Genomic DNA, 54,880 nt, shown 5'->3' with positions numbered 1-54,880 from the left:
AACAAAAAAGAAAGAAAAATGCTGAATCTTTACTGTCTTATTCAGTGTTCTGCAGTCCCTTTCTCCTAACAGTATTTTTCATATGTGTGCTTTTTAAGACTAAAATGCTGTGTTGCAGGTTACTGTAACTATACCTTTTTTCAAACCAGACCTCCTCCTATCTTCCCTCAGCACCTTCAACCTCCCCGCCAGAGAGCAAGGGCATAATGAAAACTATATTGTCACCAGATGATAGAGGAGATGTCTGTTTTTTCAGAGGTCAAAGGAGCTTTCCGTTTTCAGAACACATTCCTCTTAGAAAATAACAGCAGTGAGTTTACTGGGGGATGGGTATGTCTTCTCTATGCAAACTTCATAGTGACTGTGGAAACCACAAGTAAAAGGGAAAGTTTCTGGTGAGCAGTGTGCATGCCTATTAAAACTGCCCTGCTAGCCACATGCTCTCTAATCCAACCTCTGCTAATTGATGAAATAGTATGGGTCACAAGTTTCTGGCCACGATCCGGCTGCTGAGCTTGAACGTTCCTACAAAGTCCTGGATGTTTAATTAAAAAAAAAAAAAAGCTGATAATCTTTTATTTCCGATCCAGTAATACAAACTTTTGGTAGCATATGTCATGTTTGAGGGACAACTTCAGTTATTCTTAAAGTTACTGTTCTCCTTTCTGTTGTGTAAAGGGAAGGCGTTTTGTTCTCAGTTGCTGTTAATCATGAACCATTTCCAAAGTTCAACTTTGAAGAGATTTCACCTGTTTAGGGGATCTGTGCTAACAAGAGCTTTGTCCTGTCACTCCTGGACTTTTACTTTATGGATCAGTGGTTGTAAAGTCACAGAATTGTGCAAGAGTATATAGTGGGAAGACTTCTATCTAGCATATATATTTGTTCTGTCTTTCCGTCTTGTGCTTGTAGCTAGGGCTAAAATAGTAAAGACTAAGCAGGGGATGCTTGTGGGTGAGCAGCTTATGGAAGCCACGGTAAATCTAAGTAACAGGCTTACAACTTGTTCATAAACCTCTGTGCCAAAATGCTACGTTGTACAGCGTTCAGCATTTAACTTGGTTTTGTACTTTGCATCACAATCTAGTTACATCAAAAAGTTGCACACAGGTTTTAGAATGTATGTAATATAATACGTTTTAGCAATCCACTGAAATTTTCTGAACTTGGCCTTAACATCATAGTTACCCTCACCCCCAATAACTATGGTGCACTTTACAAAATAAAGGCATTAGCAAAATAAAATTACACTCTACTATTGATGCTTTCATGCCCGTTTTGATTACCTGGACTGGAATTTTACAGCAGGGTGTGGGAGGCTAGTTGTGAAGAGCTTGTTGGCTCTCTAGCAGAGAGGGGTGGCTAGTAGAAGTATTTTTCTTCACCCTTGAAGATGTTTTTAAGTGCAAGGCTAACTAATTTCTCCTCCGTTCACAAGAAAAGCATATATATTTATTTCTGTAGTGCTTTTAGAAGAGGGGGTTGGTTCTGGGGCTGTGTGGAGCCAGGTGCTCCCCTGGTTCCGTTCCCCTCCTGCCTCCCCAGGAAGAGGGGAGAGTTTGCACATGAGGGCTTGTGCCACTTCTCGGTGGCTAGAAAAGCCCTATTGCCTGCCATGGGTTTTGCAGTTTCAGCTTTGACTGCAAACTGTGAGCACCACCAGACGGTTAAAAATTACATTAGCGTGCTAAGGATGTAGGAGTCATTGTTCTGGTTTAACCTCAGTAATTCAACTTATTTAATTAATGCCAGGTCTTGAATAACTAGGACCCATATCAATATATGCTGCTATAGTATTGACTTCACGGTAGGATCTGAAACTCCAGAGACACAGAACTCTTACAGTCAGCCTTGCTCCAGGACACACATGCTTTAGATTGTAATTTATATGCATTAAATTGGACTAAATATACCAGTTTACTTTCTGTCATTTTGATGCGTTCTTTTAAGTACCTTAAAAAGTTCACGTGATGGCTGGATCATAAAATGTCATTGCTCCTCTAATAAATGCCCATCTCTTTGCTAGGGTGGATACATATAGCCATTTTAAATTCCAATAGTTGTTTCTAATGTTATTCAGAAGCAGTTTAATAACAAACAAAAATGTTGAGCATCTTGTTATGAAATAGCCAGTTTGTAATTTCAGCCAGCTTCAGCTCGTGGTCCAGAAGACAGCAGTAAGGTGGGGAATTCAAGTGCAGAAGTCTGGAGAAATGTAGAATTAAATATCCTGCAGCTGATTCACCAATTCCCCTTCCTCTCTCTCTTTGTTAAAAATGAAAGTACCGGTTAGGAAAAGACGAAACTAGGATGCATGTGTTTGCTTTCTCTCTTGTTCCCTTTGTACTAGTTGTGCAATCTGAGCCATTCCTAGAAGTGAAAGCAGCGCTGACTCAAATGCACAAGGATGCATTTTAAGGCCACAGGATTTGTTACAGATTAGTGACTAAGGGGCAGATCTCGATGGTTATCCTCTCCCCCCACCTTGCCTTTAATGCAGAGCAAGAATAGGCAATAAATACCTCACAGCACGCAGACCGTAGTCAAGCATTGCGTTTATTTGAGAAGACAACCTTAGCAGTGGAGACGGGCAATAAAGTCGCTGCTACTCCCGCAGAAGCACATTCCTGTAACAACAGATGAGAACCAAGCGTGTGGCACGCCGTCTGCGGGCTGCTGGGAAGCTCAGCTTCCTCCTGCGTGGTGGCCTGCTGCGGCCGTGGTGGTGGACGCGCCCTCGCTGCAGGAACACCCATCACTGCTCCTCGTAGCAAAGCACATGCGCTGACGGATCCGCTCACCTTGCTGCGTGTGGCTTTTAATAAAGCAGACCTGTTCGCGGCGTCACGTACAGCCTGGCGTTTTGATGCGGCGATGGGTTGTCTGGTAGCCAACTGCTTTTTATTTGGGGAGAGGGGCTACGGAGCTCATAATCAAGGCCACTCGTCAGCAAGCGTTACTGTGCCAATATATGCACCTAGGTAAGTGTAGTCATGGGACATGGGGACATATAACAAGGAAAGTGCCTTGATGCTGAATTGAATGCCTAGTGAATGTAAACATAAAATCAAGTTTTATTATGTACTTAAAGTAACTATGGCTGACTAAGCTACTGGTGATTTGTATGCCTGCTTTGAAGGGCTTGCATACTTCAGCCAGAGGTTAAATCTGCAAATTGCTGCATAAGCTGTCTCTATATGGAAATGTGTTTTAATACCAGTACATGATCTTCATTCTTTTGCAAGCTGCATGTTTATTGTCATATAAAATCTGCTTTATACAGTTTACTTTTTACTGTAAATTTTGAATGTCTTCCTCTTTGTTACCCAGCTGAGCCTGAATGTTGCATTTGTCTACTTCACAATATACAAAAAGAGAAGAAAAAATTCCATACTTATTTTGTGTGTCAGAGTGGATATTTTTGTTACCATAACTTCAGTGACCACAGAGCTGGGGTGTTACCTCATAGGCAAGGAACAGAGAAATTCCCAGAGAGGTGACTGCAGCTTACCTGTCCGGGTATTATGGGGATTTCATGTGGCAGGTGAGCGATGGCTCATTCTCCCCTTTTAATCACGCTTGTGGTTGCAACTGGCTGAAGCTGCAGTGGCCAGGCGGGTCACGGGGACCACGCCTGTGCCAATTTTCTTTGTTCCTGGGCCTCGTGCTGCCCCTTGCTGCTTGGAAGCGGTGGCTATGTCTGGTGGTGGTTCTGCGCTCTGCAGATGTGCTAGTGGTGCTCCAGGCAGCCGCGATGGGAAGAGGTGTCCAAAAAAAAAATCCCATTCCAAATAACCTTAATGGAGGAACGGGGTGTAACGCCATGTATTTGCACAGCCTTGTTTCCAGAAAAGATGTAGTGGCTACCTCCAGCATTGCCCTTTTAGTCTCACCTGGATTTGGTTGTTTCGTAAGGATGGAGGACCCTCACAGCCCTTTGGGGAGCCGGATCTCTGTACTGAAGAAATCACAGGGGGATCTTCAGAGACTGGTCAGCAAGGCCTCAGGGCAGCACCTGACAAAAGCTGGCTTCCCCTTCCTGCCTGGGGAGGGAAACCTGATGGTTCTGTAGGCTGCACAGCCCCCCCTTTAATGGGGGCAGACTCAGTCTGACATATACATACAGGGGTTGCGTCGTGTGCAACCTATGGCAGCAAAAATTACTGCTTTTGTTGCCACAGGGGAGCAATCCAGGCTTGCCAAGCCAGGTGCCACTTTGCTGTAAAAACGCGCAGAACTACACCTTTTTCATCAGTGAGTGCCAGCACACCGAGCTGTTAGCTTGCTCCACAGTTTTACTCGCCAGTTTCACACAAGGCCCCTCAGGTTTCCACGGGCTTTCAGTGCACCTTCCCTGCCTGGGCACGAAGCTGCAGGGCAGCAGTGCCGGCTTTGGGGCCGCAGGGCGAAGCAGTGCGCGAGAGGCGTCAGCGGCTTCACCTTTCTGCTGTCCGAGCCAGGCGGCTTCCTGTAACTGTGCAAGTAAACAAAGGAGAGGAGCGGGGACAGCGAATGACGGGAACGCCGTGCTTCCCACAGGAAGCACATACTTGTGCGGCTTACACATCGGCATGCCAGAAGCCGCCAGGTTCCTGGGGACGCAGGCGAGGCCGGGCGCTGCGCAGCCTCTTAGCAGCCAGCGGGCAGGAGGCACCCATGGGCGCACTGTGCCCCTCGCGGCGGCATGACCGGAGGGCTGCTGGGATGCCTGCCGCCTCGGTTTGCCTGCTGGTAAGGAGAGTAAAGCTGAACCACTCTGCAAAAGCACCTCACATCGGTTTTCCCAGGGGTTTGTGCTGTTCCTGGTACAGCCTCGGATTCCTGCCTCCCCACTGGTCTCCAGCTATCGTGAAACAACAAGCAGAGCCAAAAATCTCCCTCAGGCCCCCGCAAACCGCGAGGCTGCGCAAACGAGGAAAGGCCCGGCTCGGGCGGGGAGGCTCTGCTTTCACTCAGCCTGACACCCCCACACCCTGCAGCTGGACAGGAGGGACCAGCAGGGCTGGAAAACCTGGTGGGGATGAGCGAGGGGGTTCACGGCCATGCCGCCACGGCTGGAGCCCCATCCACCCACCCGCCTCCTCATCTCGGAAGGGAATATCCATCTGAAGCCCTGCAGGGCCGTGCTGCTCTGCCTCTCCTCCAACACAAGAAGCTACATGTGAAGGACCAGCCCCATTTGCCCTGCTGTGGCCATGGAGGGGGGGAGAGAGGAAGGGAGGCAGCAGGCACAGCCCAAGGGGATGCAGGGAGCAAAGAGCAGAGCCGGCCAAGCTGCTGCTCTCAGCCTTGGGCCAAGCAGCTCTGGCCCCAGCCCAGCTTCAGCACCCACGGGAGCATTCGGCCACGCCGGGAGGCGGCAGCAGCACATCGCGTGCGGCTGCGCCAGCCCTACCCACAGCTCGCCTTACTTGTGCCTTTTTTTTTTTTCGGTTTTGGATAATTCTTTTCTGAGGGTTTAGCAACACCCCTTGGCTTTTCTCCTCCCTCCCCCGTTGTCAGCAAAAGAGCTGAACCCGGCTGTGCAGTCCCATCGTGATACGGAGCGGACATTAAATCCAGACCCGACATTAAATCCAGACCCACAGGCGGGCTCAGTGCCCACACGCTCCGGGGCAGGTCAGTGTCTCAGCGCCTTCTGGCCCTTCTGGTGGGGCCATGGCACAGCTCATCCACACGCAACAGGCCCTGCCTCCCTGTCCCTGCGTGCTGACGAACACAGGGGGTTGCTAATAGGAAGCTGTTCTCATGCATTGCTCCAGCCTGAATCACGGCACTGCAGCATCCAGGATTGGAATTACCGCTGACCCTTGTTTGTTACCAATACACATTCCCACGCAAGCACTTTGGGAACAAACAGCTCTCAGTGACTGGTTCTGATCCAGACTTGGGCAGCAAGACTCTTCCTGCTTGAACGGATGCAGCTTTTTCCCGTTTTAAGGAAATTTATCACAGCAGAATGAGCATGCACCCAAGAGCCACAGGGACTGCCTCCCTGTGCGTGCATCGTCTCTCCTTCACCACCACAGGACCGGGTTATGGGTGAGACTAGGGTGCTATTTTGGTACCAAGACAGATTCTTTCCCGGAGGGGGGTACCATAACAAGCTCCAAAACCTACTCCAGCTGCTGTTTATGCTGGATCACATGTGGCTCACAGAGCCCCAAAAGCCCCCTGTGAGGGCTCCAGGCTGCCACCTGAGGAAGCAGCGGCAGGGAGGACAGGGCAGGGGCTGGCAGTGGCTGCCAGAAGGATTTGACCTTCAACGAGGCCGAGCAGCCACAGGCTGCCCTGCGACAGGGCCTGGCTCCATCAGAGCTCTGCCCCCACCACTCCCAAACTCCATTGGCAGCTGGGGGCCACCTCAGGGGATGGGGCTGCCCCCGTCCCCCTCCCCACTCCTCACCTGGCAGGCCCCACAAGCCAGGGACATCCTGCTGTGCACTCCGAGCCAGCAGCGCTTTTCCCTTGGCACCTCCGCAGCGCCTCACCTGGCTTTGTCACCTCGGGAGTCCCCCACCTCCTCCCCCAGGCGAGGTTTCTTCCAAGAAAAAGACAAAAAAAAAAAGAGAACCACAAAGCCGGGCAGGCGAAAGTTGCAGGGCCAAGTGCCGTGACCTGGGCCCTGTTCCCAGGCTGGTGCCGGGCAGGGCTGGCCGTGAGCCTGCTGCCTCCTCCCCTGCACCAGGCCCACACCCCTGCCGCCCTGCCCGGCTTCCTCTTCCTCCTCCTGGCCTCAGCCCAGGGGGAAACGCTGGCTCTGGCCTCTGTTCCTGCACATTCAGTGATGCACAGGGCCCACCGTGGCGTTTCCTGCCCTGAAAAATCTTCAGGAGGTTTTGTGCCACGCTGCGAGACAGCACCAGCTGCTGCAGCGAGAGTCCCGGCCCTAGGACGCAGGTGTGCAAAGGCGCTCGCAAGTAGGCCAGGTGTTAGCAGAGGTTTATTGAGTGCTGGTCTAACTCCTGCAAGACCTGATATATGGAGTTTTGGTTTCCTAATTCAGGGTGATCTTTTGCTCATCTTTTTCCTGGATGTCTTCTTTTATAAACAGCAGCACTCACAGGCTGTAATATTTCTGTCTGGCAGAGAGCTTTTTCTTTCTATGCATTTATATAAATTAATGTCATTTCAGAACACGAGTTTGAAATTAGGCTATTACTCTTTTGAGAAAACAGAATAATCCCTTGTTACTGGAGTAGGTAGATGTCTGTACATGAAAGCAAATTGATTCATTACATTAGTATGAAAAATACTTGAAATCACTCCTTAAAACTAGCCTGTAGACATCGTAGGAAAAAATCAGACTCTGTCAACGTGCAACACGTGGAGTAATTTAAATAGAAACACCACAAATAAACCAACACTGCCACAGCACAAACTCCTTTAAAGGCAGGAAACCGAGACCCATCCGCAAGGGCTGGAGCAGGCAGAAGTACCTCATGGCACGAGCGTCTCTGCCCGCAGAGCTGCACTCAGCCCCGTCACTAAAGAAGAAATCCATCACCATGAGAGCCAACCTCGGCGGTGGGGGCAGAATGAAGACAAGCGAGAGCCGAGGCAACCAGCAGCCTACCTGCAGCACAAAATGGCTGCCCACAGCAAGCACAGCTGCTCCCATCCCATGCCTGTGCTCCTGTCCCTGCGGGGCCAGCACAGCCTGCCCACCTTCACAGGGAGCAAGCGACCTTAAACTCAGTGACGGAGACCTAGGGGGACTTTATTGTTCACAGCAAAGAGGCAGTGGAAGCATTTTCCAGCTCCTGCTGTTTGGGGATGGTATTCTGAGGCAACTGTGGCCACGCAGGCACAGGGCAGTGGCAGGACGCGGTGCTGGGAGGGTGAAGTAGAGCACTGTGTTGGCACCTAGATCAACACAGCAGCAACGGTGCACGGCCCAGGGAAGGATGGGCAGCTTTTCTGTGCTGAGGGAGGAATGCAGGCAGAGGTTTCTTGGAAAAATGGGCTGACAAGAGACAGGTGAAGCTGTCTTTCCTGTAAATCATATTCTTGCTACCTACAACCATACCTTTTCTTTATAAAAAAAAAAGAAAAAAGCTCTCAGGGACTGTAAAGCAAAGTAGCCATTTTGGGAAAAGCACCCTAGAATGTATTTCATTGCATATCTGAGGGGAGGCCTCGTGGCGGCCTGCAGCGGACAGCGACAGGACCCGAGGGAACGGCATGAAGCTGGGACAGGGGAGGGTCAGGCTGGGGGTTAGGGAAAGGTTCTGCACCCAGAGGGTGGTCGGGCACTGGGACAGGCTCCCGAGGGCAGTGGTCATGGCACTGAGCTGCTGGAGTTCAAGGTGCATTTGGGCAACTCTCTCAGACACACTTTCTGATTTTTGGGTGGTCCTGTGTGGAGCCCGGAGTTGGGCTTGGTGATCCTTGTGGGTCCCTCCCAGCTCAGGATGTTTGGTGGTTCTATTTTTTATACTCACGCCTGGACTTTGCTGCCTCCCCCCCAGACAAAACATGTTGCACATCAGCTGCTGGCACACACAGGGCAAAGGTTTCACTCACTTCCCAGCAGCAGGGAGAGGGGGCCATGCAGGAGCGAGGGGGACAGAGCCCTCATGGGCACAGAAATGGGAATGTGCAAGGAGAGGGTGAAGATGGCTGGGAGAGAAAGGACAGGGCCACCTCCATTGAAGACCAAACATCTCCCCTCCTCCACACCCCAGCAGGTCAGAGCAAACAGCACTCAGTTTGTATCCATGATCACCCTTCCCTTTAATAAGGACTGTACTTACAGACAAGAACTAGCTGCCTGTGCTGGAGGTGAAAATGAGCAAAAACTAAACCTGTATGAGTCAATTTGCACCAGAAATGATTCACTGCTCTCCTACTTCTTGCCTCTCACACCTCAGGCAGTGTGAAATCTCGTTAGGCTCATGAAGAGCCAACACCCTCCATCAGATGTATAAAAGCAATTAAGCCCTTCTGAGAAGAAAAGCAAAAGCAGAGAAGGGATGTACTCCCAAAGGACGAGTAAAATTTGGGGCTTATTCATGAACAAAACTATGTAGCTGCAAAGAATTCAATGGAGATCAAAGCAAAAGCAAGGGCTGTGTTTGGAGGAACTGTATGCCCATGGGAGAACGCAGCAGCCAGCAAAGGCAGCAAGCCACAAAAGCAGCTGGACGGATGAGTTTCTGGGGAGCATGCCAGCTACATAATTAGCTTTACATTAAAAACAAAGACACTGTCCCCTGCTGTTTAATTCTTCCTGTGTCCAAAGATTTTTTTAAAACATACTTTTTAATTAGAATAAATTCCTGCTCCTAAAGGGGAAGAAAAATAAATAAATAAAGAAAAAATAAATTAAAATCCAAAAGGAAAGCAAAACTAAAACCCTGTCTAAAACTAAAACTAAACTAAAAAGTAAAAACTGTCCCGCTCCCCCCCAGCCCATACATCCACTGCTTGAGTTAAAGGGAGCAACAGAAATACAACCTGGAGACCATGTCCAGACTTAGCAGACACTAATGAAAGGATTCATTCCAGAGCTGTGCTGGGCTCACTTAGTAGAAATAAGGGCAAAAAGAAACGTCTTGGATTTTGTTGCATTATGATGGAATCAACTACAGCATCATTTTGGGAAGCCTTTCAAGCTTTCTTTGGGCTGAAGTGCTGAGTTTGGTTCAGTTATGTCCTAAGTGGGCACTTACCCTGATTTTAATCTTATGCTCATTGTTTCTGACGTCCCTGAATGCTTCTGCATAATCCGTCCGTGGTTATGAAAAGGACGGTGCCATGGGGGGCACTGGGGATGGGGAAGGCTCAAAGCAATCGGGGTCCCTGATTCTCCAGGGAGCGGGGTGAGCAGGGTCCCCCATCCTGCGGGGACCTGGGGACGGGGACATTGCGGGCCCCAGAACCCCCAGGGATGGGGACAACATGGCTCCCCATACAGGAGACAATATATCTGCCCAAAAATGAGGCGGAGGGAGGGTGGAGGTCCCACATTTCCCAGGGGCTGAGGTCTTGATGCTGTGGGGATCCCCGTGTCCCCAGGGACAGAGGCATGGGGGACGTCAGGGGTCCCCGTGTCCCACAGGCACTCAGTGTCCCCAGAGACAGGCATATTAAGAAGTGTTTGTAAAACACTCTCAGACATATGGTTTAATTTTTAGGTAATCGTGCATGGAGCCATGAGCTGGAATTTGTGATTCTTCTGGGTCCCTTCCAGCTCGGGATATTCTGTGATTCTATATGTCATATTTCTTCATCAAACTCCACTGGACATACTGTTCCTAACATAATGCAGAAAATTCTGCAGATCTTATCCTTGGCTAGGGGAGCACAGCACTCTGAGGACAGCAGTGACAGACCCAAGAAATCTAAATAAGGCTGTTTTTCTGAGAAATGCATACTTGCTTCAAAACTGCAGTTCTGTTGAGTCAGACACTGCAATCTAGATAAATATAAAAGTTGACTTTTATATAAAAGCAGTGATAAAGTATTTGAAGCTCATCAGCTTGTGGCTAAGCAATGCACAAGAAACAAGACAGTACATAAAACACTGGTGGCATAAATTCAGACTTGGAAGCATTGTCCTCATGGCTCTGCGTGACTCACCAACTTTGAAAGAGCACTTTGGAAATATGAAACGCCGGATTGCAGCAGTTCCTCTGCCTGCTTGGGGTGGGACACACGAGCTCGCCACAAGCTCAGGGGGGTTACAGGAAGCTCGGTCCCTGTGCTTCACCCTACAGACCCTGTCCTGTCCCGCAGCAGGTGAGAGGCGTGGAACCCAGCGCCCACCCCACTGCCCACCTGGGGGGATCATCATCGTCATCATCATCTGCTGCTGCTGCTGGGCTCAGCACAGCCTGGGCCCTGGAGTGCCAGTGTGTCAGGCAAGCTTACACAAACTACTTCAGAGACTGGATTCCCCTTCTCCTTTTCTAGAAATGTGCTGTCTTTTTAAGAGCTGAAGAAAGTGAGCAGCACTAGGGGATGGGCAGCATGAAATAATCCCTCTGTACTTACTTTTCAAGTAAGTCCTGCTTTAAACAAATTTAGAGAACAAATCCGTGCTGTACATACACACATCTGTTTCAGTTCGTGTTCTGATATTCCGCTAAAAAAAAAAATAATTCCATGGAAGAACATTTTGGTCACACATTTGTGACAACTTCTGGATTGTGATTCTTCATTTTGCTGTTCTGATTTCTGAAAGAACTAGACAAAAATATAATTTGAATTAAATAGTGAGGTGGCAGTAAGAATGATTATTTTATCTTGGGAAGGACAGCAAGGTAAATAATCATAAGAAAGCCCATGAAAAGACCAGACAAAGTAATCCAAGGGACAAAAGTTCACTAGAATAATTTAGTATTTCGTCAAACACTAAAAAAAGAATTTCTCTTAAGTAGCAAAACTGTGAAGAAATTTGAATGAAAGGATTACAAAGTATTTTGTTCAGAGCATCACTCCTAAGTTTGCATTTTGTAACAAATACATTCAATAAACATTATGATTAAGAACAGCTAGTATTACAAAAAGTATGCTTAGTGTTTATCTGTTTGCTCCTTTTACAAATGTCATCCTCTGTCTACAGGACAAAATATTTTAGACAAACAATTGCTTTAGACATGCTCTATTTTTAAGACGAGGATAGCACATTTTCTGATAAATGATGAATAGCTATAAGACAGACACAACACCAGAACTTATTTCTTCCTTACTTCCTTATTTCTCTCTTGCCAGAGGGCAAAAGACATTGCTATTAGCAACTACTTGAATTTAGAATAAGTCAATATACCTGTGGGCTCAAGACTTGCCTACCTTGAGGATGTGCCCTGCCTCCTGATACGAACACCACAAACGTTGACACAGAGAAGCAAAATGAGTCTTTGACTCTCTTTGCAGTGGATTCAGCACGTTAAAGATCAATTCTACATAGACACAAATCATATACATGTTATATAAACTCTGTGTGTTATTTCCAAGTAACGTTTGGCAGAGTATCTTATCTGAATATTTCAGAATAGATCCTACCAAAGCATAAAGCCATTGAATAAAAATTCCCAGCTTACCTCTTGTAATAAGGAGCGTGGCATTTGTTTTTAAAACACTGTATTGTGTGTGTGATCACTAAGATTCAGAATTGCGTTGCTTGTTACACAAAAAACCTCCCACACATTGAGCTGTTGAATCTTCGCTGTTTTGTATTTTGACATTTTGGCTGGCAAAGTTAAAATGCTACCATCTAACACCTGAAACCCCATGGCTATCAAAACAAAGCCCTCTTACCCAAATCCATTGAGGGAGATTTCAAAATGAAAATCTGAGAGTTCTTTGAAACAGAGCTTCAGAGTTGGCTTGTTATCTTTTCTTGTTGATATTTGTAATTTCTGACCACGTTTGGTAACTGCAAAAACTACCAGCTGAAACCTCGCTCTCATGAGCACAGCACATTGCATGCACCATGGCTCGTGCCTGAGGCTGCGGACAGCGTGACCTCTCGCACATGTTCCTCCCCATCATTTTGAAACATACAAAATACAGCTAAATACTACTGCCCTAAGATCTTGGTTTGCAAAGATCTGCTGAGCTTAACCATGACAGTTGCCCATCACAGCTGCAGTCACCAAGCATTTAAAGTCATTATCTTGTTACTGACCACAGTAATAATCTGCGCGATGGAGGCACTGGACAATAACATCTATATTGTCACTGTAGCTCAGGACTTGAGCCTGCCCGTGCCTCAAGCTTCTTGATCATCTGTACTGCTAAGTGTTGGTTTGCACTCAGATGAGAAGGGAATGAGCCAGCCACCTTCCCATACGGGGAATGCAGATGTGCTGACAGAGAAGGGGGAGACAGCCTTGAACTAGGCAGAGTCTTCCTCCTCCTCCCTCCAGCATCGGGGGCTCAAGCCAAGGCACATACCAGTGTCAATCTAACAGCAGGGCAACAAGTACAGTAAATACATAGACACTAGATGGACATAGACCCACTAGAACAAGTCCAGAGGAGGGCCATGAGGATGATGCTCCAAGGGGCTGGAGCACCTCTCCTATGAAGACAGGCTGCGGGAGTTGGGGTTGTTCAGCCTGGAGAAGAGAAGGCTCCAGGGAGACCTTACAGCGGCCTTCCAGTACCTAAAGGAGGCCTACAGGAAGGCTGGGGAGGGACTCTTTGTCAGGGGGTGGAGTGGTAGGACAAAGGGGAATGTCTTTAAACTAAAAGAGGGTAGATTTAGATTAGATTTTGTTGTTCTGATAACAAAATGTTTCTTTTTCCTTTTTTTTATACAAGCCTATCTGGTGAAGACAGGTATATATGCATAAAGCAGGATCTCTCTTTATGTATCTTCTTGGTCTGAAACTCAAATAACCACAAGGGAGATAAAAAGCGGGGAGGAGTAAAAATGTCCACACAAGTAATTTAAGGTGAGCTGTACCTGTAAGAAGCCTGTAACAGGATCAAATTTCAAATGGTATTAAATTCTCAGGTCCTGTCTGCCCTGAGGAATAATTACAGAATCACAGAATCGTCTAGGTTGGAAGAGACCTCCAAGTTCACCCAGTCCAACCTCTGACCTAACACTAACAAGTCCCCTACTAAACCATATCACTAAGGGCTACATCTGAACGTCTCTTAAAGACCTCCAGGGATGGCGACTCAACCACTTCCCTGGGCAGCCCATTCCAATGCCTAACAACCCTTTCAGTAAAGAAGTTCTTCCCAATATCCAACCTAAGCCTCCCCTGGCGCAACTTTAGTCCATTCTCGCTCATCCTGTCACCAGGCACATGGGAGAACAGACCAACCCCCACCTCGCTACAGCCTCCTTTAAGGAATCTGCAGGGAGCAACAAGGTCGCCCCTGAGCCTCCTCTTCTCCAGGCTGAACAACCCCAGCTCCCTCAGCCACTCCTCGTAAGACTTGTTCTCCAGACCCCTCACCAGCCTCGTTGCCCTTCTCTGGACTCTCTTGAGCACCTCCATGTCCTTCTTGTAGCAAGGTGCGGCCTCACCAGAGCCTAGTACAGGGGGACAATCACTTCCCTAGACCTGCTGGCCACACTGCTTCTTATACAAGCCAGGATGCTCTTGGCCTTCTTGGCCACCTGGGCACACTGCTGGCTCATATTCAGCCGACTATCAACCAGTACTCCCAGATCCTTCTCGGCCAGGCAGCTTTCCAACCACTCATCTCCCAGCCTGTAGCTCTGCTTGGGGTTGTTGCACCCCAGGTGCAGGACCCGGCACTTGGCCTTGTTGAACTTCATACAGTTGACCTCAGCCCATCTCTCCAGCCTATCCAGATCCTCCTGCAGAGCCTTCCTGCCCTCGAGCAGATCGACACACGCACCTAACTTGGTGTCATCTGCAAACTTACTGAGGGTGCACTCGATCCCCTCATCCAGGTCATTGATAAAGATATTAAAGAGAACTGGCCTTGGTACTGAGCCCTGGGGGACTCCACTAGTGACCAGCATCCAACTGGATTTGACTCCATTCACCACGACTCTCTGGGCCCAGCTGCCCAGCCAGTTTTTAACCCAACGAAGCGTACACCAGTCCAAGCCATGAGCAGCCAGTTTTTTGAGGAGAATGCTGTGGGAAACGGTGTCAAAAGCCTTACTGAGGTCAAGGTAGACCACATCCACTGCCTTTCCCTCATCCCCCAAGCGTGTCACTTGGTCATAGGAGGAGATCAGGTTCGTCAAGCAGGACCTGCCTTTCATAAACCCATGCTGACTGGGCCTGATCGCCTGGTTGCCCTGTAAGTGCCGCGTGATGACACTCAAGATAATCTGCTCCATGAGCTTCCCTGGCACTGAGGTCAAGCTAACAGGCCTATAGTTCCCCAGGTCTGCCCTCTGACCCTTCTTGTAGATGGGCGTCACATTGGCTAGCCGCCAGTCGACTGGGACCTCCCCGATAGCCAGGACTGCCGATAAATGATGGAAAGCGGCTTGGCCAGCTCCTCCGCCTGTTCTCTCAGCACCCTCGGGTGGATCCCATCTGGCCCCATCGACTTGCGTACATCCAAGTGTGCAGCAGGTCGCCAACCATTTCCTCGTGGATAGTGAGGGCCACATCCTGCTCCCCATCCCCTTCCACCAGCTCAGGGTACTGGGTATCCAGAGAACAACTGGTTTTGCCGCTAAAGGCTGAGGCAAAGAAGGCATTAAGCACCTCAGCTTTTTCCTCATCCCTTGTAACTAAGTTTCCCCCCGCATCCAGTAAAGGATGGAGATTCTCCTTAGTCCTCCTTTTGGTGTTGATGTATTTGTAAAAACATTTTTTGTTATCTTTAACAGCAGTAGCCAGATTTAGCTCCAGATGAGCTTTGGCCTTTCTAATTTTGTCCCTGCACAGCCTCGCAACATCCTTATAGTCCTCGTGAGTGGCCCGCCCTCTTTTCCAAAGACTATAAACCCTCTTTTTTCTCCTAAGCTCGAGCCACAACTCTCTGTTCAGCCAGGCCGGTCTTCTTCCGCGCCGGCTTGTCTTTGGGCACGTGGGGACAGACCGCTCCTGAGCCATTAAGATTTCCTTCTTGAAGAGTGCCCAGTCTTCCTGGACTCCTCTGCCCTTCAGAACCACCTCCCAAGGGACTCTGCCAACCAGTGTCCTGAACAGCTCAAAGTCAGCCCTCCGGAAGTCCAAGACAGCGGTTTTACTGGTCCCCTTCCTGACTTCGCCAAGAATAGAGAACTGAACCATTTCGTGGTCACTCTGCCCAAGACAGCTCCCGACCACCACATCTCCCACCAGTCCGTCACTGTTTGTGAACAGAAGGTCTAGCGGGGCACCTCCCCTGGTAGGCTCACTGACCAGCTGCGTCAGGAAGCTATCTTCCACGCTCTCCAGAAACCTCCTAGACTGCTTCCTCTGGGCTGTGTTGTGCTTCCAGGATATGTCTGGGAAGTTGAAGTCCCCCACAAGAACAAGCGCTGACGATTTTGCAACTTCTGCCAGCTGCCTGTAGAACTCCTCATCCATCTCCTCATCCTGGTTCGGCGGTCTGTAACAGACCCCCAGAAGGATGCTTGCCTTGTTGGCCTTCCTGCTGATCCTAACCCACAGAGACTCAACCTTATCAGTCCCAGCCTCAAGTTCCACAACATCAAAACTCTCTCTAATATAGAGAGCCACACCACCACCCCTTCTGTGCTGCCTGTCTCTTCTGAAGAGCCTATAGCCAGACATTGCAGCACTCCAGTCATGAGAGTGATCCCACCACGTTTCCGTGATGGCAACCAAGTCATAGCCTGCCTGCTGCACGACGGCTTCCAGCTCCTCTTGTTTGTTACCCATGCTGCGTGCATTAGTGTAGATGCACTTCAGCTGGGCCATTGCCTTCTCCCCAGGCCTTGCCATTGTTCCCGCTGGCACAGCTCCAACAAGCCTTATTTCAGCCCCGTCCCCCTTCTTACCCAGTTTAAAGCCCTCTCAATGAGCCCTGCCAGCTCCTGGGCTAGGATCCGTTTTCCCCTTAGAGATAGGGACCAGTCTGTGGCCATCAGGCCGGGTGCCGAGTAAAGCGCCCCATGGTCAAAAAAAAACAAAATTTCTGTGTTGGCACCAGCCTCTGAGCCACGTGTTAATCAGGTGGGCTTTCCGTGTCCACTCTACCCCTCCCTGCTACTGTAGGGATGGATGAAAACACCACCTGTACTAACATCAGTAGGGTGGATTATAAGTAGAGTGCATCTTACAGTCTTAAACCTTAAAGCTACATACAAGCATGGAGCCTAATGGCATCCCTGTGCAAAAAATGGGGAAAAGAAAGAAAGCAGGAAATTGTTGAAATGACTGTGCAAGGGTGACATGAACTCATTTGCTGAGCCAGGGACAGAAGCTGTGAGCCCCCCACATACACTGTGCTCGTGTTAGGGCTCTGTCACACGCAAGCATTTACCTCTGCTGCAGGAGATACCAAACTTGGACTAGCAATAAAATGCTTCTGAACAACTTGCGAACTCGTGTCCTCACTTGTGAACACAAGTTGAAACATCTACCTCAAGAGGTCATCAGCTATCTCAGAAAGAGAAATCTATTCGTAATAAATTCATTTTTCAGGAATAGTAAAAGATACTATGTTATTTGTAATGAAATATACATTGTGGCAAGAAAAACACAATCTTAACAGCATTATCTGGGACAGACCACTTGCTGATTACCTGCAGTAGCTCTTCAGCAGCAATCACATCATCTGTGGAGGAGCAGGCACCAAACAGGAGTGCTGACTGGAGGAAGAAAGATTCCTTCGCTCCCCTGCATTAACTACCAGTGCACTTTTTTTTCCCCTATTTAGGGGATTTTAAACATGAGGAACACGGAAATATCATTGGTTATGGAATGTGATAATTTTATCTATTAATCTATTTAAGTTTGTGGGGTTTCTATTCAAAGAATTTTAAAGACTGGGGAGGTAAAGGTTAACTCTACTAACAAAACACAGAATGTTTAATTTAGCTAAAAAGCCAGTAAGTGAAGATACACCTATTAATAATTTGCAAGGCATAAGCCTCCCACTCCTCTTCCTACACAGGGAAGGCTTTCTATGCCTACTCTCATTTGTCTCCTTTTTCTATCACCACTACTCCTGTTCTTTTTCTCCCCTAAAGAAGTCCATAGTTATGCACAAGAGTGATAATGCCAAGCCTTTAAATGCTTCCAAAATAGTTTAGAGTCTTGGAGTGACTACATTTGCCACAAATGTCACACCAAACACATTTTAAACACTTTATTTTATCTTTTCTTTTTTACCTATCATTTCACAGAGTATTTTAGTAAGAACTTTACAGTGATAGTCTCTTTCCTGCTGAAAACAAATAACTTGGAGTTTCCTGCCTAATACTTTTGCTGCCTATATAAGTTCAAAACTGTAAGTGGTTTTGACTTATCAGAATCATAAAACAAAAGACAGAAGTTACAGCCTGCTTGTAGGAATCTCTAAACTTAAATCAGTTGTCAGAGGATATTTATGTATATCTTGTAGATTTGGTGATTTTTCCAATACCTCTCAGAAAAACACTTTCCTAAATATAAATTCAGTGCTTATTCTAACAGAAGATGCAATATTTAGGCGATTTTTTTTTTCCAGATTGAAATTCCAAAACTTCAGATGGGAAAAACAGTTTTAGAAAGGAGAAATTAAGAGCACAGTAACAAGAAGATAAGAAGACATCTTGCAGTAAACAGTAAAAAAAAAAAAAAAAAAAAAGGCAGAGAATAAGCAGGAAACACAGAAGTAGCAAAAAATATGGAGTGTGACTGGAAACAAGAGAAAGGGAAGGCAGCAAGCCAACATAACCCTATCTTTTTCAAAATGCTGATAAATCAATAGCATATACACAACATATCCCCTCATTAAAGACAGGGAAACTATGACCCAAACTGCTGATTCAAGAGTCAGGATGCAAAAAGATGATTACTGAAGACTGCCAACTACTTGCAAAACAGGAGGAACACTACACATAAAACCAGATAAAAAACAAGGGGGGGAAATAAAAATAGTAAAGTAGTTCTACTTCATGTAACTTAAGGAAGTATTTGGCAAATGCTGGCTCTCCTCAAGTTTGTGCACGTTGCCCTAACAGTGCTCAGTCATTGCAACTGGTTGCCTGGGGGGAAATCAATGAGCAATTTGCACTGTTGGATGTTGTCACAGTGGAAATCAAAATTAAGAACTAAGAAAACAAGTTACCTTACCTCCTTTGCCTCACTACTGACACATCTACATGGTTAAAAAATAAAAATTAAAAAAAACACCACAACACTAAAACCTCAGCAGGTATAAACACAGTGCACTGATTACTTCACAGCTGTTCAAAGAAATGGGGTAATTTCATCCAAAGTAACCATGATCGTCCAGGTTAGAACATACGAATATATAAAAGCAGCACTACCAAGATGGGACTGTACAAGGGAAGTTTTCTCCTGCTAATGAGCTGTGGCCAGCCCAACAATGTCCAGTGTTATATAGGATTGTCCTACAGCATTTTGTTGAAAAGCAGGTAAAACAGTTGGCTGTTTCTTGGGTTCATTCTTGCTATGTTCTGGCAAGTTCTCAGAAATGAGAAATTCCCTTGTTTTAACAGAATTTCTAAGGTATGGGTTGAACAATGTTTTTTCACTGAAATCTTCCAGCTTTAAAGCTTCTTCATTATCACTTTTTTCATTTTTAACTGAAATCTGTTGGGTTTCACGTAAATCGTCTTCCAGCATTTCTATGGGTTGGATTTTCTTGGCTGGTATCAAAGCTGAATGCATTTGACTTCTGAAATCTTCACCAGTAATTACATAAGGCATGGATGGTGAAAGGCATTTAGCTACTTCATGTTCTTCGTTATACAGTATCTTTTTGTTTCCATTTAACAGAGTTATTTTGTGTTCGGAGATATTTTGTACGCCGTTTACATTACTATCAGTACACTCAGAAACATGTTTTTCACAGTTCATTAGCAATAATCCTTCATGATCTTCTTCAGGAAAGCAATCTTCCAAAACACTTACATCCTCCAGGCCTACGGTTTTATCCTCATACGTCACTCCCTTCAAAAATGAATTATTCTGTCAGTACAAGAGATGAATTTGAAAGTTACATAAAGATAGAGAATGTATCAGGAGATCTTTTAATATATAAGATATTGCCACTTGAACTGTGTTTGACTTTTAAAATTAAAAGCATATTAATAAAGAGTTAATGTGCATTTCAGCTGTGATGCATTTACGTTTAAATGAGTATTAAAAAATGACATTGTTATTCTATCCATTTGTTAAACACTTTCATACCACGGAACCTGGACTATTTCCATTTTTTCCACTCTAAATAACCCTTTTACAGACAAAATTTTAAATCCCATTCTCCACAGATTATGCTTTCTACAGAGCCCGGTTCATTCAAATAATCATAAGAACTTCAATAAGCATAAATATCAATAAACTAAAAACATGTAAATGTTAGTACAACAGTATACCTCAGGATTACCAAATCTGATTATTTGATGCACTAGATTTTTTTTGTGGAGAAGGGAGGAAATATCCAGATGTGGTGATTTGAGTCAATAGACTCAATAACCTGTGAAAAATTGACTGTATTTAATGAGCCATGTACACCAATAACTTTATAATTCAAAAACATTATTTCTTATTATCATGTAAGTAAGAATTAAATTAATATACTTTATAAAGATGCATACTTTCTACTTGTTTGAAATATAACTAAGAGCATTTTATAATACTTAAAAGAATGAAATCAAATACTCTGTTTCTTTCAGTTAGTCATAAAATTAATGTTAGAGAAGGAGTTGTCTTCTGTCCCTTTGATCCCTTCTTTAATAAATAAAATGGCAGCTATTACCATGGGTGCATCAAGAGGCCATTCCACAGCAACGCTCCCTGCAGGATTGGGTATATCAGGCCAGCAAACCTTTTTAAACCTAGTATTGAGAAAGAATGTTTAGTCAACTGATGAAAAATAGATTATTAAAAACTAAAGGAATAAAAATCAAAGAGGTCAAAATACCAAACTTTCACAAAGGAATTTTTTTTTACGCTAACACAGTATTTTTCATTAAAATCATTTTCCGTCACATCAGTTTTTATTAGAAAAGATCTCAAGTAAAAATCTCGTTCTACAGAGACATTGCAGAAAAATTGTTAATGCATAGTCAACTTTCTGATTATGTGGTAGTTTAAATAATAGTATGCCAAAAAAAGGCTGTATATAAAAACTGCTGTGATCATGTTTCTGGTAGTTCTTCAGTGAAAAGCCACCTTTGCTCTAGTGAAAATGTCCCTAACATTACACCACACTAAATTTACACTTAGTTCTTATTTCATCAGCAGATAAAACACAATAGATGAAGCTGTAGCGTGTATCTCTCTGATGGAGTAGTAAACAGGAAACAAAATGAATCATTCATTCATATTAGGTTTAGCAAGTGAATGAAAACCTGGCCATAGTTTGACTTTTTACATTGCAATTCAATCAACACAAGAATATTAACACTAAAGTACATCTCAAAGTGTTCTCCAGGATCAAAGTATCATTTCTTACTTTTAGGAAAATCAGAATATACAATACAGATGAAGATGTACACCTGTTGGAAATGACACTTATCACATCAACTATACTTATATATCAACTTATCAGTTTTGGTAGCTAAGAACCTCCCCAAATATTTAAAATTATTAAGCTTATGATTAAGCTTCAGCCCAACAACCCAGTCATTCTTCATGCTAAAAAAACACACATTTTTAACTTTAACAAATCATCACAGCTATCTTTGGGATCTTGCAGTGTCCCCAGGCTCCAAGAAAGCAATTTAAAATCTGGCAGGGGACATCTGTGACAGTAGATGAAAGAATTACATTTCATACAGAGATATGGATTCAAACTCATGGATCTACCATCCAAATGCTTCACATGATGAAATTTTTAGTTTCTTAATTACTCCTTTACAGTCACAAACTAATGAAAATAATATTAATGTAACTAAGCAATACAGGCTACATGAAACGTGTCCTAGTGGTATACTTGCAGATATATTAGGAAAGTATAGGAAGCTTTCTGTCAGCTTTATTTGGCATTATTATTTCAGTATCTGACTTAAACTGCACTCCCCTCACCTGATTGAACACAGAATTGCAACTAGCATGTAACATTTTCCATAAACTGATACAGATAATAAGTAAATCAATTTCTCCTTTATTTTCCCCGTCTACTGCACTTTCTAAAACTAATATTTATTTTTGGACTACAGCACATTAAGTACAATTACAAGATATGTAGGCTTTTTTATTTGTTACTCCATTAGCTCTATTTTCTTAATTTGACATTGGTTTGAAACCCAGCCCAGAAGCATTTTGAAAATAAATTTAAAAACGGGCTTTTTACACTTAAAGACTAAATACAGTTTTAGAAGATGAAAAAATGTACTCACGTGTGTTTTTTCAAAATGCATGTTATCCAAAGGCCTAATAGAAAGAACATGCTTAATCCAACGGGTATAGCAATGAAAATAATGTCTTCTTTATCTTTAGAGAAAAGAAAAAAAGAAAAAAAAACAGATGTTTATCATTTCTTTATGTATTCCATTAAGACAGCTGATTTTCAACATCAGTCACCTAATTAGCACCATTTCAAAAGCTTTGCCAAAAATAGTTAAAATTACTCAGAATACTGCAATACATTATACAATGTGTCAAAAGATGAGTATTTTGCATCCAACAAGTCACAGTTACTAAGCCAGAAAAGCGGCCTATGCTGGACCTTCTCAAAATATCTCAGGAACAGATGTATCACATTTTAAAATTTACTTTATTTAATAGAATCACACAATAACTCAGATGGGAGGCGACACATGCAGTACACCATATCCAACTTAGAAATTAGAATCAGGTTGTTTAGTGTCCGTGTTAGTACCAAACCAATCTTTGAGTATCAACCAGGTTGAAAAGTCTAATACCTCTCTGGGCAGTTGTTTTAGAGTCACCTAAAACTGCTGTATAGTGCCACTTCTATCTGTTAGTACGAAATAGATTTTAAATTCAATGCCAGAGGTAGGCTTTAAATATAAATAAAATACAGTTAACTCTCATGACTGAAACACACTGTTCTGATTTCCGAAGTACCACCCAGTGTAGGTCCTAATAACAATAAAGACCAAAACTCAGCACAGCCTAACCTATCTTGCGTCTGAATGGCAAACTAGAAGACGAATTTACAGGCCGAAAAAAAATGAATTAGCTTCATGTCTCAAGGCCTGTTCAAGGACTTTCATGTACTTTTACATATTTCAGTTCAGCCAACACTGTGAATATTAATAAATATGAAAAACATTCTTTCAGAAGCAGGAAAGAGAAAGTTTGTGAACTACCAGCATGCAATCATCATACCAATCTCCACACTAAAAATCTGACTTAATGCACAGCCATTCTAAATCTAGTAACTCAAAAACATCTGCTTTTTGAAAAACTCTAAGGCACTCTATCTCATAATTGATGGCACACGAAGAATACGTTGATCCCACAAAGATCCACAGTGTTCCATGGTTTTACTGACAGCAAGAAGATTTGGCATTTTGATCTCTTATCCTGAGGTTTTAGTCTGTAAAGATGTTCAGTGAGATTGAGTTAAACTCAGTAAGTGTTGGTTAATCTTCCTTGTCTTAACACCCATTAAAAATAAATAAATAAATAAAATAAATAAATAAAAATAAAATAAATAAATAAAATAAAAAATAAATAAAATAAAATAAATAAAATAAAATAAAAATAAAATAAAATAAAATAAATAAAATAAAATAAATAAATAAATAGAAATAACTCTTACAGATGCCTAAACAGAGAAATTTTGTATTTTTGTATTTCTTACCTCAAAACTCCTTTTCAAAATAATAGTAACTAACCTGGAATGTTACTTACTGAATTTCAAAGTCTTGAAGGTTTTTGGCTCTCCACTGGTTCCACCAGCTCTATTGCTTGCCATGATATGGACAGTATATTGTGTATTAGCCTGTAAGGATGTCAATCTGTGGTGCAGAACATCAGAGTTCACCGTTTCATCTTTTTAGGAAAAGATTTATGTAAAAACAAACAAACAAAAAAAAATAGTGTTATATCAGAACTGTACAAGTATTTATCATCTTTCACAAAGATAAATCACAGAGTGGTTTTAAAGATGACTGGACAACTTGACAAAGTGACCCTATCAGTCTTTTGTGGTAGAATGCTTAAGTTATCAAACAATGTTTGGCGATGCTATTTAAATAAATAAACCATTGTGTAGTTAATTTTAAAAATAAACACACAAATTGTTTGCTAAATTTAAAATATGTTAAAGTATTTTATCACAAAAAAAAAAAAAAAGGGGCTTCTGAAATTTATTTCTACAACCCGTGGAATCTAAGCTCAGAACTTAAAACAGTTGGTGAAATTTGTGTTTCTGCAGCTCATAAAATTTAACTATATTTTTAGTACATCAATCATCCAAAAGGATGCAACCTACCAGCACTGCAATATCACTCCAATAAAATCAGAGGAGGTTAGCCAAAACCAACACAATCTTTCCAGTTTCCAAATGCTTTTCTGAATAGAACTCAATGTTTTGAATACCTTGTCCATTACTGGAATTGGTATGATATGTTTTACTTTCTTTTTTTTTTTAAGCAGGACGTATATTGTAACATTCTATGTCTGCCAACAGAATTAATAACGTTTGTGTATTATGAAATTAATGCATTTTCTGATAAATCAAGTCAAAGCTAACACATCACCACTCAGCTCAGCCAAGAAATGCTCAGGAAATAGATACACTGCAACATACCCTGAGATTAAGCAAAGTTTCTCTTAAATCAAGGTTTGAAAAGTACAGTTCTGGAGTTAAAAGACCATCAATGAAATCACCTTTGCACAAACTCAAAGCTCTATCTTAGATGTGACAAAAAGATGTGATATCAAGGAAGCCTCAAAAAACGACAGTACAGTTGGGTTTTGCCATTTAAGACTAACTCCCATGAGTTGCTATTTAGTAATATTTTCCTTAAGAATCTAATCTGATGTCCTAAAATGGGCACGGTGTTTCACGTGAGAAGCTTTGCAATGCTTTACAAATTTTGCTTTGTTTGAGGCTGTGTGTCTTAAGGATGACCCTGCACAAAACATTCAGCATTAACACATTCAGAAACTAACACGGCAAGAAAGATTATATGTAGGAGACTAATCTGACACAAATTGTCATAGCTTCATCTTTCTAACTTACAAATTACCAAAAATATTCTTGCCCTGGCTCTGAACTGGTTATCCAGAAGCAACTGAAGACATATCAAGGTTTGTAAATTTGAGATAGTTTAAAGAAAGATGTTAGGTTTCTGCTAACAGTGATGTCTAAAACGAAGAAGGAAAAAGAACAGTTAATAAGGCATTGAATGATCCAACAGTACTCTTGATAAACTATTCAGGAAGAAGAAATTTAGATCACTGAAGCACTTCTCATAAAAGATTCTGCTGAGATTTATGCTAGACGTTCTGAATAGATAGGATTATACTGATTATTGACAATTTGCATGGATACTATTTTTGATATAGGGGATTATTAATATACTCAAAAAGGTATGCTACCAGCCCACAGAGCAGGAAAGCAATATCAGACACAAAACATTAAGCTCATCTGAAGAAATTAATCTAAAAAACTATGTCCACAGAAATTATTTCCTGGCAGGCTGTTTTTGCTTCTTGGCTATTGTTTGCTACTTTGCTTTTATTATTAATTGACTGTAAAAATAGTTCTACCAGTAAATTTCTACCATACTGTTCTAGAAGTTCAGGACTTGGGACAGGCATCCTTCCAAGGACAAACATGGAACTTATAAACTTACTGAACCCTCAAGTGCTTCAAATTCTTGAACTGGTATAGAATCTATGCCTCACCAATTTATTCTAGCCACAATGTAACTCCTCTGTCTCTACTATGATTTTTTTCAACTGGCTTCAAATGTGTGTCTTGACAGAGAGATCTGAAGATGGAGAGAGACTAATACTTATGTAAAAGTGGAAAACTACAAATATCTGACAAATAATACTTTCTAATTTGGCATACACTTGCAATTTTATTTTATTTTTTAACATTACGGAGAACAGGCTGTAAAAATTCTCTCATATATGAGCTGCCATCCTAGTCTAGGAAAAAGAAGAGGAATGGTAATGCTGTCACACACTAAGTTTAACACTTGGAGATCCAACAGATCTGGATCCCGTCAAAGAAGCAGAAGTGATTCACTATTAAGATTCACTAACAGAAAGCTGTGCTGTACAAAATAAATTCAAAACAAATAAAGAAACTGAGCAAGAATAAACATGCAATATTAAAGCAAGGACTGTTCACTAGAATTCTCCAACATCTCGGCTAAATCTAAAAAAGGTCCTTAATCTTTATGTAAGCCACATTTCAGTACCAGTATTTTCAGACGTATTTATGGTATACAATAACAAAGTATGCTAATAGCTACAAAAATAGTAATTATAATCAGACAGCAGATTGTCATAGCCCTGTTGTAATCTTTGATGTTTAATGTATACTTACTCAATTCTTTTCCACCTTCAGGTTTATAAAATACTGTATAGTTAGTGATAAAGCCATTTCTTTTATCTTTTGAAATCTCCTCCCATTTTATTACAACTTCATTTTTGCCTAGAACATCTGTATCAGCCACAGGACCTTCTGACGGCTCTGCACAGAAGCATCATAAATTAGAAAAACTGTCTACATGTCGCAACATTATCCATATGTTACTGCACACATACCAGGAACATTAAGAAAGCAAATGTACAAGTAAATGTCTTATTAGTGCTCTGACATAAACCCAAACTTTTATCATCCTCTCTAATGTGTAATTTCTTCTGATAATACTTCCCCTCATCTATTTTGTTATTTGCATATTTCAGTGTTATGAGAATCCACATATCTTAAGATTATTAAATGTCTCAATCCTCACAACATCATAGAGAGGTAACTCATAACTCTGAAGCAGAGGCTTGCTGTGCTTCAGTTTTGAAACAAGCATCCTCTTTCCCATTCTCTGTCAACTTTTAATACTGTCACAGCTCACTATGACCAGGAAAGTATTCAAAACCGAGTTGTGCTAGTATTACCCTATCAAACAACAGTCAATTACCTCTTTCAAGTAACTAACACTTAATATATTGTGATATGCGTTGTGCACATTTACACAGATCTAAAGGCACAGACATTAAAATTTTCACCTAAAATCTTAAAATTGTCAGTAAATTAGATTCTTGCAGCTGCCTGTACAAATCACTGCATTCACATTAAACTTCTACAAAGAAATATTCCCTCCCTGCCTCTGAAACACTATTTCATCTACAGTTTCTGTTCAACCATAAACTTCATGGCTCCTTACCATTTTTTATATGCAGGACAGCACATATTCTTTAATATTATACAATGTGACAAAAAGCAAGCTTTTCAAACTATTAATTTTATTCTGTGAGTAGAATCTATCTTTTATTAGAAGCACAACTAGCTCAGTCAACTGTATCATTGAAATCAAGTGTAATTATATATATAAATGCAGCTGCAACATTTAAGAGATGGCAGTTGAAAAAAAGTCTTTGTAGCTATACTCTTCCCAAGTGTGTTGTATACCGTACGTAAGCATTACAACCAATGGATGACTTTCAAGCAGAGCTGTACCTGAACCTTCTTCAGCATCTGTGTCTGTCCTTCAGTAATGCCAGTACCTAATTTCTCAAAGAAAATACAATCTAAGAGACAGACTACAGCACACCTTTCACAACATCATGAAATACATACCTTTTTCTTGAACATAAGTTTGTATGGAATATGGAGCTGCTACTTTATTGCCATAAAGAGGATACACTGACATGTTATAGCATACAAATGGTTTAAAGATTTCTGAAAAAATAAAAATAAAAAAAAGAATAATTTCACAGTTCTCCACATAAAACATATAGATAGAATATGGCTTACAGTTTTGCCTTTGTACATATCACATCGACTCTGCACACTGATTTTTCATGGAAACTACATACACACAGCCAAATCATTACTATTTAGAGTTTATCAATTAAAAAAAAAAAAAAAGTCAGCCCCTACTAGAAAATGGTGAGCAGTTTCTCACCTATTTATCAGTGCATTCTAAGGCCACTGAAACCTCTGAGCAATGCTTTAGGTTATAACAGAAATATGATTATATATCATAGAATTATAGAATGGCTTGGTTTGGAGGGGACCTTAAAGATCACTCAGCTCCAACTCCCCCTGCCACTGGCAGTGACATCTCCCACTAGATCAGGTTGCTCAAAGCCCCATCCAGCCTGGCCTTGAACATCTCCAGGGACAGGAAAGATTATATGATTATATATAACATGCCAAGTTGATAAATCACTCCATTTACTTATTTTAATGAAAAATTCTCTCTGAAATCCTCTTGTAGGTTTCTTGTTCTCTAAAACATGTGAAGACACAATCTTCTCCCTTGAATTCAGTTTTTTGGATCTAGATTTTTCTATTAGAATAGATACTGCAAATTTCATGCAACACCACCAAGCTACCAAATTGCTTAAATATGAAATCTGTAGCCTAATCTAATATGGAAACAAACACCATCTTGCATGTTTTGTGAAAATCTGAGAGTTAAAAATGCTATTAAATTACTTGTGGAATTTCAATAAAGCATGAAATAAGGCTGTTATTTTTTTAATGGTCTGAGGAAAGCTGCATGAGTTCAAATCCTTTAATATTAAACTGCATGCAATCTTTCAAATATCAATAATATTACATTTTGTGCATAATGTGATACAATTTACAGTATGGTGTTCCAGATCAGGATCAAGGGGGAGAGTTTCACAGATGGGTGATATGAATGTAGATGCTCAATTCCTGTTAACGTTAGGTATCTTGTTCCCTTTGCTCCTTCAAGCACATATGTTAAATCAGGTATGAAAGTGATCTATTTGACATAAAGCAGAACAATAATGCAAATGTTATTTTTAAAACAGTTGCTTGCAAGTTCATCCTCCTTTGTTCTTTCTGGTCTACTTATAAATAAATATACATAAATACCTATGTATCTGTACATTGTTACAACCATAACTTGTAAATGAACATACTTTTGTTAGCTTTCCACTTTGTAGAATTTGATATATACTGCCATGATCTAATAAAAGGATCTGTCTCCAGCTCCTCATACCACTCAACTACATATTCAGTTACTTCTGGTTCAGAGGCTATCCATTCCACAATCATTTCTTCATTTGTTGTATAGGTCCTCACTGTTTCAATAATCTCAGGAGCTAAAAATTTAACAGAAAATGTCAGCAATTCTATCTTTGTAAAAACTGCAGCAAGAAAAAAATTCAGTTAAAGCAAGCTGAAGTTGCTTCTTTAGAAAGTATGATGTTTAGCTAAGGTTAAACAAAAAGTGACTTTATAGATACATTCACATAAATGTACTCAAAATGCCTTAAAATGAAGCATGTAAGAATTTTAACAATTAAAAGAGGGTGAGGGGGACAAAAAAAAAATCGAGGTGATGATACCTATAGAGATTTACACATACAGAATCAACGACAAGTCCCTCTTTTTGAATGCAAATTTCACAGTTTGTTGGCTGCAGCTAGTGCAGATAAGCAAGCTTTGACTGGGGCATCAAAAGGCAAGAGGAAAACAATAAAACATGTAAGCAGCATCATGACTGACAGTGAAGCAAAAGTGAACTATCAGCCTGTAAAACAGAGGTAATAGAAACCTGACTGCAATTCTAGCAAAGCAGAGAGAAAAAAGACCTAGCAACATCAAGTTTAATAATAAATAAATAATAATAATAATAATAATAATGTAGTTTTAAAAAAAAAACATAACGTCACAGCATGGGAAAAAAAAAAAGAAGATACATTTATTGAGGAATACAAGAGTGGACAGAGAGGCAGTCAGCAACCTCCAGGACAAGATGACATCACATCTACATATCCAATTTTCTGATTAGACTGGAATTTAATTGAGCAATTCCAGAGGGGCACTTGTACTTTTTTTCACAAGCAACTGATGTAGAAATGATTCAACAGTGTGTCAAATGCAACTTTTCTCACAGATCATGGGTAGGCAGCAGGATGTGGCAATACAAAGCTAACAGAAGATAACAGAATTAAGCATAAAAGCCAAAGAACAAAGCTGCTGTGCTACAGCAGTGCAGCTTTCTGTCCATGTCAGTGGGCAGAGTGGTTGCTTTGGGAATATATACAAATGACAATGTTTCTCTCTGCTTCTGTTAAGGCATCTTATGGACTTCTATCAAACACATCTTTGTTTAAATGACATTATTAGAGGTAGTGCAGTAACCAATTTTATGGTGGTGTAGACAGGTGAGGTATAGTTTGTTGAGAATATAATTTTATTTGGGAGGTTCAGGATTAAAACATACCAACAAAACAGAAAGTAATGTAACAGAAATTTTAATAACACATCAGCAAATGCTGGTCTTTTAACAGTGATAAGTTAAAACAAAAGCCACAACCATAATCTTCTATAAGGAAACAATATCTGATAGCAAAATATGACAACCAGTGAGATAATATTGTTCTAGTACAGAGTAATGGACTATACACATCTTTATACATCATACGACTCTCTATATGGTTCTAAGACAAAAGTCCTTAAAACCATTTTGCTTCCACTATAAAAGAAACTTAAGCAGACATCAAGAAGATAATTTCTTTATAAAGAGAAAAATCTATCATGATACTTAGAAATCTTACGTTTTTCGTCAGTGGATGGAATCCTCAAAATAGCTGCAGGAGAATTTCCAGCAGAATTATAGGCAGTAACAGATATTATATATGCCTCTTCATTTAAAGGTAATACAATTTTCTTATTGGCGGTGATGTTTGTCATTTGAAGTGCAGCATTGTTTTCTGGAAAATACTGTATTTTGTAGCCTAGAATTCTCCCAGGGGGTGGAATGTTGCTTAGTAGCTATTAAAAAAAATGTATTAGTGTTTCACAGCATTATTTGTATTATCAAAACTATATATTGTATTAAAGACCACTGAATCTCTATAAATTAAAAATACATATGCTACAAAGATATGGTGGGAGGACGGGGGGAATGTCTGAGTTGTTTGAATGAAGACATATTCTAGCTTACAAGAAAGTCCACTATTTTGTTTCTCAATATGGATTCCTCAGAACATCTCACTACTTCAGAATAACAGTCTGGGAAACAATTAGATAGCACGTTTTATTTCCAGATTGTTATTAATGTTATTTTTAAAAACATTTCACAATGCTATATTTTATTCTAAGAAGATATGAGATCATAGAAGAGAGTAACTCTTAAAAGGCTTTTCAGTTCTGATTTAGTTCAGTGAGGTGTTTTTTTCCTGACAACAAACCCCCCTGGTGGTTATATGTCCTACAACACTAAAATACTCCAGTTAACCACCAGCTGCAGGATACTAGTATAATTATCAATTCATAAAAACTATATATACCTTCCATATAAGATGTACAGATCTATTTCCAGCTGGGTGTGAAAATTCAATTATCCTCCACAAATCCACTTTTTCTGAGGGCGCTATTCAAAAACAAACAAAATCTTGAAATTTGTTGTTATTATTACAAAGATAGCATGATGTGGTAAAAAACAACCAAAGAATTTCAAAAATAGTCTGGGAGCAACTTACTAAAAAGAATTTCTCCTATTTCTAATCTTGTGCCTTTTTTCTCTAACTAGTACAGCTTTTCTCTTTTTATGCAGCTAGCAACTTCCCTCTTCAAAATACATCTATTTTTTTCAGATTTCTGACACCACTTAACACTCAAAAGAATATTTATTTCATCTTTTTGTTGTTGTTGTTAATTGCTGTATTTTACCAAAGACATTTTACTGAGATCAAGGAAAAAAAAAAAGAGCAAGTACTATCTTCTTAGATGACTATGGTACATACACTGACCACATTATATAAAATAGCAATTAAATTTTTTTGTTGTTGTTCTTAGAATACATGATAGACTCTAATAGCTCAGTTCATTTTGGAGTAAACAGTGCTAGAAAGAGGAGCTGAGAAAGGTTCCTTGTGTGTGTATAAATACTTGATTTATAAAATAATTTCAAATTTATCAATGGTCTAGTCACTTAGTTCTCTCTTTTTTTTTTTTTTAAGATTTTTGACATTAAAAAGTTTTCTCTAAACCTATGTACAATCTCTCATATAATTTTTTCTTGTTCTTTCCATATGTTTCCTTCTAGTTTGTTTTGTTAAGTCCTAGAGACGACTTTCGAGTCTTATGTCCTGGTTTTGACTGGAATAGAGTTAATTTTCTTCACAAAGGCTCAGATGATGCTGTATTTCACATTTATGATGAAAATAAAGTTGCTAACACACCAACATTTTAGTTGTTGCTGTGTAGTGCTTACACAGAGCCAGGGACTTTTTTGCTTCTCTCATGCTGCCCTGCCAGCGAGCAAACTGGGGGTGCACAAGAAGCTGGGAAGGAACACAGCCAGGAGAGCTGACCCAAATGGATCAAAGAAATATTCCATGCCATATGGCATTGTGCTCAGCAATAAAGGCTAGGGAGAAAAGAAGGAAAGGGGGAACATTTGGAGTGATGGCATAGTCTTCCCAAAAAGCTGTTACACGTTACGAGCCCTGCAGTTCTGGAAGCTGATGAACACCTGCCTGTCGATGGAAAGTCATGAATGACTTCCTTGTCTTGCCTGCCTGCATGCAGAGCTTTTGCTTTACCTAGCCTTTGTCTCATGCCACAGGCTTTCCTGCTTTTACCTTCCTGATTCTCCCCTGCATCCCACTGAAGGGTAAGTAAGCAAGCAGCTGTGTGGTGCTTAGCTGCCTACCAGGGTTAAAACACATTATCTTGTTTTACAACTGGTAATTTAATTTCTCTGATTCATGTTACTGGACATACTTGCTACACTGCTTTTCTGCTACTATGCTACTTTGCACATGTTCATTCTCCATGTACACCCTAATTCTTCCTCTCTTCCTATTTACTCATTTTCTTCTTTAGCCCTGTATTGTTTGCATTTAAATTACCTTTCAGACCTCTTCCTCTCCTTATCTGTCTTGCAGTTTTCCTTCTTCTGTATTTAAATAAAATACACACTTGTTTTTCTTAAACAGAATTAGAAATTCAATAGATTGAATATGGTGAAAATACAGTTTGCTATTATTAAATCCTAATTCCTCAAAGAATACCCAAAGAAAAGCACACTATTTAGTTACCCCACCTTTCTCCTCTGTGCTTGCTGTTTTCTCTCTAGACCATTCACTCCAGAATTTTGATTCAACACCAATACACCGAACGTCAACTGAATACTCTGTGGAGTCCCACAGACCCGTGAGATTAAGCGATACTACTTTCTCTTCAGAAGTCACTGCGACAGTGTCAATTTCCTGAAAGCAGATGCATGAACAAAAATGATTTGCTACAAAATTGAAAACAGACACGTGATCTGGTTTAAAAAAAAGGACGCAGTTTTCTCATTTTGCATCTCACTCCCATAAAACTCAATCACTTTTTTTTATTTACTTATTTAATTTTTCTTCATAACGCCTTCATTCTTCTTGTAAAACTTCAGAATAAGAAATTTCAGCCAAAGGTCTGGGCTGACTGACCTTGTGGTTTGAACTGCGTGCAGCTCACAAGCAACAACAGAGCAGCTGTGCTGGTACAGGAGGTCCTGGCTAACTGTAGTTCCCAGCAACAGGGAGCTGTAGTTCTCAGCAGCAGGCCTACAGCTTCCTCACGGGGGGCAGTGGAGGGGCAGGCGCCGATCTATTCCCTTTAGTGACCAGTGACAGGACCCGAGGGAATGGAGTCAAGCTGCAACAGGGGAGGTTCAGGCTGGACATCAGGAAAAGGTTCTTCTCTGAGAGGGCTGTCATGCACTAGAACAGGGATGTGGTCATGGCACCAAGCCTGTTGGAGTTTAAGAAGCGTTTGGACTGTGCCCTTAGTCACATGGTCTGAATTTTTGGGTAGACCCATGTGGAGCCAGGGGTTGGACTCGATGATCCTTATGGGTCCCTTCCAATTCAGGATATTCTGTGATTCTATGAACTGGGAAGTAACTGAGTACTGGTAAAGCCAATGATCACCACAGGTAATTTGCACCTTGCAGCAGATGCATCCCTGGGGAGGCAGTGATCACCTGAGCTTGTGAGCCAGCGGGGTATTTATTTCTTCTGTTTTTCAAGTTACAGGGTCTTCTAGCTCTTAGCCCTGTAACAATGTTGGCTGTGACCCCAAACACCATCAGCATGAGATTAAAACAAAAAGAAGAATTAGAAAACAGAAAATTCAGGGGAGGGGAGGGGAGGGGAGGGGAGGGGAGGGGAGGGGAGGGGAGGGGAGGGGAGGGGAGGGAAACAGCATGGAAAATGGAGCCTTTAAATGGTGAAGGAAGACAAAAGCATGAGGAGTAACTGATATAACGTCTTCTTGGAAAAGTAAGAACAAGGTGAGTAACTTCCTCTTGTCTTAAAAAGGTCCCACTGAAGAAAATCTAACTAATGGCAGTTGGAAACTAGACCATTGTTCCAAAACAAAAAGTGAAAGGAGACATGAAAAGGAAATATTAGATCTGATGTATCAACCCATCTGGATTGACAACACAAAGTAGAAGCAAACAATAGGCACTACAGAAAGATTTAAGTGTTCCTGTACAGAACAAGGGATAGAATCACTACAGTAACATCAGTGTTTTCTTCTCCAAATTGGAAAAAAAAATCAATAAATTCTCCAATTTCAAACTGAAACAGAAACATGCTACAATTAATTTTCAAGCTGGCTTAAATTCTGCAATGTCAGCAAAGGTAAATAAGCTTTGGAATAAGGGAGATTCCTTCTTGGGTGCCAATTTTAAACAGTAATGTCATGTAAGCGTACAATACTGCCAAAAATTTGTGAAAAAAATTATTGCCTTCTACCAGTTGAATGAAAAGTGAATCATACTATAACAAAATGTAAGCACCGCTCCCTTAAACACCAGAATAAGAAGCACGCTGCTTAATAAAACAACCTCTAACATATGAAATTTTTAGTCCAACCTGATCACAAGAAACTCACTGTCAGAAATGGGAAATTCATGGACCTACAATACTCTGGTAGATAACAAGACTCCTTAGCCAACCTATAGCAAAAAGAACTTCAAAATTATTATTAATCTCCTGAACAACTTGAAGTAGAACTGCAAATATCCCAGTCTAGCTTTTTGTTACTTGCCAAATGGCTGTGAACAATATTTAATTACAAACTTAGTGCATGCAAGTAGAAAAACTGGTGATCATTTTTTCACTCAATAATTACAGTCCACAGCAAAGTATTTTTATTTTTTTTTGGTAGGAAGGCTTAAAAGATTAAGAAAACAGCTGTCATTTGCTCCGTCTTTCTTTTCTATACTTGTTCCAACAGACAGAAAAATGGCTTCTATATCCAACTGATTGTTTGATGCTGTCTTCACCAGCCATTGCCATTGGATTGACTACAGACAAAACTATGAATTGTGCTTGCCTAAGATCTACAAAAGTAAACTCATTGAAATTTTTGGCTTTACTGATTATGGCTACTGTTGTTTTTTTTTCTCTAACACACCTAAGGGAAAAAGCAGATGCAAGTTTTGAAGAAGAAAATATATGTAGACTGTATTTGATAATGAAAAGTAGACAGGTTATTTCTCATGGAAGTGGTGACAAATAGACACAACATACAATAAGCACGTAACGTAGCAAAAAACATGAACGTTTTCAACATGTGTGAAGAATCCCACGTGAATGTAAGCATCACAAGGACAGGTGTGTCTTGGTTTTAAAGGGATGAAAGTCTTGAATAGATCTTTTAAATAAATTTTAATTTAGTTTCTAACATCCACTGTAAACCTAAGACATTCTGCCCATCAGATCATCCAGGATATTATATTCTCAGTCCAGCAACTAATGTGTCATATCTACAGAAAAATGTTTTCCATAAGAACATGGGGAGGATGCTAATTAAAAAGCATTTTAGCAACAGGAACTATAGGTCTGACAACTACGATTAGTTACCCTGGTGATTTCTTCTCCTCTCCCAGAATTAAACGTATGATATGTTAAAAATAAATTAATAAACAAGGCCAAGAAAGGCACCTCAGTTTAACGAGCTTAAAAAAAAAGTCAAAGAACCTGACCTATTCTTAAATTTGAAATAGGAAATAGTATGACTGCAAATGGATTCACTTCCATACTGAGAAGGATTGGAATAATCCATCTGAAAGAAGCCATAGTCTAAATAAAATTATGTTTTCTTATAACACTCCTTCATTTAAGTGTCAGAAAGGTAGATTCAGAAAAATAACTTCCCTCATTTTCTATCTTGCAAAACTTATACTTGAATTTACTTGAAAATTAATATATAATTAGTCCCTCTTAATCTGATTCAACTACTATAGCTGGGAGTAAATGCTGTTTTCATCATCAGGATGAAACAGTAAAATAAAATAATTTCTCCAATTGTGTTTAACAGGTCATACCTTAGCCTTTCACAGAAATATTCAGAAGTATGGTGTGTACCAAAACAGACATTGACCAAAAGGAGAGAAAATTAAGATAGATAACAAAACAATAAACCTAAGATCTTGTATATCTAATTATGCTCCACTGAAATGACAAGCTTTTATCATCATATCCAATTACTTCTTCCCTCTTTTACAAATAGCTTTTTATAACATTAAGAAATTAGGCACAAACAAGTCCACATTCAGAAGAAAATGTAAGCAGCTTACCGAAGAGTTTGAATACAAGTTTCTATATCGAACCTGGCAATTTAAATATTGTGCAGGTATAATATCCTCAGGTATTTTCCAGGTTACTGTAAGCAACTGTTTTATACCAGCAACTTTCTTTATGGAAAGTATTTCAGGAGGTTCAAATTTCTCTAGAATTAAGAAAGAAAAGTATTAACAGGTGAAAATGGTTATATACAAGTTCAGAATTGGTCTACATGCATTCCAAGAAGTTTAACTACTTTTCCAGTAATGTACATTCCAGCAGAGAATTCACATGATATTCACATATTGATTTCACATATTCACATATGATTCTATAGACTTAACTCTACATATGGGAAGTTATCTATAAGCAAGACTGCACACAACTGATTTCATGCTGACAAACTCACTCTCAAATAGATGCGCAGATTTCTTCTGTCTGTATCAGTGCTGAAGAACACTACCAGAGTCTCTTCTCAAAGACAACAGCAGGGAGAAGAAAAGAAGTGGGGCTGGAATGCTAAGGTCATGCCCTAATTACAGATGAGGGAAGAGTTCAGCTGAAAAGGATTTGAAGATGCAGTAATGTGAAGGAGACAATGGGAAAAGGATTAGCACTGAGAAAAGAGACGGCTGGTACAGAGGATATGGAAAGTGACAGGAAGCCACAGCAGGCTTGAACAGGGCTGGAGAGCTGACAGAGTGCTGCACCAAAAATACTCAATTAAAAGCGTTTTACTGGCTTCATCTGAAAGAGCACTACTAAGCCTTTTGAGCTCTTTGCACTGATTCTAGGATAACTGGCTCTTCTTTACACTTTAATATAGTTAAAACTTGCGCCTCATACAACTTCTTGTGCAGTACACACAGCTGTTTCATGGATACCTGTAAAGCACTGAGGAGCTGAATGTAACATACAGGGTCCAAGCAGAAGCATAGTATTGTTACTGTGCTTATATTATACACCGTACAGCTCAGGAAAAGCCTTCTAGCTGGGAGTCAGCCTAGCTTCACCCTAGATACCAATGTCTCACATGAGCCAGCAAATCAAATGCAACTCCACAACCTGCTACATGCATCGGGAAAAGAAAGATTTTAGAGGGATGTGCATTGTTGCAGGGAAGAGTGACGATGCTGACCTTACCCGTCTGATATCAAAATCTCAATTAACTCTACCAAAATGAACAGAAGAAAATGCAGCAAAGCACAGAGGGAGAAGAGATAGACAAAATAGTGCCATTGCTTCCAGGAATTACAGAATAGAATCATAGGCGATTTATTTATTTTTCCTAACCAGAAAGTAGAACAGCAGAATAAATGATGGGCAGATCTGCAAATAGGATATGATTCATTTACAGCCAAATACTGCGCTGACATCTAGTACCACTCAAAAATACACACAGTCCAAATACCACTTATTTGACAAAGAATTTTAGTAAAAAGCCTTTACTTGTTAATAATTTAAAAACTTTGTAATTTACAATGGCTACTGCAGACATTAGCTAAAACGTTGAGGTACCTACTCCATGCTATGACTACAACTGTATCATTTTGATCACCTCTTGGTAAGTCCAAGAAACTGCTGAAAATTGCTGCCTGTTCCAAGCAGTTCAAAGAATCTTACATATTAAATGCAAACAGTTAAAATATAATGGGAGATTTGCTTCACTAAATTGGAAGCACCCAGATTTTAACAAAATAAAAACTGGGAGGAATAAAACATTTTATGTACTTAATGATGCACTTAATTTCAGAAACTTTGTAATTTTATGGCTTAATTTTTTAGGTAGTCCTGGGTGGAGCCAGGAGTTGGACTTGATTATTCATGTGTCTCTTCCAACCTCAGATATTCTACAATTCTATGATTTTTAACTAGCAATTAAAATGAGATGGTACTTTAAAAGCAAACCGATTTAAAAACAAATGAAACCTAAACAATTGTTTCAAAACTTAAATTGAAAAAAAAATTTCATATTTTCGTTCTACAAAAACTAACTTTACATACAGAATTTGTCCCAGAGACCTTTAGGCCATGTTTTACAGAAAGGGAAAAAGAATTGTGAAGGTGCCATCAGTTCAACATAATCTGTGTTGTTATCTTTACTTAACGCTTTTTTAATTACCTATGTTTTCCATAGCTATAGGAACACACTCTGATGAAGCTTCACCCAAAACATTTTGAGCTTTCACTTGAAAACAAAAAGAATTACTAAACGGAGTATTTGGGTGACGAAATGAGCATGACTCGGTTTTGCTTCGGCAGCTGGAGAGCTCTGAGTCCGGCATAATCAGACCTTGCTTATTCTTACTAAAATTAAGAGAGAAAAATAGCAGGAGTTAGCCATTAGAAGATTTTCTCAGAATAAATCTGATTTTTAGGTTAGGAATTAATTATTATATGTTTTTGAGGCTGCAGGACTTTAATACTAAAAACCTCCCTAGGTAATGCATGTGTGCAAACAAATGCTCTTTCCTAACTGCACTGCTCCTGCATTCACTCTATAAAAACTAAACTCAATAAATAATGCATATGTATAGCCCACAAGGACTCAGCTTTAATTGTCATTAGTAAGACAAATTCCAGCAAGCAGTAATGAAAAGTAAAAATGACTTAATGGGGGATTCATAGGTTATTATTATTTTAGATTAAAATCAAAGAGCAGTGAAATAATCAAGTCACTCCACACAAGACCTCCTTTAATAATACGTATGTAGATACAGCTAGGAACACATGCCTCATGATACAGCTATGAGATAGCATGCAGACCTGCTGCTGGCCAGAGACGAGCCGTGAGGGACACTGCTTGGGCCTCTGGGAGGGAAGACCAAAGAAAGTGGAGCAGGGGGGGTCAACAAAACCAAAAACTGCTGTGCAACAGCATCTGGGAGAGAGGGATGAGAAATGTGAGAGAACCAGAGAAGCAGCCCTGCAGACCCGCAGGTCAGTGCAGCAGGAGGGCAGGAGGTACTCCAGGCAGGCAGCAGCAGTTCCCCTGCGGCCTGTGGAGAGGCCCCTGGTGGAGCAGGCTGTCCCCCTGCAGCCCACGGGTCCCACACGGAGCAGATCTCCACGCTGCAGCCCGTGGAGGAGCCCCCGGTGGAGCAGGTGGATGTGGCCTGGAGGAGGCTGCGGCCCATGGAGAGCCCCCGCAGGAGCAGGCCCCGGGCCGGAGCTGCAGCCCGTGGAGAGGAGCCCACGCAGGAGCAGGGGGCCTGGGGGGAGCTGCCGCCCGTGGGGGACCCGTGCTGGAGCAGTTTGCTCCTGGGGGATGGACCCCGTGGTACGGAGCCGTGTGGGAGCAGGTCCTGAAGAGCTGCTGCCTGTGGGCAGCCCCCGCAGGCTCAGTTCGGGCAGGACGGCATCCCGTGGGAGGGACCCCGCGTGGAGCAGGGGCACAGAGGGACCGAGAGGGAGCGGCGGGGACGAAGCGTCAGGGACTGACCGCAGCCCCCATTCCCTGTTCCCCTGCGCTGCTTGGGGGGAGAAAGTGGAAAAGGGTGGATAGGGAAGGGCATTTATGGTTTGCTTTTAGTTCCTCAATGCTTCCTCTTGTTTGTTAGTAATAGGTAGTAAGTCAGTCTCCCTGTGCTGAGTCTGTTTTGCCCATGATGATACCTGTTAAGTGATCTCCCTGTCCTTATCTCAACCCCTGATCCACTTCTCATCATATTTTTACCCCCTTTCCTTTTGAGGAGCGGGAGTGAGAGGGCACTTGTGGTGGAGTTTAGCTGCCGAGCTGGGTAAAACCACCACAGTAGTCATATAGTAAAACAAACAGGGAAATAGATCTAGATTAAAATTAATGGTTAGATTTTACTGGAAATAGATGTGCAATTCACTGTGTGGTTGAAGAAAAAATTGTGCCGGTACAGGAAGGAACTGTATCAATACTTCTTTTCAACAGCTGGCACAGTTTATGGTTTCACATGTTCAACTGTTACAAAACATAGAAACACTAGAAGCAGTAAGAAGTTCTACCTAACGAAGGTGGACTAAAATGTTGAGCCTGAAGTAGAGACAAAACTAAAGATATTTTCCTGTCCTTCCATTTGCATAAAAAAGATGTAATATGCTAATATAACTTACAATAAGAAAGTATTTCCTTTGGAGTCTACATTCCTTCCATTTCTCAAGGACATCTTATGCATTTTAGAAAACTATTCATGCAAACATATTATATTAGCCTCAAGCAGCAGTATTATGAAAAACACATTGACAAGTATATTTGATAAAATCTGTGCTGTCACCTTCAAAACTGAGATTTGCCTTGAAACAACAGTGATTTCACTATTTTCACAGTAACTCACGAAAAAGTAAGCTACTAAGCAAAATCTAAAATTTCACTAAAACTGAAAGAATCAAATAACTCCTCCTATAATGGGGTTGTGAAGATACTAAAAAGCACAAGACTGCATAACTTGTATTTGTAAATGCAAATCCCCAGATATGAGCAAACCAAAAAGGACAATTCTTGATTCTTTCACTGAGACGGTATGACTCCAAAGACTACTAGGTTAAAGCCTAATGCCATCAAACACTATTGCTGTTGCTTGTCATTATACTTGCATAGTTCTGATTTTTTTCCCTACCCTAAAACAGCCTTCAGATGAGAAGTATGGTTGTCAATCACTATATTTTAGAGTACTATACTACACAAAATGCTTCGAATTAGAAAAACACCTTGAAAACTTATTTAATCTAAAATAAATAAATAAATCCTAAAATACCCCTACGTGCAACACCTTAGTACAAACTGTTGTATATGTTATTACTAGACAGAACAACAGGGGCTTTAATGGTTTTAAGTGGGAATTGTTTAAAGTAGGGGAAGAAGGCATCCTTCCCCATTCAAAGCAAGGACTGTTAGGAAGTTTCTCGGTTACAGTCCAACTAAGTGCCTCCATTCTGACTCAGCAGTAGAATATCCTAAAAGATTATATTTGTACCTAGGCTTACCCAGTTTGACCTAATTAATAATGGTACTTCAAGGAAACAAGGGAACATCAATTCAAACAAATATTTTTGTACTGAGCATTGAGTTAAAAATGTTCATTTTGTTTATACAGAGCACTAGAACAGTATCAGGTTGTAATTTTTTTAACCATTATCAATACAAAATTAATTGTGCTTACTGAGGAATGCCGCGACACTGAACTAGATGATGCTTCCAGGTTTACTTTAAACAGAAGTGAGGATATGACGGGGAGGGAGCTAGCAGTCTTACCCCAGCATCCCAGTTCCTGATATATCCAATACTTACATTTTTCTGTAAAGAGTATAGATTGTTGTAAGATTTGTTTCTCTTCCTGAAGTCCAGTTGCAGGTAAGTTCAACATTAAAGTAATAAATGCAGGAAATATTTCCTGGTGTGTCTGGTGGAACTACAATGACCAAGGAGAAAAAATTATTCTTATAAATATGAACAACTTTAATATATAAAACTTCCTATATTAGTCAGAAGGCAAATCTTCACTATGTGGCTTCCACAGAACTCCATTTTTTTTCTTATTGCCCTCAAAACTCTTCACAAAACCAAAACCATTCCTTCCTTCCTCAGGGAGGCAGGGAGACTGGCTCCAACTAATTCTCAGAAGTACTTGACTGAATGGGCCTGGTAACTCATAGTATAGTTTACGGTAACTCATTAAACGTCTTATATCAAACCAAAATATGTTTTGTCCTGAACATCTAAGTACACTCCCTGTAAAGTGTCTGTAGCTAAGCACCAGTCCAGCCAGTAGCAGGAAAACAAAGAAACAGCAAAAATGTACAAGCGTTGTCTGAAAGATAAAGCTCCTCTTGGTTCCTTCCCAGAATACCTAGCCACATACCTTATTAAAAATGCTAAACTGAGAAGCCTGCATGGCCTCAGACTGCAGAAGACAACTTCCTGGGAAATGTATCTATGTGACACTGAAGCAACCACTAATTTCACTTATAAGCAAGATGGCACAAAGGAAACAATCCATAAAAATGTAACACCCTCAAAGATACCTGCGTTAAACACAGACTTCTTCACTCACTAGAAGAAATGGGAGTTGAAAGGAAGAGAACTGCTCCCACTGAAATAAACTGATTGAAGAAGCCATTTCTGTAAAATAATACTTTTCTGTTCTACCTAGCACATTTCTTAAAAAGATCTTCCTTTTGCTGACAAGCTTACAGCACACTTCACTTTGCAAACAGGTAATATTTTCTGCTGTTCTTTATTCTGGGGGTTTATTTCTCTGCATTTACTGCTTCCTTACTAGAATGGGATCCCCATGCAGGCATTAGTATAACATGGACTTAACCTGCTCAATAAAATAGAAAAGTAGTATTTATATTTATCCTGCAACTTTCTCCAGATGAGACTATGATTATAATTTTTCTGGAGCAGAGGATTAGAAAGGAAATCATCCCCTGAGAAAGCTTAAGTTGGCTAGGCTAGACATGAGAAATAACCGAAGAGAAGGATCTAGTAGTCTCTGAATTCAACAGAAAACGCCCACTGCTTTAGCTGGTCAAGTCAGGGTCAGAGAGGTCATGGACTAGCATCAATAAGGATTGCCAGAAATCTTCATGCTTTAGTTTAGGAAAAAAAAAAAAAAAAGAAGATACTTGAATACAGGTCTTGTAATGCCCCAAGCTAAAAAACAAGCAAACAAACAAAACTAGTTCTAAAAAAAAAGATCTGACAGTAAGTTACTCAAGAATATTAAAAATTTTGTCCCATATTTCTACTTACAGCCAGATTTAACTTCAGTGTGAACCAAAAGTTGTTCTTTGCCTAGGTAATTGATGAAACATTTCACATGTGCTTTGTTGTAAGTGAAATTATGGATGATTACACTAGATACAGTCTCATTCACAATGTTATAGTTTTCCTGAGCAATCAATTCACGATTCAATTTCCAGATTATGTGGCTTGCATTTCTTTGAGGCGTATAGTGTTTTCCAAGAACACAGAATAGTTTCAGGGTGGATCCTCTTTCAATTTCAGGAGATGAAGGAAAAATGTCAGCATCTCTGATAGAGTTTTCATCTAAAAGCAAAATCAAAGACATCACATTACGTAGACTCTTTCAAAATACCTGTGGAAAAATGCTACCTTATTTTGCCATCAACATATATGTCTACACATCATTTAATTAGATTTCCATACTTTCCCAGACAGAGTGGAGAAATTTCAACTCATATGTCCTTTAGTAGAAGTAAATGAAGAAAAGAGGCTGTTGCCATTTAAATGTTTTTAAAAAACATTCCTATATATAAAAAGTACACCTGCAATTTCATTATATCGTTACTAATGAGTATGTCAGAAAGTACATCAAACTGTTAAGTTTGAAATCTGTAAGCAGGCTGCAGTATATTTCAATGTTTCATTAGGACTCTACCCTTCACAGAATTTAAAATCTCAAACACAGTGCAGGAATTGTACGCAAAATATACATAAAAGGAAAACACAGAAGGAGGGTGAATGAGTGAACTCAAAGTTCTCAAAGAGAACTCAAAGAACGTAAGAATCACCCAAAGGAATCCTGCAAGGAGCTATTTTATATATTTTACTGATGCTACTTATTTCTTGGAGCCAAATTTCATAAATATAATAATATTTATATATTATATATATATATATTATATATATATAATAAATCTGTTATATAAAAACAAAAAAACATCTTTCAGAGATAGTTTTTTGTTTGTTTTTTTCTGGAATTAAGAAATTAAAGGGAACCAAATATTAAACTTTCTTCCTTGTTTTCTGTTAATTCTCTCCTGGTGTATTTTAACCCTTATGTGACTTGATTTCTGTCTGTTGTTTTGCTGTCTTTTTGGTTCAAAGTAAATTATTTTAATTTCAAATTAATTAAATAAAACATGATTGTTTATTTTGCATACTGCTACACAGTTTCCTGTCTATCACATGTAAGCGTTCAGCTGCCCTGCTTCATCTAGTTCAAGCTTCTACAAACATATGAATCCCCTCTTCCATGTAATCCCCAAACAATTTGAGATGCCATTATGTAATACACTACTGTTGTGTGTTAAATTGTATGTGACAAATTGCATTGAATTGTCAATTACCGTCAAACAGTCGTTATTTCAGTCTGGCCCTGTGATTTCCTTTTCTAACCTATACTATTCAACTTAATCAGTATAAAGTGCCACTGTTGTCACAAGCAGCATTGTTAATCCCCATGTCACCTATTCACTCTGGTGTTACTCCCTTCCCACATCAGAAAGCATAACTGTGTAAGAGAACTATAGGGAAACTGAAACAAACGAAAAATACGAGCTTGGCAAAAACGTATGTAGTTTTCCATGCAGATCAGTTTTGTAACCACTTCGAAACCAGCCATACAAACAAGCACTGCAATGGAAGGAGATGGAGATCCAGAGGTAGAAGGTGAGCAGGACTGCCGTGTTTCCCCCGGCTTCAGCAGTTATGCAAGCTTAAATTGACCATGGAGCTGCCAAATTTATTTTAAAAATGACATTCACATACCGTTAAGTAACTTGTAAAATTAGGGATAATATAAGAATGTTAGTAGTCATTGCATGAATTTATGAAAAAATAATATGTGACCTAAACCTGTCCCGAGGCAGCACACATTAACTGCTCTTTTAGTTCTCACGTTACATAAATATTAATTTGTTCCATTTACGGATCTCCAAAGTTAACAGTCTTGACAACCCAACAAGAACTGACCTATGCACGGTATGATTTTCTTATGCAGTCTCCTCCTATATCCTGTGCAGCAGAGAAACAGCTACCCAGGTAAGCTTTAAAATATTCTTTTTTAAAAACACAAAAGAAAACAAATCCAGGCTGCAACAATCATAATTTACATTCCACAAAGAGATCAAGAATGCTATAAATTATTTTTTCACATTATACTGTATGCTATTTAATGTGTACCGTATGGTTCTATTTTTTTTTCGTTTTAATAATGCTTGGAAATTTTACTTGGTGAAAGACACCTTTTCGAAAATTTTCTTATGGCAAGACAAGTGCTAATAATAAAGAAACACACCTGCTACAGAACTTCCGCAGAGCAAGATGAACATCCAAATCCAACAGCTGAACATTTCCTTTTCATAAACTATGGGCAGGAAACACTGTCATAAAAAATAAGAAATACATACATAAAAATAATATACTTCAAGTAAAGGTGTCCCCGTAACTTTAATACTTTGCAAACATTTGTGTAAGAGTTAATGATGACTCACTTGGATTCAAGTTTGCTTTATCTAAGTGTAGGTTCCTGCACAATGAGAGAAATTTGATGCAGTTTTCCTAAGGTAAGTGCTTGAGTTTTCCATGAAGAAGAGAGAGGTAAGCACACCTGAAATCCTTCTGGGGGTGATCCAGTCTGCCTTCCAATGGCAGTGTAAAGAATGGTTGAGAAATGCCTTTATGTCTGTTTGAAATTCAGCCTGCCTAGCTATCTTCTGTGGAGAGACATTTAGCAAGGCTAATTTTTTTTAAATGTCTACAAGAAAACTACATTCCATTCAAAAATAAAGGAAAATCATAATGGTCAGATGACTCCAAAAAAGGCTTTACCAAATTCATAGGAACATGAACCAAAGATTACCATACCTTTGTGGTAAACAGTGATGCAGTCGGTACTTTATGAGCTAGACCAGTGGTTGCAGAGAAACTAACACTTCAAAAATGATTAGTGATATCAACAAAACTGAGCAAAATAGTCAAGAGCCGTACAAGATGTGCCTAATCAAAGCTATGACAGAGCAGGAAGGGTAAGCCCAAGAGAAATCAGCTTCACACAATAATGGGTTACAGATGCTGCACTGGCATAAGTACTTTTTTCTGCTTCAAGAAGTACATCATCTTATTAGGTAGTTAAATAAAATGTTTTGTAGCAGCTCCATGAATATGGCTTTAATCTTGGAGGAAATGCTCATTCATGAGAACACCAAATCCTGTGTGTGGCATGCGAAGATAAGCATGTATAACTGTTCACAGGAAAGAGCTTATGGCATTTAACATAATAAAGCTCTATTATTCTTTTTTGTAGTCTTAACTACTAGCAACCTGCGACAAAAGCTCAACATGTATTCTATGTTGTAAAGACTTCATGAAATAAAACCAGCAGTTCAAAACATTTTTTTCCTAAGAAAGAATCAAGAAAAAAGAGAGGATACAATTGTCACCACAAAGCAACTGTCTAGACTGAACGTGAATTCACTGCTCTATGCAAGAAATGGTCATAGGTTTTCTTATCTGTGGCCTACTCAAAATATATTTCAGCTAATGCCAAGACCAAAACAAATATCTTGATTCTCCCCAAAAGGGGCATGCAAACATTAGTAAATTAAACATTTTTAATTGTTTAGTTGTAATTTTTAATTGTTTAACTTACTTAAACAAGTAAACAAAACAATTAGTAAAGTATTACAGAATACCATCCCTTCCAATTTAGGAAAGGAACGATTTACGAGAAGTTTTTAATAAAATTAACAGTCCATTTCAATAGAAGATGGTGCAAAAAAAGCAACCGTAAGTTGACATGGACACTTGACTTTATCTGGGAGCACCAACTGACTCTTCTTCTGGAAGTTACTGGACCATGTCCAGACGTTTTGTGATAAAAATGAAAAGACAGTATGAGCAAAAGGACCAACTTGGTAAAAACATAAAACAATTCAAAGGGTTCAAAAACTCTTGCAAGGAGATGCCGAACAATCTGACATATTTAAAAAATGGGGAAAAAAGAAAAAGCTTCATAAGTCTGTCACACACTTCCCACTCTAAAAACCTATTTTATTTCCTTAAAATTTCACAAAAACCTAACAGTTTCTGCTGAAATCTTACATGCTGGTTCTCTGTTTTTGAAGAGACAAGATAGAAGAGGCAGCCTTCCAGCCAGAATAATTCAGCTATTTCCAATAATAGGGAAAACACTTTTTGACCAGTCTTTTGACTTGCTCCAGCAATCCCATACTTTTTTAGTTAGGAATCAGAACGCAAAAGCATAGGAAAGTCAAAACCATTTCTGAGTTACGCTTGTTCCAAAAACATCCCATACCACCAAATACTCCACTACAGTGGAGGGCAGCACTAAGAAGCCCTGGCATAGCAAATCTAGCCACAAGCCTAGTAACAAGCTTTCAAAAAACTCTGGTTCCATGTGTCTACCCAAAAGCTTAAACAAAGATCAAATATCCCATCCATTCTCAGTGACCTCCTTGTCCTCTACCCTCAACAGTTTTTCTCTTCTTTCCTAGTGGTTTCTACACAGTCATTTCCACTTAGTAAAAGAGAAAAATATATATATATGTATATACACATACGTTTTTGCTAAGGTAGCAAATGTGACTTACTATATGACCTGAAGAGCATCTGATTTGCTTAAATAGAGAACTGCATGGGGCCTAGGGAGAGAGATCTCCAAGGCATTTCTTCCATTTTCTTCTTCTGTTAATTTGGTTCAGTCCTGATGCTACCCTTCCACCTTCTCGAGTACCGCTGGCAGCCAGTTATTCGACGTGCAAGTCGCTAACTACTGCACGCCAGAAACCAGAAGGTGACTCAGCAGGTTACATCTCTTCCCATCTTACGTGGCAACCATACATGACTAAATAGGTCTTTAGATGTTTACTTGTTTAAGAAATTGCACACGTAAAAGTGTACTAAGAAGGGTCTGGTGATGGAAAAGTCACACCATAAATTCAGAAGTGCTGAAAGCACGTGACACAAAACTGGGAGGAGGGGCTGATAGAGCGGAGTCGTGCACCATCCAGAGAGACCCTGACAGGCGGTCAGGTAGGCTGACAAAAATCTCGTGAAGTTCAACAAGGAGGAGCGCTGAGTCCTGCACCTGGGGAGTAGCAACCCCAGGCACCCACGTGGGCTGGGGGCCTCCCAGCTGGGAAGCAGCTCTGTAGGAAGGGACCCGGGGGTCCCGGTGGACACCAAGCTGAACGTAAGCCAGCAAGGTGCCACAAAGAAGGCTGACGGTAACTTGGCTCACACTAGGCAAAGTATTGCCAGCAGGTCAAGGGAGGTGATCCCTCCACTATGTTCAGCACTGGGCAGCCACCCCAGAGGAGTACTGTGTCCAGTTCTGGGCTCCCCAGTGCAAGGGAAACACAGAAATACTGGAAGGGGTGTAACAAAAGGCCATGAAGATGATGAAGGGACTGAGCATCTCTTTTACAGCTGGGACTGCTTCGCTTGGAGAAGAGGAGGCTCAGAGGGATCTCATCAATATACATAAACGCTTGAAGGGAGGGTGCAAAGAGAACGGGTCCAGGCTCTTTTCAGTGGTGCCCAGTGCCAGGACAAGAGGCAAGGGGCACAAACTTCAATGCAAGAGGTTCCTTCCAAACATCAGGCAGCACCTCCTCCCACGCTGTGCGGGTGAGGGAGCCCTGGCACAGGCTGCCCAGACAGGCTGTGGGGTCTCCTCCTTGGAGATCTCCAAAAGCCACTTGGACTTGGCCCTGAGAGAGCCTGCTCTGGGTGTCTCTGCTTGGACAGGGGTTGGGACAGATGGGCCCAGAGATCCCTGCCATCCTCAGCCATTCTGTAGGTCTGTGAAAGACACCTAGAGAAGCTAAAATCAGATGAGTAAAACTGCATGAGCAGAACCATTTTCTTCAACAAGAGCTATTTAAAAACTCGATTAATCAAAACATGATTTCTTGCAGGAAGGGGAAATCATAATGAAGATATTTTTTAAAAAGGTAATATTATTGATGAAAAAAGGCTGCCTCAACACCAAAACAACTGTTCTTCCATTTTTCATTTTGAAATTTAAGTTATTTGGAATTATTATGGTTTAAAAATATAAATAAGTCAGAAGAAAAAATGACCCTAACCAACTTCTCATTACATTTTCTATGTAAAGCTGTTTCTCGATCAACTTTCATAGAATCATAGAATATCCCGAGTTGGAAGGGACCCATAAAGATCATCAAGTCCAACTCCTGGCACCGCACAGGTCTGCCCAAAAGTTTAGACCATGTGACTAAGTGCACAGTCCAAACGCTTCTTAAATTCAGACAGGCTTGGTGCAGTGACTACTTCCCCGGGGAGCCTGTTCCAGTGTGCGACCACCCCCTCGGTGAAGAACCTCTTCCTGATGTGCAGCCTAAACCTCCCCTGCCTCAGCTTGACACCGTTCCTGCGGGTCCTGTCACTGGTGATAACGGAGAATAGGTCACCTGCCTCTCCACTGCCTCTCGCGAGGAAGTTGTAGACTGCGATGAGGTCCCCCCTCAGCCTCCTCTTCTCCAGGCTGAACAGGCCCAGTGACCTCAGCCGCTCCTCATATGTCTTCCCCTCTAGGCCCTTCACCATCTTTCCTCCTCCTCTTTCCCATTTTTCAGGATGGGAAAGTTTCTTCCACTTAAACCTAATTCTGAGATCATTTTTAACTACACAAACACATACTTCTGTATGCAATGTAGCTGCTGCACCATGCATAAAGAACATGGTACATTTACAAGTGGAACCAGCAGTATTTCTTTAGCCTGCATAAAACGTAAGCCCAGTAATCTTCAAGATTTTCTAACGTTTTTGTTGGAACCTAACAGGGTGTCCTTTCCCACTAGGTATAAATACAGCACTCTTAGCAACTGACAACAAAAACTGAATAGTGAGTGTAGTCTTTTATTCAGTCTTTAGCAGCAATCGCAGGAGCTCTACCATGCAAAGAGACAGAATTTGCTCTATCAGCCAATGCTGATTGCCCCGAGCCCTAGCGTGAGCTACCCCAGTGAATTCATTTGGAATTAATACAGAAAAAAGAAACAGATTCATTTGGAAAAGGTGTAAGCATCAGTGTCCTGAACTCTACTATTCAAATCTACTAGTGTTTACACAAATCCTGGAGGGAAGGAGGGCATTTTGAGGCAAATAAACCCAATGTGAACTTCTGCATTGTTCCCAGAAAACAGGCTGCAGAAGCATCAGCTTCCACGACCAGTTCCAAGGGTGAGTACCAGTGGGTATCAGAAGAGGAAAAGCATAGATTTCTCTACACAGGTCAGAGGAGAGAATGACACACAAGCATACTGGAGGAAGCAGCAGCAGTGAGGGACAGTCAATTTCCTCTCTGAATTCTCTAATCCCTACAAATCATACCATGGCAAGCCCGTTCATGGGGAAAATGTCAAACACTGTAGTAAATGATCCTGAGCACACTGGTTTTGTAACCTGCAGTACTCAACTGAGCTAAAAATAGTTAGCTGAAACTTAGTCCAGGAACAATAAAACTTACAACTTTGACATTTAAATAAAAATTCACTTGAACAGTAATTAAGCACATTTTCTGATGAAAAACAAACCTATTTAATTTGAAATGATGGCAACTTGCCTTAAAACCCAAAACTATCATCACCATTAAAATTACTACTTATTACTAAAATAAACACAGATTATTATTCAAACAACACAGATTTATTGAGAAAATAGAAACCAGTAAGTTTCCAGAGACATCTGAAGAAGCAACATGGAGAAGAGCCTCTTGAAGCTCAGCGCCAACTTCTGACCACAAAAACTTGTTCTACATATGTCATAGTGGAAAAAAAAAGAACAGAAACAAAGGCTGTAATCATTAAGTTCAATGACTTGTTAATTTACAAACTGCAAGTTAACTAGAAACTGAAAAAGCAGGAAAGACGTTTTCCTCTTTCAGCCTCTAAATAATGATAATAAAGAACAAAAAGGCACAACAGGAGAAGATACTTTTGTTCTAAAATCCTGAAGGACATAGTGACAAGGAAAGGTCAGTTCAGCTAAAAACTACTGATAACATTTATTTTGTTTACTATACATTGAAGTTACAGATGCAAAACTTGTTTGATAAACCCTTTCCTTTTGTATGGAACATTACTTAGCAGAGTATTAAATATTAACACATTCTGATATACAATGCTATACGTTATCTTTAAATTCCAAAATTCGCCTAAATACAGCTTGACACTAATAAAAAAAAAGTATGTGTCTAGTAAGTAGAACACAATTCACTGTTCTCTAAACAAATACAAATATAACAGATAGGCCTTTAAATATATCTTTAGGTACAGATGCCGAGCTAAATAAAACAGATGCAGAACAAATATCTGTTTGTCAATATATTAATATATAAAACCTCATAATAAAGACTTTAATATTAGGGGAAAAGCTTAAAGCTACAAACACAAAACAAGATTTAATTCCTGTATTTTACATATAAGGGCACTTTTTTTTTTCATTTTAAGTACATAATCATATCTGATTTGATAATGCTTACTAAAAGAAAGGCCGAGACATCAATACTACCAGTACTGAATGTTGGCCATTACTAGAGACAACTGCAGATCTGGTAGCTGCACAGTCATTCCTTGTTTTTGTTTTACCTGTGAGAAAGAAGAAACAGTCGAGCAAGGGCTTAAATAGGATTCATACCCAGGTCTGACCCTGGACTTTTCTTCTTAGCATGAGTTTTTTGGGATCCACAAATGTTAAGAGTATACTTTGAAACATGATTTTGTGTCACACCTTGGTAAGACATTATTAGGTAGGGTGGTTACCTCTGTGCCCCTTCCTTGAGAAAAGAAGGATGACCCAAAGAAAAACAGAGAACAAGACAGACTGAGATGCCTGTGCCATAGTAAGCAACCAGACGAGAAATCTGGATGGTCCCTGCAGAAGGATCCATGCACTGTGCTTTAAAGGAAGGTATAACTCTCCTTAAGAGAGGATTGTGTTTTTTTTCCCACTTATTCCAGAACCAAAACCCTTCCTTACCTCCCTAATCTGGCAATTGTTTTAACCTCAAGTTCATAAGGAATATGTGCCTGTCAGAAAATGAGGGAAGATTTCCTGTACTTCTTCAGAGCACTTGTACCCCTGTCCAGCTTCACCTTATAAACTAAGATCAGTTCCAGATGCTCCAGAGTTTTGCAAAAAAGACAAAATTTTCCTGGAACGTGCAGAGGATCAGCTACAGCCGCAAGTTGCAGATCCTACCACAGTGCTGCCGGTGTTAAAAGAATAGGGGTAACAATGCAGGTAATCCTGGTCTCCCAGACACAAGAATCAGAGGAAACAAAATGAACGCAAAATATCACTATCAGTCAGAAAAGATGACTGTGACCATGCGTGTTTACATGCCCACATACAACAGCCATTCTGAAAAAGAGACTTAATCATATATTCTGGAACACATTAAAAAGCCATCTTACAGACACAGCTGGTAATGAGTTTTGCACTTACACAACTATTGTAATACTTATTCTTGGTTTTAGTTGTTAATTGGTAATACTGGCAATTACTGTGCATTATTTTGTCTCATATCTTTCTCAGCGATTAAGGTTACTCTGCCTGGCCTGAATATCCTCGTGCAAACATGCAAACACCTAGATGTACTCATCTCAAGTTTATGCAAATGAAAGTATTATACTTTAAGTCCTCTTCAACAGGTTTGTTTTCCATTTCCTTTGATTATTTTTCTATACCCTCTTTTGGAGGTTCGCCATTGCTTCATACCCTTCCTAATGTGTGGACACAATATCCAAATAGTTAGCGCTGGATTTACAGGAGTGGGCTACAGCTTCATTGCATTAATGCAGTTAACGTGTAACATTACAGGGAAGCCTCTACACAGCCCACCTTCACCAATTCCTTCATTTTTCACTGCGAGATGCCAGACAGGTGCCTTCCTCACCTAGGTTGTTAAAGGAACTTAAGATCACTACCAGGACTCCTACCTGCTAATTCCTGCTACTGTACTTCTAAGCACAGCATTAGCCCTTTTTCCCCAACAGAGGAGGCAGTCTATCCAAGACAGTTTTTTGTCCTGTTGAGCATGGTCTGTATTCTTTGATTCCAAATGTATTTATCTCATTATAAGCCTGCATGAGACAACTGAATGGTGACCATTTCACCCTGTTAATACTGATCATCTCGTAGAGGACGCATGTCAAGTCTTCCATTTACTGCCCATAGCGTAAACTCATACTAGCAATATTTTTATATCTCAGTCAAAACTGCTGGCTGAAACAGAACTGTGGTGTGAAACTAATTGCAATGGGACCTACTTAAAAAAACAGATTTTGAGATCTGCCAGCATGACATTTTTTAATTAAAAATGTTCCCTGCAAGTCCCAAATCATGCAAATAAATAAATAAATACCAGATCCACATCATCACTGTACATAAATCAACACTGTAACGTTCAGTACATCATGATACAAACCTCCTCTTTCCCCCCTCCCCCTTTTGAAGTCTGTTGTTACTGGTTAGGCTCTGACAGAGGGACCTAAACTGACCACTCCATTCTTTCGCCTGACACACGAAGCTTTCTTCAAGCACAAAACCATCCTTTTGCCCAGTGTCTCAGTTCTCAGGGATCAAAAGGTTGGTTTCAACTGTTTTAGACACCCATCCTCAAAAGACAGTGCTCACACAGCCCGGTAAAGACGCGAAGCCCCATGCAGCCGCCCCAGCTTAAGCACAAGCGCGTGCCGGCGATACCTGTGGCAGATGCGTAACGCACAACTATCACTTCACCTCCCACGAGGCAGAAACTGTGCACGTACAGAAGAGGCATGGGGCCGCAGCATTTAATCCGATACGCCTCTCTAGAGAACAACCGAGCGCAAACACACAGTTTAAGCAGCCAGCAGCCGGCAAAGAGCTTACGCTACCTTTGACAACTCGCAGAAACAAAACCACCGCCAAGCACGCGAACTCTTCCCAAAAGACACCAGCGCGAGCTGCCAAGCCGGGAAATTTCAATCCTTGCCGGCGCGTGGGCTCCGAAGAAACCAGGATCGCGTCGAAGCCCTCGTCGTGAGCGGTTCCACCGCGGCCGCAGTCAGTGCCGGGGCTGCCCCGGCCCGAGCCGCCCCGCGATGAAGAGGGCACGGCCGCAGGGATGCGGCAGAATAGGAAGTCGTCGGGCGCAGCGCGAGCAACGCTGTTTTTTCCTGTAAAAAAAAAAAAAGAAAAGAAAAGAAAAAAGCCGCGTCCCGGCGCCGGCCGCGGGGCTGCCGGGGAGCGGCGTCGAGCCCCGGCCGGTGCGAGGAGCCCGCCCGGTACCCGGCGCCCGCCCGCCCCGGCACGCCCCGAGCGCGGAGGCCCGGCCCCGCCGCCCGCCCCGTGCCCCCGCTCCGGCCCCGGGGCCGCCTCTCCGCCGCCCGGCCCGGCCCAGCCCGGCCGCCCCACCTGCGGGACGGGCAGGGCTGGGACGGGGGGAGCCGTGCCGGGGGGGCCGCGTCCCGGCCCGTCACGGTCCGCCCGGGGAGCGCGGCCCGCCGCCCGCCGGCCATCTTCTGGGCCAGGCCGCGGCCTGAGCAGGGCGGGCGTAGCGGGGTGCGGGTCAGTCAGAAGGGGCATGGCTGCGGCCCCCGGGCCCCAAGAGCGGCTTGGGAGAGGGGCCTCGCCCGCTGGGGGCACGCAGAGTCTCATCTGGTGTTGTTCTACGAGTCCTGAATACCGGCACCCATCTCCCACTGCTTCCCGAGGGGTTTGGGTCCATCCCCTCCATAACGACGTGTACCACAGCGTTTTGGTACAGCCGAGGTGACTCAACAGTGCCTTTAAGTGGCACAGACCTCTGCAATGGAACAAGTGGATTAGGTTAATAGCCATC

General features: G+C 41.1%; 1 protein-coding gene across 5 annotated transcripts; it reads right to left on the bottom strand.

The window, feature by feature from the left end:
* Positions 1-11,326: 11,326 nt before the first annotated feature.
* IL31RA (interleukin 31 receptor A) lies at positions 11,327-54,358 on the bottom strand. 5 transcript variants are annotated; one of them, XM_080574610.1, is made up of 18 exons: positions 53,948-54,358; positions 51,536-53,867; positions 47,619-50,806; positions 45,305-45,389; positions 43,015-43,311; positions 41,548-41,668; positions 38,410-38,594; positions 36,302-36,453; positions 32,771-32,936; positions 31,011-31,093; positions 30,276-30,492; positions 28,632-28,814; positions 27,313-27,414; positions 26,062-26,208; positions 23,406-23,546; positions 21,923-22,016; positions 20,338-20,416; positions 11,327-19,547 (listed from the first exon to the last, which is right to left on the bottom strand). In XM_080574610.1, the coding sequence occupies exons 4-18, from the start codon at positions 45,357-45,359 to the stop codon at positions 18,918-18,920; spliced, it is 2,652 nt and encodes an 883-aa protein (XP_080430736.1). In that variant the 5' UTR covers positions 45,360-45,389; positions 47,619-50,806; positions 51,536-53,867; positions 53,948-54,358; the 3' UTR covers positions 11,327-18,917. The 5 variants fall into 5 exon arrangements, with proteins under 5 accessions (XP_080430736.1, XP_080430738.1, XP_080430735.1 ...); XM_080574612.1 differs by lacking the exon at positions 51,536-53,867; XM_080574609.1 differs by lacking the exons at positions 47,619-50,806; positions 51,536-53,867 and having other exon boundaries at positions 53,934-54,358.
* Between the last annotated feature and the right edge of the window lie 522 nt (positions 54,359-54,880).

Source organism: Anser brachyrhynchus, assembly GCF_964034855.1.
Source record: "Anser brachyrhynchus genome assembly, chromosome: Z".
Classification (NCBI taxonomy): Eukaryota; Metazoa; Chordata; class Aves; order Anseriformes; family Anatidae; genus Anser; species Anser brachyrhynchus.
This window is presented reverse-complemented; position numbering and strand designations above follow the sequence as displayed.

Excerpts from the sequence above, each read along its gene's own strand:
- IL31RA (XM_080574609.1), bottom strand. The coding sequence starts at position 45,359 with ATGTTCAGCTGTTGGATTTGGATGTTCATCTTGCTCTGCGGAAGTTCT. Across the intron at positions 28,815-30,275 it reads TCCATCCACTGACGAAAAAC|CTCCTGAGATTATTGAAACA; the intron begins GTAAGATTTCTA and ends TTAAATTTTTAG. Across the intron at positions 26,209-27,312 it reads AACTTATGTTCAAGAAAAAG|AGCCGTCAGAAGGTCCTGTG; the intron begins GTATGTATTTCA and ends GCTTCTGTGCAG.